The 63,082-nt window shown below is 52.5% G+C and overlaps 1 protein-coding gene across 2 annotated transcripts; it reads left to right on the top strand.

Moving 5' to 3' along the window:
* Positions 1–3,102: 3,102 nt before the first annotated feature.
* On the top strand, positions 3,103–62,558 carry PIK3R6 (phosphoinositide-3-kinase regulatory subunit 6). 2 transcript variants are annotated; one of them, XM_086685990.1, is made up of 20 exons: positions 3,103–3,302; positions 20,735–20,842; positions 29,978–30,061; positions 30,485–30,576; positions 31,401–31,469; positions 32,332–32,464; positions 33,553–33,622; positions 34,821–35,004; positions 37,506–37,671; positions 37,961–38,047; positions 39,354–39,777; positions 40,063–40,141; positions 40,848–40,970; positions 44,571–44,681; positions 46,466–46,553; positions 46,831–46,901; positions 47,389–47,479; positions 49,083–49,198; positions 61,159–61,271; positions 61,849–62,558. In XM_086685990.1, the coding sequence occupies exons 2-20, from the start codon at positions 20,830–20,832 to the stop codon at positions 62,000–62,002; spliced, it is 2,268 nt and encodes a 755-aa protein (XP_086542116.1). In that variant the 5' UTR covers positions 3,103–3,302; positions 20,735–20,829; the 3' UTR covers positions 62,003–62,558. The 2 variants fall into 2 exon arrangements, with proteins under 2 accessions (XP_086542116.1, XP_086542118.1); XM_086685992.1 differs by lacking the exons at positions 3,103–3,302; positions 20,735–20,842; positions 29,978–30,061 and having other exon boundaries at positions 32,298–32,464.
* The last annotated feature ends 524 nt before the right edge of the window (positions 62,559–63,082 follow it).

Genomic DNA, 63,082 nt, shown 5'->3' with positions numbered 1-63,082 from the left:
TGTGATCCTCAGTGAGATTTACTTCGCTCATCAGGATTTTCTGTGGGTGGATTCCTTAGAAAAGGGCAAGATGGGGGCGCCTGGGTGGCGCAGTCGGTTAAGCGTCCGACTTCGGCCAGGTCACGATCTCGCGGTCCGGGAGTTCGAGCCCCGCGTCAGGCTCTGGGCTGATGGCTCAGAGCCTGGAGCCTGTTTCCGATTCTGTGTCTCCCTCTCTCTCTCTGCCCCTCCCCCGTTCATGCTCTGTCTCTCTCTGTCCCAAAAATAAATAAACGTTGAAAAAAAAAATTTTTAAAAAAAGAAAAGGGCAAGATGGTGGGGTGCCTGGGGGGCTCAGTCGGTTGGGCGTCCGACTTCGGCTCAGGTCACGATCTCGCAGTCCGTGAGTTCGAGCCCCGCGTCAGGCTCCGTGCTGACCACTCAGAACCTGGAGCCTGTTTCCGATTCTGTGTCTCCCTCTCTCTCTGCCCCTCCCCCGTTCATGCTCTGGCTCTCTCTGTCTCAAAAATAAATAAACGTTAAAAAATTAAAAAAAAAAAAAAGAAAGAAAAGGTCAAGATGGTGAATTCTGCATTTGCTGCCGGAGGCTCCTGAGACCATTCCCCCGGAAGGTGGGGCGAGGGCACAGGTGACCTGGGCTTCTTGCATCCGAAGCCAATAATCTCACCTGACTCCAATACCCTTGGTCCTCCAGGGCGCCCTGCTCCCGGGGCCGGTGCCTCTGCTGCCACAGTGTCAGGAGGGTTTCATTGAATTTGTTTACGGATTAAAATTTTAATTTGTGTAAAAGTCTTGGCTGCTTAGTAATGGGTGGGAAAATAACAGGAAGTGTTTGCCTGAACAGAAGGGACTGGAAGGGCTCTTCCGGGGACATTGGTGCAGATGGGAAGCCTGGCCTCAGCACCTGGAAAGCAGAATCCCCCCCCTAAGAGGCAAGGCGTCCCTGGGATCAAAGGGGCAGTCCCCCCCCCACCCCTGCCCCTGCCTTGGGGATGGTAGGATGGTTCAGGGGGCAGCTAGCAATCCTCAGTCTTTCGTCTCTCCCTTCTCTTCCTTCTTTCCTGTTCCTGGATGTCCATGACCCATGAAGAAGCCTCAGGCCATCCTTGCAGGGGACAGCTCTGGGGCCGTCCACGGTCACCAAGCAACCCGTGGCTGCCACACCCAGTGTGGCTGCCGAGACAGCAGCTGTGGAAAGAGGAGGGTGCAGCCAGCCACAATGTCGACTTGTGATTTCCGATTCAGTTAAGCCAAAGCTGATAAGGTGAGGAGGCTGCCCACTGTGGCCACCACACTGCCTGGCTGCTGCTGAGTACCAGACCTGCAGGGGCAGAGTCCCTGGTCCTTTATCCTGTCCTGGACTTACCCATTTCTCTTATGCATCCCCCCATCCAACATCCATCCACTCATCCGTCTATCCATCCATCCATCCATCCATCCATCCATCCATCTATCCATTTGTTGTATTTAATGAGCCAAACATTCTCTTAGCACTCTCTAGACCTAGCCTCTGCTTCCCCAGAACTTGTGGGGGAAGGGTAGACAGATGGGGCAGACACATGACCTAAGAACTCAAATACAAAGATAGGAGATAGACTATCACTCCAGTCACGGGAGGGGGTGCAGAAAAACAACAGATAGGGCAGGAAGATTGAGTCGTGGAGTAGATGATCGAAACGCCTGGGCTCTTTTTTGGTGTTGCTGTTTTTCAAATGCGCTCTTCTGCAAAGTGAGGGTGATGGAGCAGAGGCCATGCAAACCCTTGCAGAAAAAAATATCAGTGACTTCTTTGGCCGCAAAGGAGGAACCCAAGTAATAGAATCCAAGTCAAACCGTCTTACTCAAAAAGGGGAGGAGGGAGAATTTATTGGATCCCATAGTCCAACAATCCGCAGTAGATCTAGGCATGAGGGTTGCAGGCACGGCTGAATCCAGGCGTTCAGGCCATGCTGTCTGCGATCTGTCTCTCTCCAGAGACATTGACCATTAGGCCAAACCAGGTGATAGCAGAGCATCTGTGAGCTTTTCGAAGGTCTAGAAATGTGTGGATTTCCCAAAATACTGCTTGGCTTCAAATTGTGAGGAAAAGAAAGACTACAACGGGCCAGCCAGCAAGTCCACACCTTGGAGGTGATCCGCTCCCCCACGCTGCTCTCTCCTAAGTGCCCAGGTCAGCAGCTGCTTTTGTCGCTCCCTTCATCCGCGCCCTCTCTGCTGGCTTTGACACCACTGACCACCATGTCCTGGACCCCGTCTCCTTTCCCAGCTGCCAGGCACCCCACTTTCCTCCTTCCTCTCTGACCTACGTTTTTCCTCTTCTCTGCTGGAGCCAGGAGGAGGACAGAAAGGGAGCCCACAGCACACGTGCAGGCCTGGAGCCCAGGGGCCACCTGGACCATCACAGAACTGCCGGCGATCAGGACTCCTGGGAGGGGTCACAGCCCGGGCTTGGGGATCAAGGAGCCACCGGGTCAAGAGGAGCCGTGCAAATCGCGAGGTGGAGTCTGGCCTTTCTCCTAAAGGTAACAGGGAGCCATTGAAGGCTGTACCGCGGGCGTAATGTGATCCGATTTGTGTTTCAGCACCAGAGAGGGGCTCTTGGCTGTGATGCGGTTGTGGATCAGGCTTCTACGGTCACTCGGGAGGAGGGCGATGGTGGCAGTCGTGGGGGCGGGAAAAGGGGACAGTTTATGACATGGGACTTGGTTGCATTTAGATGGAACAGGGGAGAGAGAGGGAGGCGTTGAGGATGCCCCCCCCCAAGTTTCTGATTCTGAGGTGAGGAGCAGACAGGTGGGCTTGGTTGGGGCGGGGGAGGAAGGCTCGGTTCATGCACCTTGAACTGAAAGTGTTAGGTGGCCCTCTGGCTGCCAGTCTCCGGGCGTGGATGGCGGCTGGCGTGTCTGGAGCTCTGGAGGGAGCTCAGGGTCCCCGGCATCACAGCCCAGTCAGCACCACAGGGGGACTCTATGGAGGCTCCCCCCTCCTGCCCCATCGAAAGGAAGAGCCTCCAGTGACCGCGGGGGACCACAAAGCTTCTGCAGAAAGCAGCCTCACAGCAGGATGTGTTCTGGGAGGAGCTTTGAGGGCCACGGGGAAGGGGAAGGAAGAGGAGGGACAGAGTCGGGCCTGTGCCACACTGGGCCTTTCTCTGCAGATCTGCAGGCTGCAGCGGGGACCAGAGACACCCGTTGGAGCCCCTCTGAGCCATCGGGTTCTCTGGGGCCGGCAGCCTCCCTGCACAGACGGTGGGGAGCCAGTCGGCAGAAAGACTTAGGGAACCGAGCTCCAGCCGAGCTAAGGTAGGTGCTGGCTGGGGTAAGGTGTCCAGGGAGGAAGCCGGGAGAGGCAGATCCGGGCAGAGCAGGTGGAGGGGCCAGGAGGAAGGAGGAGGAAGGCAGGGAGCCCTGGAGGGGCCGAGACGCCCCTGGCTCTTCTGTACGTGAGGCCCAGCCTTGCTGAGAAGGGTTACCAGAGGCGGTGGCCCCTAGGATCACTCTGCCAAGTTAAGATCCTTTCACCCAGGACCCGGCGAGGGGACCCCTCCTTTCTTCTCTGGATCCTGTAAGTATCAATATTATAACTGGTTACACACGCCCGGGGCAGGAGAGCACACGCATCGTCCCACCGGACTCTCGTGTGCCACCAGAGGTGGGCTGGATACGTGTTTTAATGCCCGTTTTATAGCTCAGAGAGATGCGGCGTCTTGCCAAAGACAACAGGGCAGGTGAGCAAGGCACTGGCCCCCGAGTCGGCCTTCTGGTCCCGTCTACACCCCTTCTGGGACATCATGTGTCTGTCCCTCCTGGGGAGCCAGGTGGCGATCATGCTGGTCCGGTTGCTTCTGTCCACACGCACGATCGAGCGTCTTCTAGCTGTGCAGTCGGGGCCAGAGGCCGAGCAAGGCCAGGTCCCGGTGCTCAAGAAGTTGGCCAGCTGGTGGGGCCTTAAGACGCAGCACAAGTAAGTGACCAACAGAAAGCAAAGTGCGCAAGGTCCCGAGGCGAGCGGAGGCACGTACGCAGGTGACCTCGGGGCAGGGGCTCCAGGGGGCTTTACAGGAGGCCGCACCCGAGCCTTGAGCGGCAGGGAGGGTCTGTGTGCAGAGGTGAGGCAGCAGGCATCCCGGTTGAGAACAAAGTGTGCAAACCCATAGCAGGAGAGCAGGTGCAAAGCAGGGGGTTTTACGGGGAAACACAGCTGGTGAGTCCATTTGGCTGCTGAAGAGAAGAGTTCATAGAGGGTCAGTTTTTAAATGTTTATTTATTTATTTTGAGAGAGAGAGACACACACAGCATGAGCAGGGAAGGGGCAGAGAGAGAGGGAGACACAGAATGTGAAGCAGGCTCCAGGCTCTGAGCTGTCAGCCCAGAGCCCGACGCGGGGCTTGAACTCACGAACCGTGAGATCGTGACCTGAGCCGAAACCAAGAGTCGGATGCTCCACCGACCGAGCCCCCCCGGGCGCCCCGAGGATCATCTTATTTCGTCCTTGCAGTAATCCGACGAGGCAGGTGCTATGCCTAGCTCTCCTCTAAAGACAGGGAGACTGAGGCACAAAGGTTCTAAGCAGGCAGCCCACGTTGTGACAGCCAGAGAGAGGACTGGGATCCAGGCAGTCCGGCACCAAGTGCCACCAGCCCAGCCACACTGCCACATAGCCCCTCACCAGGACCTGCTTCTTGGCCGACATGGTGGACGTGAATCTGGCCCCCAGGGGTTTCCTGGTCTACACCCACGCCCCGTCAGACTCCTCCCCCCAGAACAATGCTCTCCTCCCCGCCTCCTCCAGACTGTCTCTCTCACATCCAGGTGTTTCCTCCCCGGCCAGTGGCAGACACAGCAAGGGAAACAGGCCTGCCCCATCCCCAGAGAACAGCAGAGAGCAGGGCCCCCACGTCCCCGGTGCCTCGGGAACCTGGACAGCCCAAGTGGGCCTTGTAGGATGAGGGTTAAGGGTCGAGGGGTCCCCTCAGAGCTCGGCATTCCTACTGTGAGCCCACGAATCACATGCTCTAAACCAAAGAGCCGGGCAAGTATGACTGTCTCCATGGAGAGAAAAGGTCAGAACACTGGAAATAGCATCTGCCCCCAAAACTCAGGGGTTTGTGAGTCAGCGCCGGCAGGAGGAGGGGGAAGTGGGTCAGTGGCAGAGGGAGGGGGTCCCTTGTCCCTGTGCCAGAGTTGGTGGGGGCTGATGACAGGTGGGGGGCAGAGCTGCGACCTTGGGAAACTCTGTGTCTTTGTTCTTGGCCTTTAAGCCTGAAGGGATGGCCGCAGGGAGGGCTGGGTGGAGGGTTCTGTGCAAACGGTCTGGACGAGGAGCCCGCAGGGCGGGGTTGGGGCTTCGGGGTGGGCAGATCAGCAGCCGGGATCTTCACTGCTGGGAACACTGACCCCCCAGCCGGGCCTGTTCCTGGAAGTCTCCCCCTCCTTGCCTGGCGCCAGTCTCGAGCAGTAACAGCGGCAGGAAACGGGGTCCCGCTGACTTATCCCTGTGGCCACCTCTGAGGTTCTGTGGTTGGTCCCCAGACGTGTTTTTACCCCATGGCAGTGACCAGCTGTGTGTCTGCACCTGGCCTGGGGACAGTTTATTGCTGAAGTTCTACGTTTAAGGACAAGTACGCTCTGAATCCCACGCCATTCGTTCATTCATTCATTCATCCATTCACCCATTCACCCATTCATTCCTTCTTTGCCTCTGATCTTGTCCCTATGTCACCGAGCCCCGTGAAGCATCCAAGATTTCACCCTCTGTTTAAGTCAGCCTGTCGCGCTGTCACCGGCAGGAAACGGGAGACTCTGGAGTCTGAGGCGAAGGCCTCGATTACTTGTGGCCCCCCAAGCACATGAGTGTCAGGTTGATGGGTCCCCCTCGTCCCCCAAGTCCCAGGGGGGGCAGCATGGAAGGGGGTGCTGTGCACCATCAGCCAAGGAGCCCTGACCTTAGGGAACCCCGGCTTTCACAGCGGGCAGCAGGCAAAGTGCCAGTTCTGCCCGGGAAGGGGACATTGCTGCTACCCTGCTGGACGGCAAGTAAATCTGCCCCGTGTCCCCAACAGGGAGACACTGCCGCGGTCCTCCCAGGCTGTGCACGATACATACCTTCTCGGATGACCCGGCACAAAAGCTCACAAGGCGTGTGCACAAAAACACGCCCGTGAAGGATTGCCTCCCAGCCCCCTCCTGCTGTCCCCTTCCCGTCACGCTGTGGCCACACTGTCCCTGCATCTCGGCACCTGGCCTGGCTTATCCCTTCACCTGGACCCTGTCTTGGGCAGATATGGCCCCACTCGCTCCCATCCATCCTCCCCCCTCCCCGCACCCAGGTTTCTTCTACCCAGAAGTCACCTCCTCAGTGAGACCTCTCTGGTCAACCTTGTAGAAACCAGTCCCCCCAGCTCTGGAACCGCACATCCCCCCCCCTTCCCGGCCTTATCAGCTAATATACAGCTTAGTTTTCGAGTTTCCTGGGTGTCCCCTTGCATACTCCCTACACGCCCATTAGATTGTAGCCTTTATGACAGCAGGTGTTTTTGTCTATCTTAAATTATTGCCAAATCCCCAGGACCTGGAACCGGGTCTAACGTACAGAAGGGGCTGAACGAATGAATGAGTGAGTGAATGAAGGCACCCGTTTATTGGGTCTCCCGCTGAAGGCCTGGCTTTCTTACCTTGTGTCTGTAGGACGGTATCTGGCACGCTGCTGGTCTCCATAATGACGGAGCAAAAGAAATAATGAATGAAATGAATGAACGCTGTGTGCAGGGCAGGGTGGGAGGGCCTGCAGGGATGGGGTGGGGAGGCTCCTCCCAGGTGGTCGGGATCCACCCCTCAGCCGCTTTCCATGCTGCCCACACCAGCTGCTGGGAATCTTCCTGACTGGTTTCAGGGCGCTGAGCCTGGGTCCCCCCTCCCACTGGTTTCAGGGCGCTGAGCCTGCATCCCCCTTCCCACTGGTTTCAGGGCACTGAGCCTGGGTCCCCCTTCCCACTGGTTTCAGGGCGCTGAGCCTGCATCCCCCTTCCCACTGGTTTCAGGGCGCTGAGCCTGGGCCCCCCTTCCCACTGGTTTCAGGGCGCTGAGCCTGCGTCCCCCTTCCCACTGGTTTCAGGGCGCTGAGCCTGCGTCCCCCTTCCCACTGGTTTCAGGGCGCTGAGCCTGCATCCGCCTTCCCACTGGTTTCAGGGCACTGAGCCTGGGCCCCCCTTCCCACTGGTTTCAGGGCGCTGAGCCTGCATCCCCCTTCCCACTGGTTTCAGGGCACTGAGCCTGGGCCCCCCTTCCCACTGGTTTCAGGGCGCTGAGCCTGCATCCCCCTTCCCACTGGTTTCAGGGCACTGAGCCTGGGCCCCCCTTCCCACTGGTTTCAGGGCGCTGAGCCTGCATCCCCCTTCCCACTGGTTTCAGGGCGCTGAGCCTGCGTCCCCCTTCCCACTGGTTTCAGGGCGCTGAGCCTGCATCCCCCTTCCCACTGGTTTCAGGGCACTGAGCCTGGGCCCCCCTTCCCACTGGTTTCAGGGCGCTGAGCCTGCATCCCCCTTCCCACTGGTTTCAGGGCGCTGAGCCTGGGCCCCCCTTCCCACTGGTTTCAGGGCGCTGAGCCTGCGTCCCCCTTCCCACTGGTTTCAGGGCGCTGAGCCTGCATCCCCCTTCCCACTGGTTTCAGGGCGCTGAGCCTGCATCCCCCTTCCCACTGGTTTCAGGGCGCTGAGCCTGGGCCCCCCTTCCCACTGGTTTCAGGGCGCTGAGCCTGCGTCCCCCTTCCCACTGGTTTCAGGGCGCTGAGCCTGCATCCCCCTTCCCACTGGTTTCAGGGCACTGAGCCTGGGCCCCCCTTCCCACTGGTTTCAGGGCGCTGAGCCTGGGCCCCCCTTCCCACTGGTTTCAGGGCGCTGAGCCTGCGTCCCCCTTCCCACTGGTTTCAGGGCGCTGAGCCTGCATCCCCCTTCCCACTGGTTTCAGGGCGCTGAGCCTGCATCCCCCTTCCCACTGGTTTCAGGGCGCTGAGCCTGGGTCTCTTTGACCAGCATCCCAAGCATCATCTTCATTTCCTGTACCCTTTGTCCAACCAGCCGGTCCCCACAGACTAGTTTCTGCTCCCTAGCCTGAGAGAGGTTGGGGACAGTGACCCTGTCCTACGAGTGCCTTGATGGTCTGTCATTCAAGGATATTTAGCAAGGGCTTCCTATTGGTAGAAGCAGCGTCAGGTAAAGGGGACCCAGCACTAAAGGAAACAGGATGTAATGTATGGTGCTTGGCACCGTGGATGTTTGTTGACTGACTCACAGGGGCACCGTGGGCAACCCCGGTGCCCAGCTCACATAATAACTCCTCTTGGAGCGTTAGGACTGGAGCCACAGCAAAGCTGGGGGATTGCTCACTGCCCGCCTCCAGGGGCCAGACAGGGGCATGAATGATGCCCCAGACAAGCTCACGGGCACGGCGGAGGAGGTGGGGGTAGGGCCCTGGCCCTCTGCACGGGGACAGCAGCCATTCGACACCCATGAGTAGCTGCCCTGAAGAACTGTGGGCTGGCTGTGGCCAGATCTCCAAGTTATTCCTTTTACGTAAAAGCTGGGCATCTCAAGGGGCGCCTGGGTGGCTCCGTCGGTTAAGCGTCCGACTTCGGCTCAGGTCACGATTGCACGGTTCGTGGGCTCGAGCCCCGCGTTGGGCTCTGTGCTGATGTCTCAGAGCCTGGAGCCTGCTTCGGATTCTGTGTCTCCCTGTCTCTCTGCCCCTCTCCCGCTTGGGCTCTGCCTCTATGGAAAGCTGAGAATCTCGATTTTTATGTGAAATACGGCCTTTTTTTTGAAAAAGTTGGCCACAGATGCAAATTTTCTAGAGCTACGGTTTCTTCTGGGGAGCAGGTGAGAGGAGCCGGTGGCCCAGAGGAGGAGTGAGGATGTTTGCTTTTCACTGGAGAGTGGTTTGTACCTTTTGGATTTACCATCGGCGTGGTTTTTAATTGAAAGGTGAATTGTATTGATATAGTAGGCAGGGCATGCCTCCAGGGCCCCAGTGCGAATCTGTGAAATGGGTTCGTTGTCAGGCGTGTTGTGAATACGGGTCCGTGAGGGCGTCAGTGTGCTGGTGGTGGGCCAGGAGTGTGGTGGCCAGGGCCACACTGCTGTCCTTAAGAAGTCACGGAGTGGCGGGGCCCCACAGTCTGATGGGCAAGGACCTCGTCTCCTTCATTCATCTCTGAACCCCCCGGCCCTTGTCCAATTGCTGTTGCCCAGACAGGACACGTGGGTGTTCCATAGATGCTCTTTGATTTGCTCAGCAATGCCATCACTCCAGACCCTGCCAGGAACTAGGAAGACAGCCAAGAGGGCCTCTGAGCTGCCCAAATAGAGGTTCCATGTCTGTGGTTGGAAGCTTTGCTCTCTGTTCATAGATCTGTTTCTCAGGCTTTGTTTTTGTGTTTTACCTCCAAAACCATTGCCTGTGCTTATGTGGTGTCCCAGCCTTCTGGAAGGGTACAGAGGGCCAGGACAGGTTGCTGCCAACACAGGGGACCCTTTGCTGGGAATTCGAAAGAAACATCATTGGGGCGCCTGGGTGGCTCTGTCGGTTAAGCGTCCGACTTTGGCTCAGGGCATGATCTCACAGTTGGTGGGTTCGAGCCCCGCGTCGGGCTCTGTGCTGACAGCTCAGAGCCTGGAGCCTGCTTTGGATTCTGGGTCTCCCACTCTCTCTGTGCCCCCCCCCACACACCCCTTTGCACGCTGTCTCTCTCTCTCTCAAAAATAAATAAACACTAAAAAAATTAAAGATGAATTGCAAACCCTCGCCCTCCCTGGCGGGGTAAATTACCCAAAGCCCAGTGGGCCGGTGGGCCGGATAACAGCCCCCACTCACCCACTAGGAGCAAAGAACAGCCCCCAGTGCTGAGACAGAATCATATCTGAGGAGTCAGAGAGTATGAGCCATTCAGGACGGGGTGGAGGCTTCTGTCGTCCGCCGACAGCTCCCGAAATCTCCACCGTGTGATCATATGCAATGGGCTCCCGTGAGATGCATCTAGAAAACCTTCAGAGGCATGTTTGGGGGCTCAAAGGGGCAAGCCTCATTTCCTAAGAAATGCATGTCGGCCCAAGTGGAGACAAAGGTGATGTTGATGCATTTTGAGAATGACCCGGGTTCTGCATATTTCCATTTCCTGTCTGCTCGCCTGTCCCCTGAGGGCTCCCCCCCCCACTATGGTCAACAGCCCCCAAAGGACAGGAAATCCATTACAGAGGCACAAAGCCTCTCCAGCGCCTGCAGGAGGACATATAAGCCCCGAATAAATGTGTGGTGAATGAGTCAGCAAATGAGCGAATAGGAAAATGGATAAGGCGGTTTTCTGGCACCCACTGGTCACGCTTCTTCCAAGTTCATTTTCCATTAAAAGTCAGCCCAGAATAGCCCCGGCTTCACACCGTGAGTCCTGAGACACACATACCCCCTTGTCGTCTCTATCTCTGGGATGTCTTCTTCCAGACTGCCCAGTATTCCTTCCCCGCTGACGCCACCTGGACAGAAGCTTGTCTGTGTGGCTACCTTCCCTGGGGCGGCAGGTGTCCTGCGAGGGGTGGGGGTGGGGAGGAAGGGGTGGAGAGTGTAAGGGGGGGTGGCCCGTGACCTCACACCCCCAGCTGAGATCTCAGCTCTAGTCCTGGTTTCATCATTCATTAGCCATGTGACTTTTGGCACGATACCTCACCTTTGCTCCCCAAAATATTTACGCCTTGTCTCCCGGGTGCCAGCGTGGCCCCGAGGTGCTGGGCCTGCGGCAGGGGATAGATACGGCAGCACGTTCCAACGAGTAGCCGAGAAAATTAATCATTACATGGGACGACGCCTGACACCGATAAATGCTGTGAATGAAATGAGAGTGCGCTGGAGTATCGCCTGGGGTGGGGAGAGGAGTTTAATTTAGATACAGCGACCTCCCTCTTTAAGGAGGTGACATTTAAAATGAGATCTAGGGGCGCCTGGGGGGCTCCGTCGGTTGAGCGTCTGATTTCAGCTCAGGTCACGTTCTCACGGTTCGTGGGGTCGAGCCCCGCGTCGGGCTCCGTGCTGACGGCTCGGAGCCTGGAGCCTTGCTTCGGATTCTGTGTCTCCCTCTCTCTCTGCCCTCCCCCGCTCACGCTCTGTCTCTCAAAAATGAATAAATGTTAAAGAAAAATTTTTTTTTTAGGGAGACCTGAATATTGAGAAGTACCTAGCTGTGGGGAAAGGCGTTCTAGGCAGAGGTGTGCAAAGGCCCTGAGGTAGGTCTGGGTCTGGCAGGTGCGAGGAACATAATGAGCCACGAAGTGAGAGCCGGGTGAGCCAGAGGGAGAGGGGGGAGAGATAAAGGTGGAGAGGTGCTCGGGGGCCAGATGAGGCCAGATTTAGGCAGGGCGAGGGGTGTGGGGTGTTCTAAGATCTAAGAGATGCCACTGGAGGGCTTTAGTCACGGACTGGGTTGTAGGGGAGAGCGGGGAAGCACGGGGACTTTTTGGGGGCATGGCCACAATCTCAGCATGCGGTGACAGTAGCTTGGACCCAGTGGGTTGGGGCAGAGGTCATCATGGTCAGTTTTCACCACTAACAGAGGGCGACCTGGGAATCCAGCTCCCCGGGTCCCACTTGGGAAGCCTCCCTCGGCTTCCCTGCATCAGTGGCTTTGGGGGCAGGGTCCGCCCCGTCCCCCAGCGGGCAGCGCCTCAGGCCACCCCAGCTCCGCCACCCCCTCCCCAGACTGCAGGCACCCCGGGATCAGCCACACGCTTAGATTCACGACTGGATCTTCAGGTCTGATATTTCACATTCCCTCCAGACTGCGACGTCTCCTGTCGCCCACAAAAACATGCCACAGACCATCTTCAGAAAGAACGAACAACATGACTGGTCGACACACCCAGCCTTTATCAAAATGTTGTCACGAAAGAGCTGGACATTTCTGGCACTTTTGGGCACAAAGGAGGCTGAAGTCAGAGCAGTCAGGGATGGGTCACACGGGCACCCAGGAAGGGACAGGCCAGAGGAGCAATTATCTTAGGAGTCTTACCATTTTGTTGTTACCCTGCTTTTGCGTTACGCGCAGGGCAATGTGATAGCAGGTCTTCCCGAGTTGGGTGGCAGGCTCACAGGTGACCGTTTTTCTCGTTAGGGATCACAACGTGCGTGTACGTTAGCTCACTCCTGTGCACCAGCTGTTATGAAATACCAATAAAGTCAAAGATAGTACGGTAAAACCTTGGTTTGCGAGCATAACTCATTCTGGAAACATGCTTGTAATCCAAAGCACTTGTATATCAAAACGAATGTCTTTTTTTTAATTAAAAAAAAAAATTTAATGTTTATTGACCTTTGAGAAAGAGAGAAAGACAGAGCACGAGCAGGGGAGGGGCAGAGAGAGAGAGGGAGACACCGAATCGGAAGCAGCTCCAGGCTCTGAGACATCAGCACAGAGCCCGACGCGGGACTCGAACTCACAGACCGTGAGATCGTGACCTGAGCCGAAGTTGGACACTCAACCGACTGAGCCGCCCCCCCCCCTCGGGCGCCCCTATTCTCCAGCGTTTTGTATTGCCTGTGACTAAATTGTAGCCATTCCAATGGTGTATGTTTGTGTCTCCCAGTTTTAATCTGCATTCCCTGATGACTAGTAACATGATTTTTGTGTTGTTTTGTTGTGCTTTCTTGCCATCCCCATAACTTTTTGGATGAACTGCCTGTTTAAATATTTTTCCCTTTCGGGGGTATCATTTGTTTTCCTACTGTCGAGGTTTGAGAGTTCTTTATACATCCTGGATACAAATTCTTAGTCAGATATGCGATCTGAAAACATCTTCTCTAACTGTATACTTTGTCTTTTCATTTTCTTGAAGGCCCTTTTCGCAAAGCCAAAGTTTTTAATTTTGGCCAAGTTCAATTTATCAGTTTTTTCCTTTATGGATCATGCTTTTGGTGTCATATCTCAGAATTCTCTCTAACCCAAGGGTACAAAGACTTCTCCCTATGTTTTTTTCTGAACCTTTATAGTTTTGTCTTTTACATTCAGATCTGTGAAACATTTTGAGTTTACCTTGGTTTGAGTTGTGAGATTTAAGTTAAGATACCTTTTTTTTTTTTTTTTTTTTTTTGCCTATTGATGATCAATTGTTCCAGATCATTTGTTGAAAAGACTTAGCCTTCCCCCGTTGACTTGGCTTTGCAACTTTGTAAAAAATCAATTGGCTCTTTTTACGTGGGTCTATTTCTGGAGGCTCGATTCTGTTCCTCCCATCTGTGTCTACTCCACTTCTTAAAATAGAGAGATGAGTCCTCAAACTTTTTTTTTCTCAAAATTGTTTGGCCCGTTCAGTTCTTTATAAATTTTAGAATCTGCTTATCTTCTATCTACAAAAGAAATCTGCTGAGAGGCGCGGAGGTGGCTTAGTCAGCTGAGCGTCTGACTCTTGGTTTCAGCTTGGGTCATGATCTCATGGTTCGTGGGTTCGAGCCCCGCGTCGGGCTCCGTGCTGACAGCTCAGAACCTGGAGTCTGCTTTGGATTCTGTGTCTCCCTCTCTCTCTGCCCCTCCCCCACTTGTGCTCTGTTTCTTTCAAAAATAAATAAACATTAAGAATTTTGTTTTTGGGGCGCCTGGGTGGCGCAGTCGGTTAAGCATCCGACTTCAGCCAGGTCACGATCTCGCGGTCCGTGAGTTCGAGCCCCGCGTCGGGCTCTGCGCTGATGGCTCAGAGCCTGGAGCCTGTTTCCGATTCTGTGTCTCCCTCTCTCTCTGCCCCTCCCCCGTTCATGCTCTGTCTCTCTCTGTCCCAAAAATAAATAAACGTTGAAAAAAAAAATTAAAAAAAAAAAAAGAATTTTGTTTTTAAGAAATATGGTATTTTTATTGGAATTACATTAAATCTAAAAATCAGTTGGGGAGAAGGGACACCTCAACAATACTGGATGTTCCACATCATAAACTGTGTGTGTCTGTATTTATTTTCAGTGTTCTTCGATTTCTTTCTTCAGCATTTTGTGATTTTCACCATACAGATCCTATATGTGTTTTGTTAGCTTTATACCTAAGTATTTCTCTTTCTTTTTTTTTTTTTTCCCTTTGAGAGCTATTTTAAATGGCATTGTGGTTCAAATTTTGGTTTCTAATTGTTTTTAGTATACATACATTGCCCGAGGTTGTATGCTGACATTATACCCTGTGATCCTGGCAAACTCGCTTATTAGTTCTAGGAGATTTCCGCGTAGATTCTTAGAGTGTTCTTTGTACACCTGTTACCGTGAGTAGGGTCGTGTTGTTTGCAAATAGTTTTATCTCTTCCTTTCCAATCAGTACACTGGCTTCCAGTATTGTGTTGATTTGTCGAATAGAAGTGGTGAGAGTGTCCTTGCCTTTTCCTAACCTTTCGCGGAAAACATTCACTTTTTTTTTTTTTTTTACTATTACGTATGTTTGCTGTGGGGTTTTTTGGTTAAAGGCTCTTTGTCAGATTAAGGAAGTTCCCTTAAATTCCTAATTTACTCTTAAGTTTTAATCATAAATGTTAAGATTTGTCAAATGTTTTTACTGCATCCATTAACAGAAGCATATGGTTATTCTTTTTAAACCTTTAATATAGTATATTACACTGATTGATTTTTCAAATATTGAATCAGTCTTGCCTTCCTGGGACAAACCCCATCTGGTTGTTATGCATTATTCTTTTTATATATTGCTAGTCTCAGTGTACTAATATTTTGTTGAGAATTTTCTTCATATATGTTTATAAGGATATTGGTCTGTTTCCATTTCTTGTGCTATCTTTGTTTGGTTCTGATATAAGGAGAGCACTAGACTCCTAAAATGAGTTGCAAAGTAGTCCCTCATATTTTTTTTTGGGGGGGGGGAATATGGGTTATTTAGAAATGTGTTGTTTAATATCTCAATATTTAGATATTTTCTAGTTATCTTCATGTTAGTGATTTCAAGTTTAATTTCATTATGATCAGCAAACTTACTTTATATAGTTCAATTATTTTCAAGTTGTTAAGGTTTGTTTAATGACAAAGGGTATTGTCTATCTGGGTGAATATTTCACATGCACTTGAAAGGAATTCATATTCTGCTATTGTTGTGTATACTGTTCTATAAATGCTGGTTATATTCAGTTGGTTGATAGTATTATTTGCTCTTTCTGTGTCCTTCCTGATTTTCCACGTGTTTGTGCTATCAATTACTGAGAAAGGATTGTTAACATCTCCCACTAATTGTGGATTTGCCTACTTATCCTTTAGTTTTATTCGTTTTTCTTTTATGTATTTTGAAGCCCTGTTTTTAGGTGCAAACATATTTAGCATTGTTATATCTTCTTCATGAACTGACCCTTTTATCATTATGTGTCTTTTATCATTATGTTTTTATCATTATGATTTCCTTGCTCTGAAATCGACTTTGTCTCATATTAATTCAGCTACTTCAGTGTTCTTTTCATTAATAGTCAGGTAGTATTTTTTGTATTCTTTTGCTTTTAGCTTACCTATGACATTATATTTGAAGTGAACTTTGTAAACAGCATAGAGTTGTTTCTTTTTTTAATTTTATTTTTATTTATTTATTATTTATTATTATTTACTTTATTTTATTTCTTTTTGAGACAGAGATAGCAAGGGAGAGACAGAGAGAGAAGAGAGGGAGACACAGAATCCAAAGTAGACTCCAGTCTTTGAGCTGTCAGCACGGAGCCTGATGTGGGGCTCGAACCCACGAACCATGAGATCATGACCTGAGCTGAAGTTGGAGGCTTAACTGACTAAGCCACCCAGGAGCCCCTGTTTTCTGTTTCTTTTTAAATGCTGACAATCTCTGCCTTTTTTTTTTTAATTTTTAAAAAATTTTTAATGTTTATTTTTTGAGAGAGAGACAGAGAGTGAACGGGAGAGGGGCAGAGAGAGAGGGAGGCACAGAATCCGAAGCAGGCTCCAGGCTCTGAGCTGTCAGCACAGAGCCCGACACGGGGCTCAAACTCACAAACCGTGAAATCATGACCTGAGCTGAAGTTGGAGGCTTAACTGACTAAGCCACCCAGGAGCCCCTGTTTTCTGTTTCTTTTTAAATGCTGACAATCTCTGTCTTTTATTTTTTAATTTTTAAAAAATTTTTAATGTTTATTTTTTGAGAGAGAGACAGAGAGTGAACGGGAGAGGGGCAGAGAGAGAGGGAGACACAGAATCCGAAGCAGGCTCCAGGCTCTGAGCTGTCAGCACAGAGCCCGACGCGGGGCTCGAACTCACGGACCGTGAGATCATGACCTGAGACGAAGTCGGACGCTCAACCGACTGAGCCACCAAGGCGCCCCCAGATAATCTCTGTCTTTTAGTTGGTGTGTTTAGACCATTTACATCTAATATAACTATTGATATATTTTTATTCATGTCTACCGTTTTATTATTTATCTTCTATTTGTTATTTCTGGGTTTTGTTCCTGTGATAGAGGGGGGAATAAAAGTATTAAGGATTCTTCCCATGCCCTTGGGACCATAGTTCCTCTAGTCAGAGGGAATAATTTCCCTTTTTCAGAATTTTAGGCATCTGCACGGCCCCCACTGCCATCACTGTTGCTGGTACTCCTATTTCAAGATTTCCTAGGGGCTATCGCAGAACAGAATGCAAAAGAAAAAGTAAATTCCCCCATCTCTCCAATCCTTTGGGGACCCTTTCTTTGCTCCTCACAGCAGGAAGGGAGGCTTCCTTCCAGCTCTTTCTGTCTGCCCTAAGTGTGCACTTGTGAGTTTTAGGAGGCCTTTGTGTCTAGGCCAGTGTATAATGGGGAGGGGGGGGGGAGTGCAGGAAACTCATTGCCAGATTATTCTTGCTTCAAGTACTGGTTTTCTTCCCCATTCTGCCTGCTACCATTTACCTTTCAGAATCCTCAGATAGCGATCGCACGCATACTATTCAGAGTTCTTAGTTGTATTGAGTTGGAGAGTTACAGTGGAGTGTACTTACTCTGTGTTTAACCAGAACGAGGACCTCCAATGTCACATTTTGATGTTTACTTTTTCTTGACTTCTTACCATACATCTGAGCAAATTTAGAAGTATTCTTTTTAAAATTAATGTGTTAGGAATGTGTTAACTGTTTTGTTACCTGGTGTTTAAAACAAGTACTTCCAGGGGCCCCTGGGTGGCTCAGTCAGTGGAGCATCCGACTCTTGATTTTGACTCAGGTCATGATCTCATGGTTTGTAAGATTGAGCCCCTGTGTCGGGCTCTGTGCCGACAGCTCGGAGCCTGCTTGGGATTCTCTCAAAAATAAATAAATAAACATGAAAAAAAATTCAATGGATACTTCTGAAAATCTTTTCAAGTAAATGTAGCTATACATCATCATTTTTATGTCTGCTCCGTATTCCATTGCACAGACTACTTTAATTTGCTTAATTGATACTCTGTAGTCGGGCCTCTAAGTTTCTTCTCTTTTTCTCCCTTATAAACAATGTTTCAATGACCATTGTTGTACACAATCCTTATTCACTCACCCAGTTATTTCCTTAGGATAATTCCTAGTGGTGGAGTGGCTTAGGCAAAGAGTGTGCACATTTTGAATTTTGATACTTATTGGCCAGCTACCCTCCAGAGAAGCTATACCAATTTCCATTCTCACCAACTCCCTATGGCAGAGCAAAATTTTTCCACATCCTCATCAAGAGTTGATATTTTTATCTTTTCCAATCATTGCCAACGTTTAATCTTTTCTAATTGTTGCCGATATGTAATCACATTTTAATATTCCTTTCTAGGCTAGAATTATTCAGAATACATTATAATTTGAATTCATTGAATTCATTAGCAATATTTATTTTATGTTTTTGATATCTGTTTATTGTAGTAAAATATACATACCATAAAATTTTCCATATTAACCATTTTAAATTTTTTTTCCACGTTTTTTTATTTATTTTTGGGACAGAGAGAGACAGAGCACGAATGGGGGAGGGGCAGAGAGAGAGGGAGACAGAACCAGAAACAGGCTCCAGGCTCTGAACCATCAGCCCAGAGCCTGACACGGGGCTCGAACTCACGGACCGTGAGATCGTGACCTGGCTGAAGTCGGACGCTTAACCGACTGCGCCACCCAGGCGCCCCTCCATTTTAACCATTTGAAAGTGTACAATTCAGTGTCATTAAGTACATTCACAATGTTGTACAATGACCACTGTCCATTTCCAGAACTTTTTCAACATCCCAAACAGATACTCTGTACCCATTGAATAATAATTCCCTGTTCCTCCTTCCCCATAGCTCCTGATAACCTCCGCTACACTTTCTGTCTCTGTAGATTTCCCTATTGTGGGTGCCTCATGTAAACAGAATCATATAATATTCGTCCTTTTGGCCTGACTTCTTGCACCTAGGATGATATTTTCAAGGCTCATCTATGTTGTAGCATATATCCAAATTGTATTCCATTTTAAGGTTGAATAATTTTCCATTGTATGGATAGACCACATTTTGTTTATCCGGTCACCTGTTGACGGACATTTGAAGTGTATCCAATTTTTGGCTATTTTGAATGATGCTGCTATGAACATTGGTGTGCAAGTATCTGTTACAATCCCTATTTTCAATTCTTTTGGGTATTTACCTAGAAGTGGAATTTGTGGGGCGTATGGTAAATCTGTGTTTAACTTTTTGAGGAATCACTGTACTGTTTTCTACCACAGCTGTACTATTTTGAACTCCAACCTGCAGTGCGCCAGGGGTTCTAATCTCTCCACGTCCTGACACTGGATAGTATCAGTTATTTTCTTTTTTTATAATGTTTATTTATTTTTGAGAGACAGCGTGAGTGGAGGAGGGGCAGAGAGAGAGGGAGACACAGGATCCGAGCTGTCTGCGCAGAGCCCGACGCGGGGCCTGAACCCATGCACCGCGAGATCATGACTTGAGCCGGAGTCAGATGCTTAACCGACTGAGCCACCCACACCCAGGCACCCCTAAATAGCTATCCCAGTGGGTGTGGAGTGCTTCGTCTACTTTTTAAACTATCTTTATTAGATTTTGTTATCAGGGATAACTTGGCTTTTTCAGAGACTCTTTCCTTCTTTCTCTATGCTTTCAAACAGTTGTAATGGCATAACATTTTTCTTTGCTGGTTTGAGAGAACTTATCAGAGGAACCATCTGAGATATATATCACTTTTTAAGAACTGGTTCTTTGACAACTTTCTTTATTTGCTCACTGATCACTAACATAAGTAGTTTTCCTAATTCTTCTAGAGCCTTTTGTGTCATTTTTATTTTCCTAGAAAACCAGGTGTGATATATAGCGTTCAGAATTTTGTTTTGCCACATATATATATATGTGTGATATATGTATACATCATATACATGTATGATATATGTATATGATATACATCATGATATGTATGACATATGTATATGATATACACCATACATAGGTAGAAAACACACATACATATGTAGAAAACACACATGCATATCATATATGCATATATATGATACATGTATATGATATACATATGCATATCATATACATCATATACATGTATGATATACATCATGATGTATGATATATGTATATGATATACATCGTACATATGTACATTATATACATATATCATATATATATGCATATATGATATGTATGTGTGTTTTCTTTCTAAACATTGCCAATGGTATAACACTTTTTTTTTTTTTTAATTTTTTTTCAACGTTTATTTATTTTTGGGACAGAGAGAGACAGAGCATGAACGGGGGAGGGGCAGAGAGAGAGGGAGACACAGAATCGGAAACAGGCTCCAGGCTCTGAGCCATCAGCCCAGAGCCCGACGCGGGGCTCGAACTCACGGACCGTGAGATCGTGACCTGGCTGAAGTCGGACGCTTAACCGACTGCGCCACCCAGGCGCCCCTGGTATAACACGTTTTAATACTCATTCTGTGATTATCAGTAGGCTACAATTATTCAGAGTGCATTATAATTTTATTTCATTGTATATATATGGCCTTTACCATTCCTAATATTTACTTATTGTTCTCTGTCTCCAAATTAGCTTTCCCAGGTATGTTTTCATTCATTTATTATGGAGTTCACTTAGTTGTGGAGTTTGTTGCTCTGGGAAGCAGGGTTTGGGGGGGTCTCCCACTGCGGTCATGGTGGGGCGGGCGGGGGTCGTGACTGAGGGCACAGGCTCGGGCCGGACAGTCTTGAGTCCAGTGCTCAGTCCTTTACTGAGCTGGTAAAGCTATTTGACCTTCTGTAGTCTCTCTCTTTTTTTTTTTTTTTTAGAGAGAGAGAGTGCTAGCTGGGGAGGGGCAGAGAGAGAGGGAGACAGAGGACCCAAAGCGGGCTCTGTGCTGACAGCAGAGGGCCCGATGTGGGGCTCAAACTCATGAACCGTGAAATCGCGACCTGAGCAGAAGTCGGATGCTTAACCAACTGAGCCACCCAGGCGCCCAAACCTTCCATAGTTACTTAACCTCACTGTGCTTCAACGTCCCTGCCTGTAGAATGGAGAGAAAATTGTACCCACCTCTTAAGGTCAATGCAAATGTTTAAACGTTGGTCATTTTTCAGTGTTTAGAAGAGTGCCAGGCTCAGAGCCAGCACCGCAGAGGAATTTCTGAAATAAATGTAGCCTTTCCTCCGACATGCTGGGAGCCTGGGTCCCCCAGGAGCCCCTCCATTCCCCCAGATGCACTTTCTGTAACCTTCCAACCACTTACGCTAACTGCCTCTTAGTTTGCAGAACCACGTCTGTGCGGAAAAACAACCACTTTACTTTCCATTCTGCTGCTGAGACGACCACATCCTCTTCACACGTACCCCGGGCTCCCATGGAGAGCTCAGGTCAGTATGACCGGGTTGGGGGGGGGGAGGGGAGAGAGGGGTCGAGTGCGTCCGGCTGCCTCGCAGGGGAAGGCCTCCCTGGCAGGTGACAGTGCCCCTCTGGGGCTGCCATCTCAGACCCCGATCTCAGCCGCCCCAGTGTGAGAACATCTTGAGAAGCAGACCTCCACGCCCTTGTACGAGCCCCGGCTCCTTGCAGGTCACTGAGCTGGACACTGAGGAGGAGAATGACAATAGCCAAGACCTATCGCCAGATGCTTGGGTTCATTTACCAAACGCCTCGGTAGCAGTTACAATCTATCAAGTCGTGATAAAAGCCCTTGACAAGTATTAACTCACGGAGTCCTCATAAAGGCCCCCTGAGATAGATGTTATCGCTGCCCCCATTTTACAGAAAGAGAAAGTGAGGCCCAGCGGGGACAGGTATTGCTCCCAAGGCCACATAGCTTTGTACAGTCAAACCAGGACTTGACCCCAGCAGGCTAGCTCCAGCGCCGTGCCCTTAACGATTTCGCTGTGGCTTTCCCCGGGCAGTCGTCAGAAGGGTTCTGTGTGGGACAATATCAATGCCCTTGTCCCTGTTTTATGGAAAAGGGGAACAGAGGCTCAGAGAGGTTAGGTCATCTACTCAAAGCTGCACAGCTAATAAGTGGCAGAGCCAGGATCGGAACCAAGGTCTAGCTCATGGCAAAGCCCACGCTCTTCACACTTTGTCAACTTGGGACGAGGGATGACCTTTCCCTCAAGATGCGGATCCCCTCTGTGACCCAGGGGGTCACAGAGCACTTCTCACGAGGCTTAGATGCTAATGCCCCGGAAGACCCCTATCCCAGGGAAGCGGAAGGCACAGCCAAGGCAAGTGAAGCTCCACGGGTCGTTATTATCCCTAAGACACGCATCCTTTCCACACCCCGTCACCGTCAGAGCCTCCCACAGCCGGAAGAGGCTCGGGCTGAATCAAGCAAGCCCGCAAATCCCTGTGTTGTGATATTCCGGGTTATCTTTCACCAGCTGGGGTTTGCCCGGTCCAGAGGGTGGCAGAGTGGGGCCAGCAGTGTGAAAATCTCAATATTACTTTTTTAAAAAAATTTTTTAAATGTTCACTTATTTTTGAGAGAGACAGAGACAGAATGTGAGTGGGTTAGGGGCAGAGAGAGAAGGAGACACAGAAGCAGAAGCAGGCTCCAGGCTCCGAGCTGTCAGCCCGGAGCCCGACGCGGGGCTCGAACTCCCGAGCTGTGAGATCATGACCTGAGCCAAGGTCGGACGCTCAAACGACTGAGCCGCGCAGGCGCCCCGAAAAATCTCAACATTTCAAAACCAACTTACTTTGTGCTGGCTTTGCGTAGAACATTAGATGCACGCCATGCTGCGTTTTAGGAAGAGAGGCGTGCCAGTGAAGTTCCTTTGGATACAAGCAGTAGAAACGCATGTGGCTGGTTTAATTTCCCAAACACAAAGAGTGCCCTTCCCGCGTTCCTGCCTGCCGGCCATCACCTGCGCGGGGCTCACCCAGAGGGAGAGAGAGTCCACTGGCCAGCTTGGTTTTGTGTCTGCTCCAGGCCAAGGCAAAGCAGGGCGCCTGGACCACAATGAGCAGAGAGGGCTGCTGGGCGGGCGAGACCACCGGCAGCCTCCACCGAAGATGTGACAGAGGGCCGCCCCCGAATCAAATGGGGGAAAGAAAACATCCCCCAACTAGGATGCTGGCCCCGGGAGCTCCCCAGGGGCGTCTCGCCATCACGATCAGAACTGAAGTTGTCCCGGCTGTCTTCCCAAATTACAGATGCCTAGAACTTGCCCCACCTTCCTGTAGCCCTAAGGGGTTCTCTCATCCTAGCGTTCAGAAGAGGGGCCCCTGAAAAGGAAGGTATTTCTTTAGAGGCACGCAAAAGGCAACGCTCCAAGGCGCCCGAGTTACTGTCATTTGGCCATCCCTGCAAACAGGGCCAAGAATGCAAACCATTTTTGAACGACCTGAGCCCTTGCTCCACGTGGGGGTCAGGGGGCCCCGGGCATGGGCATAAAAGAGAAGTGGAAGCCACATGACTCCAGCCAATGGTGCGTCTGGGTGCTGAGGGCAGATTTCAGTAAGCTGAGATGTCGAGTCGGAGCTGTGGGAGCACCGGGGCTTTTCAGGCGAGTCCCGAGTCCCCGGTTGGGAGGCCGGTCCGCGAGGTCCACGTGTGGTCAGCGTGCGGGGACTCGTGGGATCTGGGAGAACGGACCCCAGCTCCGGGGTCAAGGTGGGGGAAAAGTCACCCTCTGAAATGGGAACCGAGCTGCTAAGTGACATTCCCCTGCACGGAACTAACCTGCCTCAGGAGTCCCCCGTCTGAACAGGGCCACAGGTGACCTGTGCTGTCCTCGACTGTTTTATGGCTCACCCGGCGTGAAGTAACGGGCCCTGGGGTTAGTTTTCAAAGAGAGGGTACCAGAAAGAGTCTGTTGGTGCGTTCTCCCTCTCCGTCCAGGGAGGGGGTGCTAATTCTGGCGGCTGATGCCCAGAAAGCAGAATAGGGCAATTCTTTCCAGCGCCCTAGTTGGAGGGAAACGTCCCTTGGGAGTCGCAAATTCAACCTCTTGGGTGATAATTTTGTGTGTCCCAAGTGACCTGAGGTTGCCTGTCACCCTTTCGTCTGGAGGGACATGTCCACTCCTCCTGATGCGGATGGATGCCGTGGTCCTCTGTGGCTGTGTTAGCGAGGTTTTCTCCACGGAAACAGCCCCCGTAGGATATACACACATATATGGGATGAGATTTATTTATTTTAACATTTATTTATCTATTTATTTATTTATTTGTTTAGAGAGGGGAGAGGGACAGAGAGAGAGAGAGAGAGGGAGAGAGAGAGAGTCCCAAGCAGGCTCCATGCTGTCAGTACAGAACCCGCCACGGGGCTCAGTCCCACGAACCATGAGATCACGACCTGAGCCGAAATCCAGAGTCAGATGCTTAACCCACTGAGCCACCCAGGCACCTCTAGCGTGAGGTTTATTATAAGATTTATTATATGAGAGTTACGATATATATTTATTATAAGGAGATTTATTACATTTATTATGAAGATTTATTCACGTTACCATGAAGGCTATTTGGGGGCGGGTGGAGGGTGTCAGCCTTTTGTTCTATTCAGGCCTTCTACTGATTGGACGAGGCCCACCCACGTTAGGGAGAGCCACCTGCCGACTCAGTCTACTGATTTAAATGTTTGCCTCATCCAAAAACACCCTTGTAGAGACACCCAGAAGAATGTTTGACCAGATATCTGGGCCCCTTGTGGCCCTAGTCAAGTTGACACATAAAATTAACCATGACAAGTAGGTGTGGGGTAACTTGCAGAAGACAAAGACTGGTCTGCTTGGAAAAATCTTGGAAGATTTTCTTCATGTCATGGCTGGACCTCGAGCACTGATGTCTACTGCCCAGCTCCCAGGGTTACGTTTCTTCTCTTTTTATTTTTTATTTTTTTAATGTTTATTTATTTTTGAGAGAGAGACAGAGAGACAGAGCATGAGTGGGGGAGGGGCAGAGAGAGAGGGAGACACAGAATCTGAAACAGGCTCCAGGCTCTGAGCCGTCAGCACAGAGCCCGATGCGGGGCTCGAACTCACGGACCGTGAGATCATGACCTGAGCTGAAGTCAAAGGCTTAACCGACTGAGCCTTCCAGGCGCCCCCCCCCACCACAGTTACATTTCTGAACAGACACCACACCTATTGCAAAACAAGCTAACAAACAATGACAACTTTCAACTTTCTCCAATTATTTCCTTTGCATCTCCTTCTGCCACCGTGACAGCCAGGAAGGAGCCATTCTGACCCTGTGACCTTCATTCTTATGCAGGGATGATTGTCCTCTGTGAAGCCTGAGCATTTTAGCACTTGACTCCTTTCTTGACTAACAGGTCAATTACCCAGAACTCTAAGCTTATCACTTAAGACAGTAATTCACATCCTGATGATACATTAGACTGTCCTGGGGAGCTATTAAAAAACAAACAAACAGGGGCGCCTGGGTGGCGCAGTCGGTTAAGCGTCCGACTTCAGCCAGGTCATGATCTCGCAGTCCGTGAGTTCGAGCCCCGCGTCAGGCTCTGGGCTGATGGCTCAGAGCCTGGAGCCTGTTTCCGATTCTGTGTCTCCCTCTCTCTCTGCCCCTCCCCCGTTCATGCGCTGTCTCTCTCTGTCCCAAAAATAAATAAATGTTGAAAAAATTTAAGAAACAAACAAACAAACATTAGTTCTCATACTCTGATATCTGATTTAAATTGGTTTCGGGTGAGCTGTATATTAGTGAGGTTTTTTAAAGTTTATTTTATTTTATTTTATTTTGAGAGAGAGAGAGAGCACATGCACAGGGGAGGAGCAGAGAGAGAGAGCAGGGGAGGAGCAGAGAGAGAGAGAGGAAGAGAGAGAATCCCAGTCTCCATATAGTCAGCACAGAGCCCAACGTGTGCCTTGATCTCATGAAACATGAGATCAAGAGTTAGACGCTCAACCCACTGAGCCACCCAGGCGCCCTGTACATTAGTGTTTTTTAAAGCTTTCTGAGTGATTCTCCTGTGAAGCCTAGATTGGGAAGGGGGGGAAAAGGAAAACATTCTATGAAGCGTTTGGGAGAGATGTGATTCTGTCTGGGATCACAGAAGGCTGGAATGGCCAGAAATTGAAGAGTGGACCTTGAGCTAAGGGAGTCCTACTGTGGTCAGGACCCTGAAACCCTACTTCTCCATCCCTCCCTATTGGCTCCTTAGCCTCATAACACCTACCCTGGCTTGAGAGCTGGGAATCTTTGTGCGGGCGACTTTATCCAGCATATTGATTTTCAGCACTCAAAGCCCAGACACTCATAGATAAGACATATGTTCATAGTCTCACCTGGGAATTTCCTCCTCTCCCTTTTCCGGGTAAGCAGGTGGATGGACACATGTAAGAGTGCAGCTTTAGAAGAAGAGGCTTTGCCGAAGAGAAAGCTCTCTTCCCGCATTTCTGTGGCCTTATGTAAATCGCGTCTCCCCTCAGAGCCTCATTTTCCCGTCTGTAAAATGGGATGAGAGCCTCTCCGATCCCTCTGGGCCTGACCTCTGTGCTTAGAGAGGCAATATGGAGCAAGGGTAAGAGCTCTCGACCTGGAATCTAAAAAACAGAGAGAAGAGTATTTGGAGGGCAAACCCCCAGGGCTCTGCTGAGAATTCAATGAGGTAATATGCCAGAAAATGCTCTGCAAGTACACGGGTCAGTCAGAGAATGCTAGCCGCCGTAACAAATAACCCCAATGTCAGTGGATTGGCACAACAAATGCTTATTTTGCACACCGCCATCCAGCGTGGGCTCCAGTCTTCCGGGGACTGATTTCTCCCTCCTTCTTGTGGTACTGCCATCTTGAACATGTCTTCCAAGGTCACCACGGAATGGGAAGAGAGAGGTGGAGGCTAGTGCAGGGGATTTTAGGACCGGGCGTGAATGTGTCATATGTTGTGTCTACCGTATTCCATTGGACGGGACTCAGCACATGGCTCCCATAACTGCAGGGGAGTCTGGGAAATGTAGTCTTCCCGTCTACCCGCGACAAACATGAGATTGGTTTGATGAACACATGACATTGTCTTGCCATGCCTGCGTACGACTTTCTGTGTGTGTTCCTTTCAAGTGCTATTTAAATGTCAGATATTAATAGCAACGTAACAATATCCCACATTCCTGGATGGAGGGGAGGATAATAATTAGGAGTGTTTATTTATGTATTGGCCGTTCTGAGTCAAGAATGATGGTAGATGTGCATGTCGTATATGAATAACCTTGAGACGCTTGAGGCGCAAGAAATACTCCATTTCTTTCTTTTGCTTCATGCAATCAAATCCAGCTTCAAGCTCTCCTTTGCCACGGCCAGTACAAATTCCAATGTCATTCACTTGGGGGTGGTTCCCCCTCTCTGTGATCTTGTAAGCCCAGGGGTTACAAAGTCTTCATGATGGAAAAGTCCGTGGTCTTCAGTCCTCTGTAGCTGCAGCCCCCTGAACAGGTTGGCTAGGCTTGCATGGTGCATAGGGAGAGAGGGGGTTCCTTTGGGGACATTCTTGAGTGCTGGCAAAGGTGACCCAGGAGACCACAGCAGTGACCCTCAAGGTCAGAGGTTCGTGCTCACCTGCCTTCAGCCGAGATCTTTGCCACCCCCGGTGAGCTGTGTCCCAGCCGGCCCTGGTCTGGGCTCTCCCAATCCAGGGGACTCTAGCCTCTCTGCTTCCCTTTGGGTTATCACTCTCCTCTAGAACTAAAAGCATCAGCCTTCACCCCCACCCCTCTGAGATAATCCAGCTCATCGTCTCCGTCCCCTTGACAGGGGTCTCAAACTCAGGGGCCGGGTAGAGGGTGTGGATGGGGGAAACCAGGAAGGGAGGCACTGTGAGGAACCAGAATAGCTGTGCCCCATCGATCGCCCCCATGTGAGGAGAATGCGTGCCTGATGTCAATGGACTTTCAAGAGATGCCAGAAACCCAACTTTTATGCAAAATCTCCTGATTTGTCAATGTTGGCAGCTGATTCCTTTTTTCTTCTTTCCTTTCGAGACACTCTGCAAGCCCAAACAAAACACGTCTGCAAGCCAGATGTGGACCAAAGTCCGAGAGTTTGTTCTGGCTGCCCAGACTTTCGAAAACACACTTTATTTGGGGTTGTCTCCTGGGGCTCCTGGCAACTTCTCTATTTTTTCTCTGAAACATAAAAGCTGAGCTCCCTTTGCAAAGCGGAGGAACCCAGGGCTCAGAAGACAGAGGCTTGACTGCCCTTTGAGTGAGGGGCCAGGGGGGAGATCACCGCGTTCACGGTTCCCAGCCTGTGTGGTCCTTGGTGAGGCGGGTGGAGAAGGAGGAGGAAGGAAGGAGGAAAGAAGAAATAACATAATGTTTTCATAACTCAGCCTGCACTGACTCCTTAAATCTTCATGCAAGGTGGAGACAGGTAGATGGGAAGACAGCTTGCGGCCAGCCTTCGTGCCAGGCTTCGTGATCCTGGCCAGTGTGGGGGGATGCTTCAGTGCCCAGCAGGGCGGCTGGGTGGCCAGACGTGGGGTGTAACAGCCAGTGCCCGTTCTCAGCCTCAGGGAAGGCTCCAGAACGGGCCTCGATGTGCCCCAGGGCGACAGGGGAGAGTCAGGTAGAAGGTGAGGGTTTCGGAGAAGCCAGGTGGCCGGCTTAACAGAGCTCACGCCAGAGCCTTGGAGGGGCCGGTCCCCAAGCCCCGGCTCACCCCGGGTCCTCGGCTAACCCCATTCTAACTCCTGAACTGCAACCCGCTGGTTTCTGAAAATTGTGATCTCGATCCTGCTTGCTTCCCAAGGCGCTCGAGGCAATTAAGATCTATGTTCAGTAGGATGTAAACCAAGAGCAGGAAGAGGATGCGGGAGGAGAGGTCCCTGACCCCTGAGATGAGCTGATTTGTGACGCTGGGCCCCAGTCTGACTGTAAGTTTCCTGACAAACAAGCGAAAGAGGAACCCCAGACACGCGTGTGGTTTGCAGCGTCCGAGAACCCAAGAACGCACACGCTTGCCTGTAAATTCGATCTCTTGTCGGGAGTTGGTGGTAAAGAGGGATCTGTGGTGTGGACAGCGTCTCTCGGGCTTCCTGTGTTAGTCCGGAGCCTTCGAGAAGCAGGGTGGCCACGCGGGGACCGAGGTGGGGGGCACACCTTGGGGGCAGGAAAGGGAGAGGGTGCGGACCGACATCTGGCTCCGAGGGAAGGAGAAAGAGAAGGGCTCAGCTGGGCAGCTGGGGGACCCCTGCGTGGAAGTCAGGCACGGAGAAGGGCCCCAGTGTCCGAGGAGGAGACTGTGAGGGCCCACGGCTCCCCGTAGTGGCCCCACAGCGGGCGACGGGCTGCCCGCACAGAGCCCAGCTAACCTCCCCGTAGTGGGAGATGGGCCAGGGGCCTCCTCCCCGTTACCAGTGAACCTCACTTGTTCAGATGGTGAGGACTGGATCTGAAGCCATTTCAACAGGGGACAGAGATTGGGCTCGGCCCCCAAAGAGGCAGACGTCTGGGGGGGTTGTAGCCAGTGGACAGCGAGGGGGCCAGCGGATGGAAGATCCCTGGGAGGAGACACCGAAGGTGCAGGTTCCTGCTGAGAGGGTTCTGCTAAAACCAGTCCACAGGCAGGCGGAAGGCAGGACCGGGGCCAAGATGGGGGGTGGGGGGTGGGGAAGGCGACTTAGAGCCTGAGTTCACTTGATCAGGGGCACGGTCACCTCCTGCCCCAGCATCTATCTGACCTGTTTCTTTCGGTTGGCTTTAAATTTTCACTTCATGTATCGATTGAGGAACCCCTTAGAAATATTGTTTTTCAGGGGCGCCTGGGTATCTCGGTCGGTTGAGAGTCTGAGTCTCGATTCCGGCTCCGGTCATGATCTCGTGGTTTGTGGGTTCGAGCCCCATGTCAGGCTCTGTGCTGGCCTGCTTGGGGTTCTCTCTCTCTCCTCTCTCTCTCTCTCTCTCTCTCTCTCTCTCTGCCCCTCCCCTGCTCGCTCACACTTCTCTGTCTCTCAAAATAAAGAAACATTAAAAAAAAATATTTTTTTTCAAGCACACATTAAAATAACAGCCTAATGGGGCGCCTGGGTGGCGCAGTCGGTTAAGCGTCCGACTTCAGCCAGGTCACGATCTCGCGGTCCGTGAGTTCGAGCCCCGCGTCAGGCTCTGGGCTGATGGCTCGGAGCCTGGAGCCTGTTTCCGATTCTGTGTCTCCCTCTCTCTCTGCCCCTCCCCCGTTCATGCTCTGTCTCTCTCTGTCCAAAAAAAAAAAATAAATAAAACGTTGAAAAAAAAAATTTTAAAATAACAGCCTAGTGATTCGATTGTTTTAGGACCTTTTAAGGCCCTATAAAACCATCCCGTGTATCGCCGGGGGCACACTGACAACACTCTGGCTTTACGGAGCACACGGAGATGGTGACTGGAAGGCTGTGTTTCGGGCCCATGTGCCCGCTGTCTGCTCCGAGCTGGCCACTTTGGGGCACCTCTCGGGGCTTGGAGAAGGGTGGCTGAAGACGGTCTCAGGGAGTGCAGGGGTGGGGGGGAGGGGGACGCCGGGGGCCCCAAAGCTCCTGGCCTCAATGCTCGCCCGCCCCTGCTGCCCAGATGCTGAGCTGGATCTCCAACGGAGCGTGCAAGCTGTGCTCCGGGAGCTCGGCGCCCAGGCCCCGTCCCTGCAGAGCAACCAAGGTAAAAGCCAGCAGGCAGCCTCTGCCACGATCTCTCCCAACCACCTTCCCAACCCCCCTGGTGAACCAAATTCCCCTCGACCCTCTGCGCCCGCCAGACTCCCAGAAACGTGGCCCCGGGCGCAGACCTACAAACATCGCCAGTCCCTAAGCCACAGGCATACACCTGTGTCCCCCTAGTGTCCCTCTGCCTGCCTTTCCGCCCTGAGAGCCCCCTGTCCTCAAAAATCAGCAGAGCAGAATTCCACGGGTGAGAAGTCCAGCCATGTGGCCCCAGAGCCAGATGCCCAGCTGAGGGGTCAGACTCGTGGCTGCTCAGAGTCACGGTCTGGGGCTCCAGGGCGCAGGGTCCCGCTCCGGGGGTCCCCCGCTAAGAGCCCCCTGCCCCACCTACGTGTGCCGGGCTCCCCTTTCTCCCGGCCAGGCATGTGGAGATGGTCCCTGCATAAGAAGGTGGAGCGAGATCCTGGAAAGAGTCCGGCTCTGGTCCGCATTCTGCTCAGAGAACTGGAGAAGGTGGGTTCTGGGGCTTCGGGGAGGCGGGCGGGGGTAGGAGAGAGGGAGAGGGAGAGAGAGAGTCCCAGCCAGCTGGGGCCTCGGGGCCATCAGAGCCGCGTCCCCCAGACTCCGGTCACTTGTGGGCTGTCAGCATGATGTTTGCCAGCCGTGTCTCCCTCCTGCACACTTCTGTCCATGAGATTTTCTTGATCCTGACTCTCATTACTTCACTTGACTTAGCCCGTTCCCCCAGGACCGTAAATGGAAAAGCCCCCACTGGCAGAGAGACAGAATATCGATAAACATAAATGCCTATTTCTTATGACCTTTTCTTTCTTCTTTTTTTTTTTTTTTGACGTGATTTTTTATTAACATTGAATAAAAAAATAATATCCACTCTGGCTCTCTCCTGCATTGCAAGGGGAAGAGTGGGGGGGGGGGGCCTGGCACTTCCCACCCCCGCCCCCAGGCGCAGGGCAAGCCCCGCCTCCGGGGCTCCCCTCCTTCCCTTAGGGTGACGTTTTCTTTTTTTTTTTTTTTTTGGGACAGAGAGAGACAGAGCATGAACGGGGGAGGGGCAGAGAGAGGGAGACACAGAATCTGAAACAGGCTCCAGGCTCCGAGCTCTCGGCACAGAGCCTGACGCGGGGCTCGAACTCACGGACCGCGAGATCGTGACCTGAGCTGAAGTCGGACGCTCAACCGACTGCGCCACCCAGGCGCCCCAGGGTGACGTTTTCAAAATCGTTCTTGGACCGCCGGAAGTGACCCTCCACACCACCCCATGCCCCCTCCCCCGGGCCCCCAGACCAGTAAACGCCCTGCGATCTCCTGTTTTCCAGGCGGAGAGCGAGGACATCCGGCACGCGATCATTCCCTTGCTGCACACGCTAATGTATGTGCTCACTAAGGTGAGCGTGACGCCGAGGGTCAGGGCGGTCATGGCAACCCACACGTGGCAGGGCCAGACACTGTCCTGTCCCGCAGGAGACACGCAGTCTCTGCCTGGGTGCGCCTAGGAGAACTCTTGGGTGGCCTGCCCCAAACCGTCTTCTCCACACTCGCGGTGCCCTGCCCCTAATACACAAAGCGGGCTACTGGGGAGGAAGTTGGGAAAGCAGTGCGCGCGGGAGGCATGAGAGCCTCGAATGCCGGAATGGGGTCCTCGGGATTGCTCCCATGCGCCCCGGGGGCCATCACCCATCCCTGCTTAGGGAAGGGACAAGCCACGGAGAAAATGTCTCGACAACAGCAATCAGGAGCTATGTACGATTGCGGGGGGTGGGAGAGGGCAGCGAGGGAGATGAGGGGCAGAGAGAACAGTTCGGGGGCTGCCGGGATCCAGGGGCAGGAGGGGGCTGGGCTCGGGCCAAGGCAGAAGGCGCAGGAGGAAGCGGAGCCCGTGGCCACTGCACTGGGAGCGTCATGCCTGCGGGATATCGCGCCCAGCAGGCTGGAGACGAGACTCCAAGTTTTCAGCCTAGAGCCCCGCAGGAATGTGCTGCCCGGACAAGCAGAGGGGAGGGGAGGGGAGGGGATTTGCTAGCAGGACAGGGTGAGATGGATCCCCTTTGGGGCGAGTTTGAGCGGGGTGTCCGAGAGGTGTCTTTCAGGTGCCGGGCGAAGAGACTAGGGGTGTATGTTTGGGAGGGAGGTGTGAGCCCAGGTCTGGCTGTCAGACCTGCCTTTCCTCCTCTCCACCCCACCCTCCCACCCACCCAGCACCCTTTGTGACCTAGGGCTCTGGGCACCCAACTCCTCCCTCCCACCCAGGCCACGGGCATCACGGAGGAGCTCTACCGGAGGACCTACACCTTTTGCACAAGGTTGCTAACCCTGCCCGCCCCCTACTGCACGGTCGCCTTGGACTGCGCCATAAGGCTGAAAACTGAGACCGCTGTCCCAGGTGAGAGCTGTCCCAGGTAGGAGCTGTCCCAGGTGAGACCTGTCCCAGGTGAGGCCTGTCCCAGGTGAGAGCTGTCCCAGGTAGGAGCTGTCCCAGGTAGGAGCTGTCCCAGGTGAGACCTGTCCCAGGTAGGACCTGTCCCAGGTGAGACCTGTCCCAGGTAGGAGCTGTCCCAGGTGAGACCTGTCCCAGGTGAGGCCTGTCCCAGGTGAGAGCTGTCCCAGGTAGGAGCTGTCCCAGGTGAGACCTGTCCCAGGTAGAACCTGTCCCAGGTGAGACCTGTCCCAGGTAGGAGCTGTCCCAGGTGAGACCTGTCCCAGGTAGGACCTGTCCCAGGTGAGGTCTGTCCCAGGTGAGACCTGTCCCAGGTAGGAGCTGTCCCAGGTGAGAACTGTCCCAGGTAGGAGCTGTCCCAGGTAGGAGCTGTCCCAGGTGAGACCTGTCCCAGGTAGGAGCTGTCCCAGGTGAGGTCTGTCCCAGGTGATACCTGTCCCAGGTGAGGTCTGTCCCAGGTGATACCTGTCCCAGGTAGGAGCTGTCCCAGGTAGGAACTGTCCTAGGTGAGAACTGTCCCAGGTAGGAACTGTCCCAGGTGAGACCTGTCCCAGGTAGGAGCTGTCCCAGGTAGGACCTGTCTCAGGTGAGACCTGTCCCAGGTAGGAGCTGTCCCAGGTAGGAGCTCTCCCAGGTGAGACCTGTCCCAGGTGAGACCTGTCCCAGGTAGGACCTGTCCCAGGTAAGAACTGTCTCAGGTAGGAGCTGTCCCAGGTGAGACCTGTCCCAGGTAGGAGCTGTCCCAGGTAGGACCTGTCCCAGGTGAGACCTGTCCCAGGTAGGCGCTGTCCCAGGTGAGAACTGTCCCAGGTAGGCACTGTCCCAGGTGAGACCTGTCCCAGGTAGGAGCTCTCCCAGGTGAGATCTGTCCCAGGTGAGAGCCGGCTCAGATAAGAGCTGCAGTGCAGCTACATCCACGGTCTTGCTTTTCCTCCGAGGTTCCTGGAGCTCAAATGTCCCAGCACCTTCCGTGGAGGGTGCGAAATGGGGGTCAGAGACCAGAAGCCGGTTGGCTGATGCGGTCTGCTTTGCAGGGACACTGTACCAAAGGCTGGTCATTGCCGAGCAGAACCTGACGAGTGAGCTGTACCCCTACCAGGAGAGGTGAGTGACCCCTGACAGCATGCTGGCTTCCGCCCCCTCCAGGTATTGGGACGCCATGACTGCTCACTGAGGGGGACAAGGCTGGGTGGAGAGGAACCCCAGCAGAGTTTCCTGTCCATGGCATTTGTCCCGGGCGGAGTGTATTTGCAAGGGTGGGCGGGGCCTGCCTTCTCTGGAGATCACAGGAAGCAGGGTGGTGGGTCTGTCCTCTGGGGCTGGCTCAGAGCCCTCCCGCTCACATGCAGAAGGTGATAGGAGCACTGGGCCAGTCTGGAGTTCTGTCGTTCCACCTCCGTCCCGCCCTTGGCCATGATGCAGCATCAGCCGGCCAGCCTGCTGGCCAGAGGTGGCACCCGGCTGCTTACGGTCCAGGCCACAGTCACACCGTGAAATCTGGGGCTTTCGTCTGTGTGTGCCTGGCCCTTCAGATAAGATTGAGGAAATGTCTGCTGTTGGTGTGGGGAAGAGGGGCCGGTGAAGTTGGGGGTACCGCCGCTGACCCGGCCCTGGAAGGTGTGGCTTGAGGCTGTGTTCATGGGGGGGTGCAGGGAGGTGAGGTGGAGAGACCCAGAAGAGCCGGGAGCCAGGAAGGAGAGCAGGGGCGGGAGGGAGAGCAGGCGCTGGCATGATAGGGTGATGGGAGGGGGCGGGGCTCACTCAGGGTCCAGAGTCCGCTTGGGCAGGAAGGAATTAGGGTCCCTCCTGGAGGGCGATGTCATCAGTGGACCACAGAGCTGAGGGGGTGGGGACAGGATTTAGCTTGGGACTTGCCTGGACGCGAGACTAGGGGGCACCCAACGGGGGCCAGCTGTTCCTGCCTGCTCTCTGATTTGCCACAGTCCCTACTCCTCCCTATTGCTGTCCCCCCAGAGACTTTTTTTTTAAGTTTATTTATTTTTGAGAGAGGGCAGCGCAGAGAGAGAGGGACAGAGAGAATCCCAAGCCGTCAGCGCAGAGCTGGAGGCGGGGCGCCACCCCACCAACCGCGAGATCATGACCTGAGCCGACATCAAGAGTCTGACCCTCAACCGACTGAGCCACCCAGGCGCCCCAACCCCCATAGACTTTGGAATCCGAGGCTCCTGTTTTTGGAGGAACAAAATACTCGGGGGCTGCAGGGCTCCACGCTGCCCTTCCAGGCTCTCTCCCCGCCGCAGCCATCCTCTGCAGCAACACCCCCCCCCACCTCTGCCCTCAGAGCATTCCTCTTCGTGGACCCCGAGCTGGTGTCCCCGTCCGTGTGCAGCGCGCTGCTGCTGGAGCTCGAGGCGGCGCAGGCGCAGCAGACGCCCGAGGCCTGCATGCGCCACGTGGTCGCCCACGCCCTGCAGGCCGCCCTGGGGGACGCCTGCCACGCAGGCGCTCTGCAGAGGAAGCTGCAGGTAACCGCCCCGCCCCAGCCCTCCTTGGCTGCGCCCGGGGCCCTGCACGCACACGCCAGCTCTCCTCCGCGTCTGCTCTCCTTCTCCCCGGTTCAGACCACCCTTGCCCCCTCAATGCGGAAGGAGTACGCACTCATTAAGGAAAATCCGGGGCGGGAATGCACGCAGGCCGAAAGAGGAAAGAAAAATCGCTCACACCCGCCCACCCAGATGTATTCCCAATCAACGTTTTGGTCTATCTCCTTAATAATACAGACGACGATAACCCGGACAGGTGCTGTCGACTGAATGTCTGTGGTGTCCCAGGCACGGCGTTAGACACTTTTACACGTATCACATTTAAAAAAGGCTCACCACGTGTCAACAACATTGTGAAATGGGTATAATCATTAAAACTGGGGCACAGAGAGGTTGGTAACCTGCCCGTGGTCACACAGGTACAAAGTGACTGGGTCAGGATTTGAACCCAGATCTCTCCGACCTCAAACTTATGTTCCACCGCCTCCCGGCCCCACAGCCCCACCACCCTTTTTTAGCAGGAGATACCAAACTCTGCATACAGTTGTCCCGAATTAGGGTGAGAGGCCGGGCCTCGATACTCCCGCACCTATTAATTATTGGACGCGGACGGTCCTCAGGAAGGGACATGACCGTGGAGAGTGGCTTTTTTTTTTTTTTTTTTTTTGCCGGAGGCTGACTATGGAAAGGGACTCAGCTGACAGCTGACGGTTGCTAATGCTCCCAGCAGCGGGGCTAACGAGTGCCTCAGTCTTGAAGGTGGGAATCCGGGGAGCCACCATGGCATTTATCACACTGTTGCACATGGAATCAAAGCCAAAGACATCTCAATGGCCTACAAGACCCTCGAGATCTGTCCCACCTCCTCGCTTCCTCTCTGATTCCATCTGATTCCAGATGATTCCAACTTCTGTAGTTTCCCTCTCTTCCTCTCTGCTCCAGCTACATAGGTCTCCCTATTGTCCCTCAAACATGCCAGGCATGCTTACACCTCAGGGCCTTTGCACATGCCATTTCCGATGCTTGGAACATTCTCTCAGATATCCACATGGCTCGCTCTCTCACTTCCTTTAGGACTTTACTCAAAAGTCACCTGTCGGTGAGACCTCCCTGATCACATTATCTAAAATGTCAGCCCCTGCCCCCAATTTCACATCCTTCTTCTCTGCAATTTATCGTACTATAAATTTTACTTCTCTTGTTTATTATCATTGGGGGGGGGGTGGAAAGAGAGACATACACTATAATATAAACTCCCTGGGAACAGGAATTTTTATCCGTTTTGTTCACAGCTGTATCCCAGCATCTAGAACAGGGTCTGGCATGTCGTGGGTGCTCAATAAATATTAGTGTATTTATAAATTAAGCAACGAGATGAAATGGACCCGATGGCCCCTTCTAACTCTGATTCGGTCATCTTCTCGTTGCATTATCTGTTCGCTCCACAAGTGTTTATCGGGGCCCTAGCCACCCAGAATGACCCTCCCTCCCTTAATCAGGAAGTTAGGATCCCGCTCAGCAGACCCCCCCCAGCACAGACCAGAGAGGAAAACAAGCCCTGGTGTGCAGACAACATAATGCAGGGCTCTTCTCAGGGTTTCAGATCTGCACCACGGGAGGGGGGGGGGCTGGAGAGCATGGGATTGCCCAGCGAGAAGCTTTCAAAACCTGTTCCCATCCATTCCCATTAAGGAGAAAGGCTCAGCTTGGTGTTCTACCCCTAACTTCTTTAACAGTCCCTTCCCTTTTTCTTGTTTTTAAGTTTATTTATTTTTGAGAGGGAGAAAGAGACAGAGTGTGAGCAGGGGAGGGGCAGAAAGAGAGGGAGACACAGAAGTGGAAGCAGGCTCCAGGCTCTGAGCTGTCAGCACAGAGCCCGACGCAGGGCTCGAACCCACAAGCCGCGAGATCGTGACCTGAGCTGAAGTCGGAGGCTTAAACCGACTGAGCCCCCCGGGCGCCCCTAACTTCCCTTTTTAAAAAGAGAAGGCAAGCTTCCAGCCATAAAGCCTTGGCAGGCTGGCATTTAAAAATAGTGGTTTGTGATGATTATATTCATCTTTGTTATTTTTCTAAGTGGGACATGTGACTCTAGCCTTTTTATATAGATTACCAACATAAATTGTCCTTCTGAAATAGCTGGGAACCAAAGTGAGCTGACTGAAGGAACAAGGGCGAGAAAATAATCATACAGCAACTATTTAGGGAGCACCCACCATGCGCCAGGGCGTGTTCTAGGCGCTGCGGATGCCGCTGTAAACAGACTGCCTTCCTGAAGTTTACATCCAGGCGGGGGCAGAAGACTGACCCAAGGGCGGCCCTCCCTGCCCCTCTGGGGTCCCGCCGTTGCGGGGCAGCCCCGTGTGGGGGACAGAGAGGACGCTCAGGTGTGGGCAGCATCGGGCAACCTCGGAGCCCGGGGGGTGGGGGGGGGGGGTGGGGGGCTGGGCCGGGACCCAGGCTCTGGCGCCCCTCCCCGACAGGCCAGCCCTCGCCAGGCCCTGGAGCGCTATTTCCACGCCGTGGTGGCAGCCGTGGAGCAGATGGCCAGCGAGCCCAGCCCGAGCCGGGAGGGACACCTGGAGAGGCTGGAGGAGATTTACTGCTCGCTGCTGGGGCCGGAGGCGGCCGCCAGGGGGCGCTGCGGCGGTAAGCGGGCGGGGGCGGCGAGGCCCGGCGAGGGCCCGCAGGGGGGCGCCGGAGAGCAGCGCTGCACCTGCCGCGCGTGGCTGAGGCGGGCGGGCCTGCGCGGCTCCTGGGGGGCCTGGGGACCGAGGGCCGCCCGGGGAACTTGGACGGTCCCGGGCTAAGCAGGCAGAGAGGAAGCCTGGACGGGACCATATGGGGGAGAGAGGGTCTCTGCACGCCCCCCGGGCCCTCCAGGAGCCGCAGGGGAGGGCAGACGAGAATCCCACAGCCCGCCCCCCCCTTCTTTCAGGCGACCCCCTGCAGTCCCCGCAGCCAAACATCCCTCTGCCCAGCCCCCACATCACCTTCCACCTGTGGACGGATGAAGAACAGCTCTGTAAGTGCCTCACACCTCCTCCCTGCAGAGCTGAAGGGAAATGAGTGTGTGTGTGTGTGTGTTTCTCAGTGTGTGTGTGTGTGTGTGTGTGTGCATTCGCCTGTCTGTGTTTGTGTGTGTGAGTGCAACTGTGCTTTCATGGGCCTATAGGTCTGTGTCTGCGTGACTGCGTGTATCACGTGTGTGTATCTGTTTATGTCCTTGCGTGTGTGTGTGCACATCTGTGTGTGTGTGTGTGTGTTCACGTGTGTGCGCCTTGCTCCCTGAGCTGTTCTGCACGTCTGGAAGAACGCGTTTTCTCTATGGCAGAAGAGCTCGGTGCCTTAGCCACTGGCCTCACCTAGAAATGGCCACATGCCCAAGCTGATGCCGACAGACAATGAATGTCCCCAAGAAGGAGGCAGTCACACAGAAGTTACAGTTCCAGGAGCTGGAGGGGTCCTTCCAGAGAGATCTGCTTGCCTCACACTTCTGTCCACACTGGCCTTCCCCTCACACTGTCCCTGGCTCTTCTCAAGAGAGGTGGGGGTGGGGGGTAGGGGGAAGTGCTGGCTGGTGAACTAGGCCCAAGTCCCTCCTTGCATGGGCTGGGTCATCCTAGACTGACTCTGTGTTCTCTCTGGGCCTCAGTTTCCTCATGGGTAATAAAATGAAAGTAGATGAGAAAAGCCTAGGGGCACCTGCGTGGCTCAGCGGTTAAGCGTCGGACTTCAGCTCAGATCATGATCTCACCGTTTGTGAGTTCGAGCCCCGCGTGGGGCTCTGTGCTGACAGCTCAGAGCCTGGAGCCTGCTTTAGATTCTGTGTCTCCCTCTCTCTCTTCCCCTCCCCTGCTCATGCTCTGTCTCTCTCTCTCTCTGTCAAAAATAAATAAACATTAAAAAAAATAATAAAAATAAAAAAACATTTCTCGAAAGAAAGAAGGAAAGAAAGAAAGAAAAGCCTAGAAGTCTTTCCTGGAGTAGGCAGGGTCTGCTCTCTGTGTCCCAGGGGAAGCCACAGACAATAAGAGGATAGGAGGAAGCTAATAAAGAGGGCTCCAGAGTCAGCGAAGGGGAAGGCACCGAGTGTAGCTGACTACTGCAGGACTTCTCAGAGCCTTGAGTACATGTACTCAACACGAGGTGTCAGGAATATGCGGCCTTCGCCATCTCTGTTCACCGCAGGACCTTTGTTCCTTCGCGGGGCATCTTATGGGGCTTCTGTCCAGCTGAACGGTGTTTGAGAAACACGGGAGCCCAGGCCTTGCAGGGGTGAGGCCCTGCCAGCCTCCTCTGACCTCTCCTCCCCGCTCCCCGCATCCCAGGGAAGGAACTGGTGCTGTTCCTGCGCCCGCGATCCCAGCTGTGCCTCAGCGCCGACTTGGAGGCCTTGGATCTGCAGGGCCTCTGGCCGGACCGGGAGCTGGCCCGGGTGTCCATGCTGTCCACCGACAGCGGCATCGAGCGGGACCTTCCTCCGGGGGCTGACGAGCTGCCCCTACCCGGCAGCCCCGAGATGGAGCGCGCCAGGCTGCAGCGCAAAGGCGGCGTCAAGAAGCGGGTGCGGCTCCCGGACGTCTTGATGCCCGCGTGCTGGGACGGGCCCCCGGGTCTACACCGCAGGACGGGCAGGCCCAGTGGGGACGGGGAGCTACTGCCTGGTGTGTCGCGGCTTCACACGGCCAGGGTGCTGGTGCTGGGGGACGACAGGATGCTGGGGCGCCTGGCCCAGGCCTACCACAGCCTCAGGTAGGGCCCGGAGGGGGGCGGGGCGGGGCGGGGGGCGGGGCTGCGTCAGACCCAGCTCGCCGCCGCCGCCAGGGGGCACTGCGCTCACCAGCTCGGCGCTTTACGTTCTGGCGAGCCCAGCAGTCCTCGGCACCGCGCTGCGCCCATTCTGCAGATGAGAAAACGGGTGCCGAGAGATTGAGTAGGTCGCTCACAGGCAAGAGAGAATACAGAGCAGAACCAGGATGTGGAACGTTGGAAGCGCAAACCCCTGCCCTGACCCCTGTGTTCCGCCCTCTTTGCTAGGAAACGAGAGACCCAGAAGTGCTGCCTCACCCCCAGGCTCAGTCTGCAGCTGTACTACATCCCCGTGCTGGCACCCGAGGTGGCTGGGCAGGGGAGGGGGGAGGCACGTCGGGGAGGACGTGGGAGGGGCGTCCCCTGCCTCAGGGGCTGGGCAGGGGGCACGCTTTAGCCCCATTCCTGGCCCCAGGGACTAGGATCACCCTTCCTTAGGATGCGGGGCTGGGGGAGCCCTTGTGGGTCTGTGTCCCGGAAGCCACAGACGCAGGTCCCGGAGGCCCAGTGTCCCCTCGGGGGGGGGGGGGGGGGGGCGGGCAGCCTGCCCAGTGCTGAATTTTGTTTTGCTTTCCTGGTGGAATTTATTGCAAGCCTCTCCTCAAACAGGGGCTCACACGCACGCACGCACAGCATGCTTCCTGGGATCCCATGAAAAGAAGTTTCGGGCAATGGGAGCCCTTTGATCTATTGGGGGCCAGACTGCCTTGGCGGCTTTTCGATTATTCGATTGCCCCGCTCTGCTTGCTTAGTGGGGAGCACTGAATTCCAAGCAGTATTTGTCTCTCTACTTCCAAGGCTGAAGATCGTCGTTCAATGTCCCCAGCAAGCGGTCCTCAGTTAAGGGTTTACCAACTTCATCTGAGGTATAAGACCTAATAGGCTTCACGTGGCAGAGAAACCGAGGCCCCAAGAGGTTCAGTGATCGGACCATAATCCCAAGGCCAGTTTGCGGAGGGGACCCTCTGGCCAGAGACCCGGCCTGATGGGTCTGCCCCGCCCCTTGTCCCCAGAAACAGGCATCATGCAGACATTCGGAGCTCAGAGAGCTGGCCACATTCCTGGGCCGCGCAGACCCGTGGTATGAGAGCACCGTGAACACACTGTGCCCGGCCATCCACAAGCTGGCAGAGATGGTAAGGGGGCAGCGAGGGCGGGAGGGGGGGGCATTTCAGATGTTACCCTTGACCCTTGACCTCAAGGGTCAACCCCAGGGCGCCCCCCCCCCCTGGGGTGGGATGAGGCCAGAAGGAAGCATGGAAGCTGGTGGTCGGAATTCCCCCAGGCACCTGCTTTGGGTGGAACACCGGGGAGACCATCGAGCAAAACATTCTTCCCTTAGTGTGTAGGCCAAGGTGCTTCCTGGGACGGTCTCTCCATGAGTGTAATAGCCCATGTTTCCTGAGCACTTACGGGTGCCAGGCGCTGTTCAAGGGCACTCGCACTCCACGGCCCTACCAAGTAGGCACTCTTGTCGGCAGGTGCGAGTGTAGCCATCTCCCCACTTTACAGACCAAACTACTGAGGCGCGAGATTAGGGAACTTGTCCAAAGTAAAAAGGCGAGAGGTGGACTCCCACCCGGAACCGGACAGCTTGATTCCAGGTAGGCGGCTCGTGAGTTCATCTTCCAGTGAGTTGAAAAGATCTTCATTTATTAAGAGAATCTCTTTTTTTTTTTTCCCAAGTAAACTCCACCCCACCCCCCAACGTGGGGCTCGAACTCACAACCCTGAGATTAAGGGTCGCTGGCTCTACGCGCTGAATGAGCCAGGCAGGTGCCCCTACTATTAAGAGAATCTTAACCTTTTAGCCGTCAGGTGTTGCCGACGTCTTTTTCCACTCCGTTATTTGCCGGTGAATTTCATCAGCAGTGTTTTCTGACTTACAGAAATTTGATATATATATTTTTTCTTTCTTTATTTTTTTAATGTTTATTTATTTATGAGAGACAGAGAGAGCATGAGCAGGAGAGGGGCAGAGAGAGAGCGAGACACAGAGTCCGAAGCAGGCTCCAGGCTCCGAGCTGTCAGCACAGAGCCCGATGCGGGGCTCGAACTTACAAACCGTGAGCTATGACCTGAGCCGAAACCAAGAGGCGGACGCTCCACCGACTGAGCCCCCCGGGCGCCCCCAGAAGTTTAATATTTTTATGTCACACTCAGAACTTTTATCCTTTGAGAGACCTGCCTTTGGAGTCCTGCTTTGAAGGTTCTCCTCTGCTGATTAAATTACATCCAAGAGTAGATAAATATTCCCTGATAATTTACTGTAACTCTTTTAATGCCTCGGTTTTCACATTTAAATTAACGTGCCTGCGACTGGTTTCAGTGCTTTGTGTGAAGCATGCGAATGTCTTTTTTCCAAATGTGTAGCCAGTTGTCCTAAAGCTATTTATAGCACAAGCCATCTTGCCCCATCAGTCTGAAATGCCACTTTTCTCGTTTACTAAATTTTTATTCTTTCTTGTTGATCCATCCATTTCCGGACACATTAGTACTTTCATATTTTAATAGCAGGCAGGATAAACCGACTTCATTACTCTTCTTCCGGAAAATGTTTCAGACTATATCTGTTTCCAGATAAATATTAGAATTTTTTCAAGTGGTTTTTTTTTTATTTTTTTAACGTTTTTATTTATTTTTGAGACAGAGACAGAGCATGAACGGGGGAGGGTCAGAGAGAGAGGGGGACACAGAATCCGAAGCAGGCTCCAGGCTCCGAGCAGTCAGCACAGAGCCCGACGCGGGGCTTGAACTCACGGACCGCGAGATCATGACCTGAGCCGAAGTCGGACGCTCAACCGACTGAGCCACCCAGGCGCCCATGTCAAGTTTTTTTTTTAATCCACCCCACCCCCCCACCACCTTGGGATTTTGATTGAAATTTGGAAGAGACTTAGCCTCTTTAGTGTGTTAAGTTACTCCCTGTGGGAGCACGGGATTTATCTTTATTTACAAAAGTCTTGTACGTCCCTCAGGATAGCTACACTTTTAGCCTGTTTTTCTTGCTGAATCTGCTCCTTACGTTTGATGGCTTTTTTTTTTTTGTAGTTGTGGGTGGTGTCTCTTTCCCCTTATATTTGGGTAGCACTTGCTGTTGTATGAAGGAGTCTATTGAGTTAAGCTACCTTATTTTCTTTAAGTTTTTGTTTAATGTTTATTTATTTTTGAAAGAGAGTGCAAACAGGGGAGGGGCAGAGAGAGAGGGAGGCACAGAATCCGAAGCAGGCTCCAGGCTCCGAGCCATCAGCACAGAGCCTGATGCGGGGCTTGAACCCACGAACCGCGAGAGCATGACCTGAGCTGAAGTTTGACACTTAACTGACTGAGCCCCCCCACCCCAAACACTCCTAGGTACCTTATATTCTAAGTTGACACTTCACTGAGATCTTTGTGTCATTTTATTGCCTGATTGATTGGGGTTCTTTCTTATACCTTCTAATAAAAATGTGGGGGGGGGGGGGCCTGTTTCCTGAATTATTGCTTACCCGAAAAGTGTCTTTGTGCATACACAGAAGACTGGTTAGCCGAGTATTGAAATACCTTTTCCTCAAAACTTGGAGGCTATCAGGGGCGCATGGGTGGCTCAGTCGGTTGAGCATCTGACTCTTGATTTTGGCTCAGGTCATGATCTCATGGTTTGTGGGTTCGAGCCCCGCATCAGGCTCTGTGCTTACAGTGCAGAGCCTGCTTGGGATTCTCTCTCTCTCTCTCTCTCTCTCTCTCTCTCTCTCTCTCTCACGCTTTCTCTCCGCCCCTGCTTTGCTCCTGCTCATTCTATCTCCCCCAAAATAAAAATACTTGGGGCACCTGGTGGCTCAGTCGGTTGAGCGTCCGACTTCAGCTCAGATCACGATCTCACAGCCTGTGAGTTCGAGCCCCACGTCGGGCTGTGCTGACAGCTCGGAGCCTGGAGCCTGCTTCGGATTCTGCGTCTCCCTCTCTCTCTTCCCCTCCCCTGCTTATGCTTTGTCTCTCCCTCTCTCTCTCTCTCTCTCTCTCTCAGAAATAAATAAACATGAAAACATTTTTTAATAAATAAATAAGACTTGGAGGCTGTTAGGGGAGGAACATCTGATGCGGGTCTCACTTCTGCTCTTTGGTTGGTACCTTTTTCCCCGCCCCCATGCCAGGACACATGTAGAAATCAGGGTTCCCCCTGCTTGCTTTGCCCTAATAATTAGCAGTTTGTATGACCCCCACACTTAGTCCAAACGCAGTTTCCACATGAAGAGACTGGAAACAGTGTGAGAGATACATAGATCGATAGACAGATAGATCGATCGATAGATAATGATATAATACTTGAATACGACAAGAGCTAAAGGAGACCGCAAATCACCTCGCCTCTCGGGCCCAAGGTCACCTGGCCAGTGAATGCCTAATCCAAACCTGGAACTCAGTTCAGCCCCTGTGATCATTGGCTATGTTCTCAAGCATCTGGTCCTTACCCCAAGCGTCCAGCTCCTTCCCTTCCAGCTAGAGGCGCCCCCTGTGTCTTTGAGCAAAGTGGAATGCATCGGAGGCCCTGGGGGGCCGGGACCCTGGACAGGTATATCTGCCTGAGGAGTAGACATCAGGCGGTCAGCAGGGCCTGGACTGCGTCGAGGGACCAGTTGGGTTTAGTGCCTCACGGAGGGGACACGGGAGCCTTGGAGCTTCTCCGTTCCGAAAACAGCACCTCCCACCATAGCCCGGAGGGTGGCGGCTGAAGGCCTTCCCTGCCCCCCTCACAGCCTCCCTCCCTGGACACATCCCGGACCGTGGACCCCTTCATCCTGGATGTCATCACCTATTACCTTCGCATGGGCACCCAACCCGTCTACTTCCAGATCTACACAGTCAAGGTAAGTATGGCCCTCCCCCCGCCCCCCGGGACCCCACCGCCAAAACACTCCGGCTCTGGGGAGACACGGGTTAGCAGGGCACACGTCACAGACCCACCCAGATGCTCCTGGTTGCTAACCGTGTCTTTCCAGTCTTTGGACGAATCGGATAATCATTAACTTCACAGGCATCCGGCCTGAGCAGAAGTACATCTTTGCGTGGAAAGATGCTTTAGGCCTTGACCCCGCGGAGGGCTGGCGATAGGGCTGCTGCGAAAGTTCTCACCAGCAATCGCTTCGTCTCAGAAATCCTCAACGCTCACTGTCCAGTCTCTGATCGCACACTGCCGCCCCTGCGAGGCCCCCTCCCCTTCTCCCCCCACCCCACCCCTGCGTCCTCGCTTCCCCTCTGTCTCCCCTCCCAGCAAAACCCGAGCCCAGGGCAGCGCTGAAGTGCGCCTCAGCGCTTGCTAAGCTCGGGGCCCCTGAGCACCTGCTAAAAAATAAGCCGAAGCCCTCTGGCCGGACACGGACACACCCGCAGTGTCGAGCCTGCTTTCCCTGCCGCAGTGGCTGTTCCCGCCTTCCCTGCTTTCCTTGAGTCCTCACTCTCAGCAAGTGGCTTGGCCCCCCACTCCGCTGGGGGGAAAGTGGAGACCATTAGGTGTCCCCAGAGCTTCTGTCCATGCCTACACATGCATGCACACCTCCCCAGCAGACATGAAGCCCCCCCCCCCCCCACCAGTTCAGGCAAAACCCCATGATGCATGCCCTTCCGGTCTGTTCCCGCCTCCTCCGGGACCGTCCCCCTCAACCTGAGATTCCGGGAGGCGGCCTCTGCTGCTTCCTCTCTCGTTCCGGATTCTCGTCCCTCACTCTGCATCCCGTGGTGGAAATTTTCTTCATGACCTTCCCCCTTTTTGACCTAAATGAGGCAATTAGCTCCTGTCGCTGGTTTCCAAAAGGCAAAACGAAACAACCCAAGTCAAACAAACAGATGGGAGTAAACATCTCAGCCGCGCAAATAAATTGAAAGGTTAGGCATCCCGTCGCTGCCCTTTGGCCAGAGGCCCCTGGAGCAGACCTGGGTTTGCGGGTTCTGGCCAGGCCGGCAGCGTGAAGCAGTGCACAGCATGGACAACCGTGGGCAGAGGCTGTTAGAAGGCACTTATAACGTGGCTTTGGGCTCAAGTCAGGTGATTTGGGGGAGAAGCCCCCAAAGCAGGGCTGTGCCCTGGCTCAGAAGCTGTCAGGAGGCCGGGAGTGGTTCTGTGGTTGGGCATCTGGATCGTTCTTAATTCTGAGTAATCCTTTGATTGGAAAAATGTCGGGATGGGGCCTGCACACAGTCCTGTTTTTTCCTGTGTTTGTGACGGTGGCAGGGTCTGCTTCCTGTCTTGACCCATCAGGGTCCCAGGGACGCCCCTCCAGCCCCAGATTTCCAGCCCCAACCCAGAATGGCTCAGCTCCCTCGAGCCCTTCCGTCCTGGCTGGTCTCGCCTTGCAAGTCAGGAATGGGGTCCCCCTCTCTGGCCCTTCTGGCGTCCACAAGAGATTTTCTCACACGGCCCCGCCCCTGTGTGAATTGTGTGCCCCGTTCATTCCGCGTTAGACTGTCGTGGTTGCAGACCGTCGAGGACGGCTTGGGTTCTGATACCAGTGGCTTCCCCTATTTGTAAATATATTACATCACTGGACACCTGTGGACAGGCAGGTCCGGGAAGTCACTGCCTGGACGGTGGGGGCCCCGGCCCTGCTTCCTTCCAGAAGCTCTCCAACCGTCCACACCTCCTCCTTCCCTCCAGATCTTCAGGGACCTGAGCCAACACCCTGCAGAGGACATTTTTCTCACTGAGCTCAAGGTGAAGATTCAAGACACCAAGCCCCCCAAAGGTGAGCATCCTCCCTTCCCAGAGCTCACTGACGCATCTCCGGCCAAGCCCTGTTTCTGGAACGTCCTCCCGCCTCTCACCTAATGCTCCCCCCAACTCCACCAAATACCGGGGTGCCCTTGGCTCCTCCAAGCTTGCCTGGACTGGAACCCTCGAGATGCTTCCTTTCCATCCAAGGAGAGATGCTGTCACAATTCAGCAGCTCCGCTCGGCCTGGGTGAGGCGGGAGGGGCAGGAGCCTCCTACGCGATTCACCCTCTTCCCTCCTCCTCCCTCAGATGGCTTTTCACCCAGGAGGAGGGGCGCAGCCGAGGGCCCAGGGGCTGAGCTCAACATTTGCTACCAGAAGGTGAGTGGTTCGTGGGGGGCGGGGGGCTGCTCAGGAGGAGGTGGGAGGCACAGGGTTGGAAGCAGGCATCAGGGACAGGCTGGTGGCAGCAGACGGAGCCAGAACCTCCTGCCCCAGTTTCCCCAGCCTTTGGAGAGTTTTGCAGGGATGAGCAAATTACCACTGGCCTGGCACGCAGCCGAGGAGGCCACGTGATTTAAGGGACAAGGGGCCTGTCCTGTTGCTGGAGGATGCCTTCCTCCCTAGCTGGCCAGATGCTTGAACTGATGGCATGGGAGACGTGTCCCTTCGGGCCTGGGAGGCTGACCGTGCTCCCTGGGGCCGAGAGTGCCCTCCGCCTCTCCCCGCCAGCCCCGCCTTGGACATTGGTGACTCGGACAAGAATCTCAGTCAGGGCAGGGGTGGGAAGCAGGACTGTTGACACGAGGGTGCCCGGGGGGACAGGGATGTTCTGAGGACCCCCTTGGTGCCCGCATCCCCCCTCCAGGCCCTGCTCAGCCACCGGGCCCAAGAGGTCGCCGTTTCCCTGCGGGCCACTGGGCTGGTCCTGAAGACCTTTGCAGCCGGTGACACTGAAGGTAAGGAGCTGGAGAGAGAAGGCAGGAGAAGGGGGTGGGTGGGGGGAGAAGGAAAAAGGGGTGAGTGACGGTAGGTGAGGTGACCCCGAGCAATCGGGCCTCCCACCCAATCCTGAGGTCGTGCAGGGCTGAGCACCGGGTGCCCGGGTGCGGCGTGGTATCTGCCCTCACCATCGGGGGGATGTGCGACAGCATTGGCCTCGGCCCTGCCCTGCAGCTGGAAGGCAGAGGGGCCACACGGAGGGGGTCCTGCCGCCCTCCTGCCCCTGTTGTGTCTGGAGATGTTTTCTTCTGAATGTCACTCCACCGGGGGCAGGTAACCCCCAGTTCACCAAAGGCACCACCGGCCCAAACTCTCTAATTTTAGCTAATTACCTAATAATAGCTATGTATCTAATAGATAATAAGATAGTTTATGTAATGCTCCAAATCTAAAATAGAGATGTTAAAAAGATACCGATGTAAATGCCGAGAGTGAAGGATAATCGTGAGCTGTTCCGTTAGCCCCCTGGTCTTCTGGAAGAAAGAAAAGTTCGGTGACGTGAGTGAGGACGTCACCGAACCCATTGATCAGAGGCCGGGCAATGTTCTGTGTCAAACACATCGACTCTCCGAATCCTGTGAGATCGGCATTATTAATACCAGCCGCTTTCTACCGGAGACGTAACTGAAGGCGGAGAAATGCTGGAGGCCAGGTCACGTCCGTGAGGAAGGGTCAGAGCCCGGATTCACACCCAGGCCGTCTGGGTGCTGGCTTTCAGGCAAAGGAAGCAGGGGACCCAGCAAGACCACCTTTATTTGTGCATGTTTTTTTTTTTCTTTAATGTTTAGTTTATTTTTGAGAAAGAGAGACAGAGTGTGAGCAGGGGAGGGGCAGAGAGAGAGGGAGACACAGAATCCGAAGCAGGCTCCAGGCTCCGAGCCATCAGCACGGAGCCCGACTCGGGGCTCGAACTCACGAACCGTGAGATCATGACCTGAGCTGAAGTCGGACATTCAAGCGACTGAGCCCCCCAGGCACCCCCCGACTCGTGCACCCTTAACACCGCAAGGGAGACACGTGACCCTGGGGATAGCTCTTAGCCGAGAGGTGGTCATAGTGGGTCAAGAGCACAGATTCTGGGTCGGGATGGGGGCTGGCCTCCAGGTCCGGCTTTGCCATTTACCATCTGTGTGACCTTGGGCGAGTTCCTCGTGACCTCTCTACCGGTCCTTTCGTTTCTCAAGTGAAGTTGAAGTCCTCATTCATGTGCGTCTAGAAAACTATCGTGTTCGCTCTAATTGTTAAGTTATATTTCCCTCATTTCCTTCACCAGCATCCCCCCACCCGCCCACCCCCACGCTAACTTGCGCTCCTCCCATTGATCACGTGCCGGGGGCTTCAGGAAGGGTCCACCGCACCTTCTTCCACAGAAAAGGGGTGCGGGAGGGGGTGCAGAAAGGCATGGGGAGGTGGCTGCCGTGACAGAGGATACCCTGTGGGTCCCCCAGGGAAAGGCAGTGGATGTTCAGGAAGGAACTGAAACGCGGTCAGGACCAAGGCGCAGTCAGGAAGTGGGGGGGCCCGTTACAGCCACCTGCTTCCCATCTTGTTCCCCCCCAGTTTCTGGGCCCGCCCCCGCCCCGCCACCTGCTGTCCCCGTGACAGACCACACGTGCCTGAACGTCAGCGTGACGGAGGTCATCAAGTCCTCCAACTTGGCGGGAAGGTCCTTCTCTGTAAGTACTGGGCAGCACGGGATACTCGAACGAGGTAGGTGGCCCGGGCCGGGGTGTTCGGAGAAGGGGAGATGGCTTCTGAGCCTTTGCTGTCGGACTGGGTCTTCCCCTTGGAGAGAATTTGCTCTCCCCTGGTGTGTGGAGTACCGGGGAGCACCGGCTGGTGTAACTGAGGCCTGGGGAGAGTCAAGCCCCCCCCCCCCCCACCGCTGGCCCTTGAAGGACCGAGGACGGGCCCAGGTCTGGCCTCCCGAGCGCTCCCCAGCATCCAGACTCCTAAGCGGCAACAGCCCAACCTTGAACCACATCGAGCCGGCTCCTTAACCTCATCGCCCCGACCGCTGCCCTTTGCCCTGATTGATACTTATTGATTTGGACTCCCTTACTGATAGAGACCCAGCACCCACCCACTCTCCCCCGTCTCGTGGCCTCTCTGGACTTCACTTCCCCACTCAGCTGGGCTGTGGATCCCAGGATTACGCCTGAACCCTGTTCTCAGCCCCGCTCCGCTCCCAGGCATCAAGTCGCTACTCAGCCGTATGCTCAGTGGCTGAGTGCTTCTGGAATAAATCCTGCGTCCATGGGAGCAGACCCCTGCCCTCGTACCCCAACGCCCTTCTCTTGCCTGTCTTCTGGGCTTTTATTCGTTATTCATCTATGCTAGTTCCTTTCCTCCAGTGTGGACCTTCTCTACCGCTCCTCCCTCGTGGCCTGGAGACGTGCTCTGGTCTTTTCCATCCTAGTTTTCAGTCTCCCGCCAAAAACTCTCCTCCCCGCTATCATCTGGGTAACACCCTCCCCACTGTGGCAAAGTCGCCTCCGTGGTCGCTGAGACCAAAGCTGTCTTTCTGGTCCTCAATGTTTATCTTCCCCTTTAAACATAACGTTTTAGGGGCGCCTGAGGGGCTCAGTCCGTGAAGCGTCAGACTTCGGCTCAGGTCCTGATCTCAGGGTTTGAGATCCCGCGTCCGGCTCTGTGCTGACAGTGGGGAGCCTGCTTGGGATTCTCTGTCTCTCTCTACCCTCTCCCCTGCTTGCTCTCTCTCTCTCTCTCAAAATAAATCAATAAACTTAAAAAAAAAAAAAAGTAATGTTTTAACCTGTAAAGAAAAGTTCAGTGATTTGGGGGAAATGCAAAAAACAAACAAACAAAAAACAAAACACCCCACAAAGAAGCAAATGTACTTCTAGTCCCATTTTCTAGAAGGAATGACTGTTACTATTTCGAGGTGCAAGCACCCAGCCTGTTTTCTGTATGTCTTTAACTTAATTGATTGCTACATACTATCAAAGTACGGAGTAAAAACTTGACGTTTCTTTTTTTTTTTTTTTAATTTTTTTTTTCAACGTTTATTTATTTTTGGGACAGAGAGAGACAGAGCATGAACGGGGGAGGGGCAGAGAGAGAGGGAGACACAGAATCGGAAACAGGCTCCAGGCTCTGAGCCATCAGCCCAGAGCCTGACGCGGGGCTCGAACTCACGGACCGCGAGATCGTGACCTGGCTGAAGTCGGACGCTTAACCGACTGCGCCACCCAGGCGCCCCAAAACTTGACGTTTCTATTCCAAAATATACTAAGGCTTTGTGAGTCTGCCTGGGCGAGATCTTGTTCATGTCACTAAATATGTTACGGTCGATATTTCTCCTATGATGGCTATATAGGTCCGTGTGGTTATTTAACTGATTTGCTTATAATACATTTAGGTGAGTTCTCATGTTTGCGTATTATAAGCAATAATTATATAGTTATTATATAATTATAATAATTGTAAGCAATACCGCAAGGAACATGCATAGGGATAAATAGGTACTAAAAATCACAGTTAAACCTTTTTAAAAAAAAATGTCTAAACGTGAGCTCACTCAGTCAAATGGCATCCATATGTTAGGACTTTTGATATATTTTGATGTATTGCCCTCCATGATGTTTGAGAGGGTCAATTTTGCTGCACAATTAACACGTGGACTAATTTTTTCCTCCTTGTAAATTTGTCAGGATTTTCATTATTTCCATTTGTGTGTCTTTGACTACCAATTTAGTTGAAGAGTTTCTTCTACACAGTGATAATTTCTATTTCTTCATTTGTGTATTTTCTGTTTATGTTCTCATGTGATGTTACTATTGTGGTCTCTATTTTATGATATGAGAATATTAATCCCTTATGTCATATTTTTGTAAATGTTTATTTTGAGAGAGAGAGAGAGAGAGAGAGAGCAAGGGAGGGGCAGAGAGAAGGAGAGAGAGAATCCCAAGCTGACGGTGCAGAGCCTGATGCAGGGGTCGAGCTCACAAACCATGAGGTCATGACCTGAGCGGACAGGAGTCGGGTGCTTAACTGACTGAGCCACCAAACGCCCTTGTCACGTGTTTTAAGAAATATTTTTTTCTCAAGGTTGCCTTTTGGTGTTATGGGTTTGTTTCTTTGTTTTTTTACCTAAAATAGATTTATATTTTGATGAAGCAAAAGCTAGCAGTTACTTTCCTTTGATGATTTCCGCCCCTGCTATGATCACACATTAAAGGCACCTGATTCTTCTTCAAACATTCTGTTTCATCAAGTTAAAGAGGGACCATAATTGTACACACCGCTCAGAAGGAGACAATGCTTCCTGAAGGACAAGCAAGGCTTTCTTATCACCTGGGTTGCGAAATAGTTCCTAATTTCAGAGATGTTAAAATATGTGGGTGGGGGGGCGTCTGGGTGGCTCAGTCAGTTAAGTGTCTGACTTCAGCTCAGGTCATGATCTTACAGTTCGTGGGGTCAAGCCCCACATCAGGCTCTCTGCTGTTAGCACAGATCCTCTCTCTCTCCCCCTCTCTCTCTCTGCCCTTACCCTTTCCCACCCTCTTTTTCAAAATAAATAAACATTAAAAAAATAAGAATCAAAATGACACGCTTATTCCTTTAATAATACAGTTTTTTTTCCTTCTTATGTTTCTTTGCTCATTTTATTTATTTTTTTCTTTGCTCATTTTAAAGATTTTCACTTTATAGTCTGATGTATATAATTACATTATCTGTACTTATCAGGAGTTTAATCCCTGCGTTTACTGGGTCCACTGAACCCCATGGCAGCTTAATTCTTTGTATGTTTCCTCAACTGGAGGTATGTTTTCCAGGTGTGTTTCCTATCTGTTGGGGCTTTGTCTGTGGGAAATCTGGGTGGAAAACGCGACCTTCTAGAGAAATTCTGTATTTGCCTTAGCCACGGGCCCCCGGGATATTATCAGCCGAAGCCCATATTTTGAGTTAATTTCTTGGCTCAGAAATTCCCAGACCCCAGATCCACCTAAGGACAGACTTGTGGCTAAGAATTCCCAGGGAATATTTGTCCTCCTCATTCATAGCACAGGCTGCAATTTTTTTTTCTAATAGAGTGTTTTGCTGAGAGCATAGTGTTCAAGAGTCCTTGGGCGGGGTAGGGGGGTGGATCTCAGTTCCCAATCCCTGCCTCATATGAGCCCATGGTTGTCCCCCGCACCCATGGCTATTGACACCCAAGCCCCTTGATTCCTGAGATTACTAAATTCCCCCGAGACAACCAAAGCCTCTGACCCACACAACTTCAACTTTAGAATTTATGGCATTAGCCTCACTGCCCGGTCCATGATCAATTTTTAAACATCCTGTGATAACTGAAGAGAGACACGTGTGTTTTTTTGTCTACAGAATGCAAAATATGGCATATAATTATTAGGTCAGACACACCATATTACTCTAATCTGCAATTAAACATTTTTTTTGTCTACTTCATCTATCCAAAATAGGAAAGGTTGGTCCACATTCCCAGTATGGCTTTGATTTTGTCAATGGGATCTCAGTTTGTTCAAACCTGAATGTTCTAGTTTCTGGCACTGCTGCTGAAAAATATGATAACTTCTTGTGCTGTTCCTTTCTCTCCCTTTCTAGAAGCTTCTGAGGCTTCATTTCATAAAAGGTTCTGGAATATCACAAGCATATGCCTTGGTGGAATCGTTTTCATTCATTATTGTGGATCTTTAAATTTTTTTTAATGTTTTTATTTATTTTTGAAAGAGAGAGACAGAGCATGAGTGGGGGAGGAGCAGAGAGGGAGGGAGACACAGAACCAGAAGCAGGTTCCAGGCTCTGAGCTGTCAGCACAGAGCCCAGTGCGGGGCTCGAACTCATAAACTGTGAGATCATTACCTGAGCTGAAGCCAGACGCTCAACCGACTGAGCCACCCAGGCGCCCCGTTATTGTGGATCTTTAAAAGACATCATCTAGGGGCACCTGGGTGGCTCAGTCGGTTAAGCATCCGACTTTGGCTCAGGTCATGATCTCACAGCTCGTGAGTTCGAGCCCCGTCTGCGTCAGGCTCTGTGCTAGCAGCTCAGAGCCTTGGGCCTGCTTCATGTTCTATGTCTCCCTCTCTCTCTCTGCCCCTCCCCCGCTCATGCTGTCTCTCTCTGTCTCTCAAAAATAAACAAACATTAAAAAAATTTAAAAAAAAAAGACATCATCAAATCTGGAGACACATCTTTTGGTGCTAACATATTTTCTAATGTAGTTTTTAAAAATTATTTCCTTCCTCTGTTTCTTTGTTATTTCTTTCTGGAACTACAGAGAGCTGGGTGTTAGATCTAGAGGGATACTCTGATTTTCTAATCTTTTCTGTCTCACCATCCTTCTCTTTCTTTCTTCAGGTTTTGAGAGTTTTCTTCAAACTCACTTACTGAATGTTTAAACTTCAAGATTTTTTTCTTGTTTTCTGATTCTTCTTTTTTTTTTAAAGATTTTATTTTGAAGTAATTTCTATACCCAACGTGGGGCTCAGGCTCAAACTCACAACCCTAAGATCAAGATTCGCACTCTCTACCAGCTGAGCCGGCCAGGCGCCCCTCTGGTTATTCATTTTTTAATATTATTTGATTCTTGTGTCATCGATGCAGTATCTGCTTTCTCTGAAGATATTAATTAACTGTGGTTTATTTGAAATTTTCTTCTGCCCCCTACATTGTATTTATTTCCTGTAAATTCCTTCTGTTTGTTTGGGTCTCTCTTCTTTCTTTCTTCATTTTATTAGTATTCTTTTTAACATTAAATGCTGTCTCCAAAAATCTGGTGATCCTTGGCTGATGTTCAAATTTAAGAGTGGAGCACTAGGGGAACCTGGCTGGGTCAGTCAGAAGACCCTACAACTCTTGATCTCTGGATCCTGAGTTCAAGCCCCACGTTGGGTGTAGAGATTGCTAAAAATAAATAAATAAACTTCAAAAAAAAGATTGGGGGGAAAAAAGACTGAGGTACTAAAAAGTTGAGTCAATGGTGGGCATTCCGAAGGCCATAGACCTTTCCCTGGGGAAACCCAAATGTCAGTATGTTCAAGTCTCATTGTTAGGACAGTCTTGTTTTCCCAGAAAAGGGTCCTTCAGACTCTTGCCTTGGGGGCTAAAGGGAGTAGGCCTGCTGGTGTCTGTACTCTGGGGCTGGGCCAGGCAAGGGGATTAGGGGTCTCACCATTCAGTGAGCAGACATTCATGTAGCCCATCTACCTGGACAACAGTACACGGATGGTGTTCATACCGTCCTCCTCCAACTGTGGTGTCCCCAAGTCCAGAGTCTCTCTGGTCCATCTTCTGTGGTGTCTGTGGCAGGGGGAGAGTTTCATTGCTTGGCTGCTCAGGCTGGAAGTGGGCACTTGAAACTATCTAACCCTTCCTTGTAGAACTTCCAGTGCGTTCCCTTTATTCGGGCTCTATCTCATCACCACTATCTGAGGGATATGCGGCCTCCCGTTCAGAAGCTTTCCAGAGTTTTGATCCTTGTGTTGGACCTTCCTCCCTCTGTCCTCAAATGTCATGCTTTAGGGCTTTGGGTGTCTTCTAGTTTCATGAAAAACACACCTGTTTGTTTTTTAATTTACATCCAAGTTAGTTAGCATGTAGTGCTATAATGATTTCAGAAGTAGAATCCAGTGATTCACCCTCTATGTATAACATTCAGTGCTCATCCCAACAAGTGTCTTCCCTAATGCTCCTCCCCCATTTAGCCCATCCCCCCACCCACAACTCTGCCAGCAACCCTCAGTTTGTTCTCTGTATGTAAGAGTCTCTTATGTTTTGTCCCCCTCCTTGTTTTTATATTATTTTTGCTTCCCTTCCCTTATGTTCATCTGTTTTGTGTCTTATCGCAAAATAGGAGTGAAGTCCTATGATATTTGTCTTTCTCTGACTGACTGATTTCACTTAGCATAATACCCTCTAGTTACATCCATGTAGTTGCAAATGGCAAGATTTCATTCTTTTTGATCACCAAGTAATATTCCATTGTATGTATATACCACATCTTCTTTATCCATTCATCCATCGATGGACATTCTGCAGCTCCTTGTTTTGGGGCAAATTATAAGAGGAAAGGAACAAGAAAATATACACTCTGCCATTTTGAAATCAGAAATCCTCATCCCTTTATTTAAAAAAAATTTTTAAAGTTTACTTGTTTACTTTGAGAGCACAAGAGAGTGAGCAGAGGAGGGGTAGAGAGAGAAGGAGAGAGAGGATCCCAAGCAACTTCCACACTGTCAGCACAGAGCCTGATGTGGGGTTCGAACCCATGCGTGAGATCATGACCTGAGCCAAAATCTAAAGCTGGATGCTTAACGGACTGAGCCATCCAGGCACCCCATCCTTCACTTTTAAAACATTTTTATTTTATTTTAGATATGCCTCTTGTAAATAGCATACAGTTGGAGTTTGTTCTGACTCAGTCTAAAAGTCTGTGCTTTTTACCGATTTATAGTTTAATCCATCAACACTAATTTTACGCACTATTTGATCTTTTTCTGCTGTCTTATGTTGTGCTTTATGATTTTTGTAATGCTTTTGCTGTTTGGGGGGAGGGAGGGACTTAAGCTCTGTTAGCTTATTTTCCCCCTCTGACAATTTGCAAGCTATATATGCTATTTTTTCTGTCATGATTACCTTTAAATTGAAAAAATATATATTTAAAGTCCCACTTATATGTTGATATGCCAATAAAGCTGGCTTCCAACACTGTTGTAGGCAATTTTTCTAGGTTTTTATTCCTTTGATCAAGTATTTAAATTAATTACTTAATTTATCTATTGGAGAGGAGAGAAAGAGAAAGAGAGAGCATGAGCAGGAGAGAGGCAGAGAGAGAGAGAATCCTAAGCAGACTCCACATATCAGCGCAGAGCTCAACGTGGGGCTGGAACCCATGAACCATTGCGATCACAACCTGAGCCGAAACCACGAGTCGGGCGCTCAACCAACTGAGCCACCCAGTTGCCCCCCACTTTGATCAATTTTCAATGAGTTCCACCACCAGAACTGATGCCCTGTTCTCCGAGTCTTTAAATTCCCTAAATCTGTGAATTTGGAGACACCACTTTCTCAAAGTTCTACATATCTGACCGTGACTTTTTGGCCTCTTTCCCTGGGCTCTTTTTCCTAAACCAGTTTCTTAAATAGCTACTGTTCTCAACTTCCATCCATGGCCCACTTCTTTTCTCATTCCCTGGACCAGCTAACCCACATGTGTGGTCTGAGTCCAATGTGTTAAGGACTCCCAAATCTGTATCTCCTGTTCTGATAGTCATGCCCTGAGTTTCCGACCCTACACTCAACTCAGCATGAACTGGATGTCCCACAGCTCCCCAAACACAAGATATTCAAAACCAAAGCCAGGGGGTGCCTCGGTGGCTCAGTTGGTTGAGCATCCGACTTTGGCTCAGGTCTTGACCTCGCGGTCCATGAGTTCAAGCCCCGCGTCGGGCTCTGTGCTAACAGCTCAGAGCCTGGAACCTGCTTCGGATTCTGTGTCTCCCTCTCTCTCTGACCTCCCCCGGTCACGCTCTGTCTCTCTCTCTGTCAAAAATAAATAAACATTAAAAAAAAAAAAAAAAGCCAGGACTTTGGCTAAGAGCTCTCCAGAGCCGGACCAAGGCTGCTTGGGTGCGGAACTCGGTTCTGCCATTTACCAGCTATGTGACTTCAGGCAAGTTAATCAGGCTGCCTATGTCTCAATCTCATCATCTGTAAATGGGGACGATAATAATAGTATTGATAATAGATTATAGATACTATAATAGATAGGTAATAATAAGAGTAGATAATATAATAATAACATAAAATAGACCTTACCCAGTTGTTGTGGGGAAGGAATGATTATCACATGTAAAGTTCTCAGAAGAGTGTGGGACCAAGAAAGAGCTGTATATGTGCTAAGAATGATTTTCATGTCATTTCTCCCCGCTATGGCCGGCCTCTCATTTAATGGTACCGTCATTAACCCATCACCTCTGCCAGGATTCTGGGAGTCCTCTCAGATGCTTCGTCTCCCTCGCTTTCCCCTGTCCTGCTGGTTTTCTCTCTTAACACTTCTCGAACTTTCTCCTTCTCCTCATCTCCCTCCTTTGGAGCCACTTAGGTTGACAAACCACGTGAATTTGCCCGGGACTCAGGACTGCTTCCTGGGGTGCGCGGCCTTCTGTGCTAACTCCCGGAGAGCCCCGGGCACACCAGGACAGATTTGGTCACCCTCGGTCCAGACCTCCACCATCCCCTTTTGCGGGACAAACACAGTAGCCTCCTCGCTGATGCCACCGCAATGCTCCTTAAGCCCACCTCCACATCTCTGCCTGAGCGGTATTTCTAAACGAGGGGCACCTGGGTGGCTCCGTTGGTTAAGCGACCAACTCTTTGATTTTAGCTCCGATCATCGCCTCACCGTTGTGAGTTCAAGCCCCAAGTGGGGCTCTGCGCTGACAGCACGGAGCCTGCTGGGGATGCTCTCCCTCCCTCTCTCTCTGCCCCTCCCCTGCTCATTCTCTCTCTCTCTCTCTCTCTCTCTCTCTCTCTCTCTAAGATAAATAAACTTAAAAGAAATCAATAAAATAAAACTCGGACCTGCCTATGCTTAAAACCCCTCTGTCATTTCCCAGGCTGTATGACTGAAGGGCAGGAAAGTTCTTCAGTGTTGCATAGCATGGCTCCCTTCGGCTCCATAAGCAACTCCGGCCTGTGTCTGCGGACCCTTTGCCACACAGCACGTGCGAAAGTCCCTGCAGACACACCTCTGTGTCCTGCTGGTGCGCCGTGCCTGGTCCGAAACCTGTTCCTACCTTTCTCTTCCCCGTCCTCTTTCCATAGCTCGTATTTCTCCTTCAAAAGGAAACTCAGGGGTCCTCTCCCCCAGGAGGCCCTCCCTGACGCTCACCCCTCCCTCCCCCCCCCCCCCCCCCCCCACTCCTGGGTAAGCTAGGTGCCCCTCTCTGTGCGCCCACACGGCCCTGGGGTCACAGCCATGGGGGCATGGGCAACACTGTAAGGGGCATGATCGCTGTACAGCCATGGACTGTGAGTGCCCTGGTCTCGATCCTCCCCATCCTCCCCAGCACTCAGTGCGAGCTGTCTGGCCCCCCGGTAGGTGCTCTCTGCTGAGCCCGCTAGTCTGTCCCCGCCTCTCCAGGACCTCATCCCTAACCCGCATGCGCGCATTTTCTCTGCGCCAACAGGTCTACCGTAGGAGAGCTCTGATTGGCTGAGAGGTCACGTGTGCTGAGGGGACACCTCCTTCCTATTGGACAGCTCTGTACCTAAGCCTCAAGTAGGCTGCAAGGTGGCCCCGTTTACACTCCTGTATTTCCTCTTCCCAAGTCCGTTCCCTACAAGGGTTTCTTTTTCTTTAAGTTTTTTTGTTTTTTTTTTTTTTTTTTTTTTTTTTTTTTACTTATTTTGAGAGAGAGCAGGCGAGGGAGGAACAGAGAGAGAGAATCCCAAGCAGGCTCTGAGCTGTCAGTGCAGAGCCCCACTCTGGGTTTGGACTCACAAACTGTGACATCATGACCTGAGCTGAAATCGGAAGTCCCACACTTAACCGACCGAGCCACCCAGGCACCCCTAACAGTTCCTATGTCTCATGACCTCTTGAAACAACCTGCCTGTAGGCTTTTTGAGACTCTAAACTTACCACCCCTTCGTGTTTCCTTTTATCCCTGCACTGATTTGCTGGAGGAAGCTCCAGGTGCTTTGCTTTGCTCTTGGAACCCAGGCCGGTCAGTTATGTGTTCTGCACGAACGGCTAGACGAACACCGCGTGGTAGGGGAGCTTCGCGGTGAGCTGGAGTGAGGGTGTTCTCCGCTTGGAGAACAGCAGGGCAAGGGCACTGTGGCTGGATTGGTGAGTTTAAGGGGCAACAACGAGACTCATTGGGCTGGCTGGGAAGTTTGATAGAGGAAAGCGGTGGGAAATAAGGCAGGAATGGTAGAATTGGGGCTTTGGGGGCATGGGAGGCAGGAAGCCCCTGACAGTGAACCGTGAATAGCAGCATTTTGCTCAGCCCCTAACGAGCTGAGGCTGAGACCTTTTGCAAATACGGAGTCTCGCCCTTTCAACTGACCTCCAGGGCCGCATCCATAGAATGAAATCCAAAAGCCCCGTGGTCGTCACAGGGCCAAAGCCAGGCAGGGTCGGGTGTGGGGAGGCACGCAGACCACAAGGGGGAAATGAAGGCCTCTGTGTGCACGGCGGGCAGGTGGAAGGAGGCCCGGAGACCGCCGCTGGCTATCTGGGGGGCAAGGTCAGGCAGGCCCAGATCCTGCTGGGAGATACCTAGAACAGCCTGACGCAGAGAAAGAGCACTGAGTGGGGAGTCAGGGAGCTGGTTCCCACGCCTACTATTGTGAAAGCTTCAGAAGGTCACGGTCAATCCCTCCAGACCTCAGTCTTCTCCCTCACCAGCTGGGGTCAGTTCAAGCGGGGTCCCCTAAGCCATCGTAATGCATCTGGCTTTCCCCACCCCCCGGCCCACGCAGGAATTTAGCCTCCCTGCAGTCTCTCCAGATACTTCTGGAAGGTCACGGATGACATCCCAATGCTCATGGTTGTCCAACTAGCATCCTGGTCAGTGTCCTACCCCCACTCCGACGAATGTTCGGCCGAAATGCCCAGATGTGCCTGACTCCCCACCCCCACCCCCACCTCCACCCAGTTTCGGCTGCTGCTTGTACCTCTGCTCTAACACAGGGAAAAGCTGGATTAGCTCCATGGTCCCCATCCTGCCTGCAAAAGGGAGTTTGTTAAAGATGCCTGTGCCTGGGCTCAAGTCCAGACCATGTCAGTAGGAATCTCTAATTTTGTTTTGGAAAGGTGATTTCCAGGGTTGAGAGTTCTTGAGCAAGATAAACTCTAGAGGTCCAGAATGTTGGAGGGGGGGGACAAGCCCCCCAAAGCTGCTGTCTGCATGTAGAGTGGGCCAGCCACCTGGAAAGTCCCTCTGAAGGCCCCACCTGGAACGCAAGATGCTCCCAATCCTCTCCCGAGAGGTCCCCTCCCTCCGGGCAGCCCCTCGGGTCAGGGGATTAGAGCCTGCTGGCTGCTTTCCTTTGGTCCTGGGTACTTTCTAGAGAAGCCACGCAGGGCTCTGGAGCATAGAAGGCAGGAAGCCCTTTGCCCCAGGTTTCCTGTGCAGGGAATAGATGCCTTCCCACCTGTGCCTGGTCCCTAGACAGTTCCATGGTGCAAACAGATACAGGGCTGGTCTGCGTCATGAGGGTAGGTGGCCGCTTCCTAGACCCTCTATCTCGGCCCCAGGGAAATCATTTCGTATGTAAGTCAACTCTGAGGACAGCGGTCAGGACTCCTAAAATCCCTGAAATATTCCCCACCCCCACCCCCACCCGCCAAAATTGCACATGTAACATACACACCCGTTCTATGGAGGTCTCAGGTACCTTGATAACTTGGCAAGATCTAGGTTGTCGAAATTTAGGACAACTGCAGAAATAACGAGACACCTGGGGGCCGGGGCAGCCCAGACACAGTTTCTGCAGAATACTGTCACTGCTCCAAGTCACTTGCAGGAAGAGAGTTGGGGACCCCGTGCACTGAACAAAGACACCGGAGAGGGTAGGAGGTGTTGGCAAGGCCATCTGTCATGAAGGTGACGCTCACACGAGCTCTCTTTGTTTGCAGATGGTGACAAACACCTTCCGGACGGCCAACATCCAGATCCAGAGCCAGGACCAGAGGCTCCTGACGCTGCTCCTGGACAAGGACAGTCGGCGAACGTTCAAGGACGTGGTCAGGTGAGGCCGGGCCTCGCCACCCCTGCATGCCCCACGGGGCACACGTGAGCGGCAGCCGGCCCCTCCTATCTCCTGCCTCTAGCCTGGGACACCTGTCGCAGGCAGACCCTGTGGCCGGGCAGGTGTCCCTGGTGGGATGGACTTAGGCCACTGCCCTGTGACTTCCTATGAATCCAGGGAGAAGAACTAATGAATGGCTGACTCTGGCCAGCCCCTGCCATTTAAGTTTCCGGAGATTCCTCTACATACACTCGGCCCGCGGCCACAGATCTGACCCCCTGTGTTGGCACAGTCCCTCCCACAAAGGTTAACCTGGGGCTGCTTAGAGGTTTCCCCTGGGGCGGTGTATTTGGGTAAGGAAGGCATACACCGAGTGACTGCGCAGGCACGCCTCCTCTCTCGGTGTCCACCCCACCCCCACCCCGCCCAGGATGCTCTTTCCTTGTCCTGACTCCCTCCTTCTCTCCATGAGGCCTCCTCTGTATAATCTATAATAGAGGGTCTACCTTCAAAACCCCCCCAGGGAAGATTTGACCCCAGAGATGGGTCTCCTGAGCTGGTCTCTCTCCACCCACAGATTCGAGGTCTCTCCCTGCCCAGAGCCATGTTCTGAGGCCCACAAGTCCGAGGCGTCACAGCTCGGTTCACACGGGCAGGAGGTGGAAGGGACCAAAGCCAAGCCCAAGCCCCTTCTAATGCCCATCAACACGTTCTCCGGCATCGTCCAGTGAGCCCGCAGGGGCAGCAGAAGCGCCGAGTCTGAGAGCCCAGGCCCAAGAGTACGGATACACTACCCCACCAGCCTCCAAACACTCATGCCGGCCACCAGAATGAGGCCTGGCTGCCCTGGGTGGCTTCTGGCTGTGAGTAGGAGCCAGCAAGTGACCGGAGCATAGGGCGCTTACTGGGCCGTGGCAGGTGATGGAGCAGGGCCCACACACAGGCCCCCCAGGAAGGTCCCAGCAAAGCTGCACACATGCAAGCAAGACCCGGCTCCGTGCACAAATGTCCACGCCTCCACTGATCTTCAATTCCCACTTGTGCGGCTCAAGATCCCCCCTCGGCCCTTAAACCGCCCCCAGTGAGAGATGCTGTGTCGGCCAGGGCCCTGTGGCCTGTGGGGGAGGGTGGGGGATGGGAAGCAGGCAAAGATAATTGCAGCCTCTCCCTTCCGAGAGTCTGTTCCTTTTCTTCCTTCCAGCCACCTCCTCGTCCTGCATTCCCAGGCAGGTGAGAGGAAATCGTCAGTTCCAATAAACACACTAAAGTATTTTTGCTTTTATCTAATACCTAGCGACATCTGGATTCAAAAAAAAAATCTTTTCACTGTTTATATTTTAGAGAGAGGGAGCATGAGTGGGGGAGGAGCAGAGAGGGAGTGACACACAATCCCAAGCAGGCTCCGGGCTCTGAGCTCAGCACAGAGCCCCATGTGGGGCTCGAACTGACAAACCACAAGATCATGACCTGAGCAGAAGTCGGACGCTTAACCGACGGAGCCACCCAGGCACCCTGAGTTCTAAAACGTGTATCCAGATGCAACATAGGGACGTTCGGTGACACAGACCCGTTTCTTCACCGTCAGGACTAGGTGTAGGGTGGGAAGAAAAGTAACAGAGAAAACATAAAAGCATGGACTTGAGGTCATCTCTCTTGCCTGGGCGGGGCCCCAGGGGATGGTGGGAGGAGGGGATCCAAGAGTAGAGAGGGAGGCACTTTACGTTTGGCCTCATCGCCCCAGCAGTGGGGGGCAAGTCTGCGAGACCCCTTGCAAGAGGGGCTGCCTGGGGGTCTAGGCAGGTGGGTCCAAG

The sequence above is a fragment of the Puma concolor genome, chromosome E1, assembly GCF_028749965.1.
Source record: "Puma concolor isolate L17-30 chromosome E1, mPumCon1.1.hap2, whole genome shotgun sequence".
Lineage (NCBI taxonomy): Eukaryota > Metazoa > Chordata > Mammalia > Carnivora > Felidae > Puma > Puma concolor.
Note: the sequence above shows the minus strand (reverse complement) of the source record. Positions and strands in the feature narration are given on the sequence as shown.

Excerpts from the sequence above, each read along its gene's own strand:
- PIK3R6 (XM_086685990.1), top strand. Across the intron at positions 37,672-37,960 it reads CGCCAGGGGGCGCTGCGGCG|GCGACCCCCTGCAGTCCCCG; the intron begins GTAAGCGGGCGG and ends CCCTTCTTTCAG. Across the intron at positions 46,554-46,830 it reads AGACACCAAGCCCCCCAAAG|ATGGCTTTTCACCCAGGAGG; the intron begins GTGAGCATCCTC and ends CTCCTCCCTCAG.